Source organism: Camelus bactrianus, chromosome 8, assembly GCF_048773025.1.
Source record: "Camelus bactrianus isolate YW-2024 breed Bactrian camel chromosome 8, ASM4877302v1, whole genome shotgun sequence".
NCBI classification, from domain to species: Eukaryota; Metazoa; Chordata; class Mammalia; order Artiodactyla; family Camelidae; genus Camelus; species Camelus bactrianus.
The window spans coordinates 27,506,307-27,577,867 of NC_133546.1; the positions used below are offsets into that span (position 1 = coordinate 27,506,307).

The 71,561-nt window shown below is 37.2% G+C and overlaps 7 protein-coding genes and 1 non-coding gene across 12 annotated transcripts; 7 read left to right on the forward strand and 1 right to left on the reverse strand.

Moving 5' to 3' along the window:
* Positions 1-11,782: 11,782 nt before the first annotated feature.
* TAAR2 (trace amine associated receptor 2) lies at positions 11,783-16,361 on the forward strand. The gene is made up of 2 exons (XM_010965572.3): positions 11,783-12,089; positions 14,219-16,361. Exons 1-2 carry the CDS (start codon positions 12,066-12,068, stop codon positions 15,212-15,214), a joined length of 1,020 nt encoding a protein of 339 aa, XP_010963874.2. The 5' UTR covers positions 11,783-12,065; the 3' UTR covers positions 15,215-16,361.
* A 4,495-nt stretch (positions 16,362-20,856) lies between these two features.
* Positions 20,857-21,970, forward strand: LOC141578470 (trace amine-associated receptor 3). Its single transcript, XM_074368928.1, has one exon. It carries the CDS (start codon positions 20,939-20,941, stop codon positions 21,968-21,970), a length of 1,032 nt encoding a protein of 343 aa, XP_074225029.1. The 5' UTR covers positions 20,857-20,938.
* Positions 21,971-26,588: 4,618 nt separating this feature from the next.
* On the forward strand, positions 26,589-34,306 carry LOC105077433 (trace amine-associated receptor 4-like). Of its 5 annotated transcripts, none has more exons than XM_074368346.1 (4): positions 26,589-26,901; positions 29,441-29,604; positions 32,628-32,722; positions 33,068-34,306. In XM_074368346.1, exon 4 carries the CDS (start codon positions 33,127-33,129, stop codon positions 34,168-34,170), a length of 1,044 nt encoding a protein of 347 aa, XP_074224447.1. In that variant the 5' UTR covers positions 26,589-26,901; positions 29,441-29,604; positions 32,628-32,722; positions 33,068-33,126; the 3' UTR covers positions 34,171-34,306. The 5 variants fall into 5 exon arrangements, 4 of the variants coding, with proteins under 4 accessions (XP_074224447.1, XP_074224446.1, XP_074224445.1 ...); XM_074368345.1 differs by lacking the exon at positions 32,628-32,722 and adding an exon at positions 27,129-27,282 and having other exon boundaries at positions 26,590-26,901; XM_074368344.1 differs by lacking the exon at positions 32,628-32,722 and adding an exon at positions 27,129-27,176 and having other exon boundaries at positions 26,591-26,901.
* Positions 32,545-32,651, reverse strand: LOC123619851 (U6 spliceosomal RNA). The gene has a single exon (XR_006728591.1). It is a non-coding gene; the product is annotated as a U6 spliceosomal RNA (small nuclear RNA).
* Positions 34,307-39,574: 5,268 nt separating the features above from the next.
* Positions 39,575-41,206, forward strand: TAAR5 (trace amine associated receptor 5). Its single transcript, XM_010965571.3, has one exon. The coding sequence runs from the start codon at positions 39,584-39,586 to the stop codon at positions 40,595-40,597; it is 1,014 nt and encodes a 337-aa protein (XP_010963873.1). The 5' UTR covers positions 39,575-39,583; the 3' UTR covers positions 40,598-41,206.
* A 9,482-nt stretch (positions 41,207-50,688) lies between these two features.
* Positions 50,689-51,720, forward strand: LOC105077230 (trace amine-associated receptor 8). Its single transcript, XM_010965570.2, has one exon. The coding sequence runs from the start codon at positions 50,689-50,691 to the stop codon at positions 51,718-51,720; it is 1,032 nt and encodes a 343-aa protein (XP_010963872.2).
* Positions 51,721-56,572: 4,852 nt separating this feature from the next.
* On the forward strand, positions 56,573-57,604 carry LOC105077432 (trace amine-associated receptor 7a-like). The gene has a single exon (XM_010965826.3). The coding sequence runs from the start codon at positions 56,573-56,575 to the stop codon at positions 57,602-57,604; it is 1,032 nt and encodes a 343-aa protein (XP_010964128.2).
* An 11,033-nt stretch (positions 57,605-68,637) lies between these two features.
* LOC105077229 (trace amine-associated receptor 6) lies at positions 68,638-69,675 on the forward strand. Its single transcript, XM_010965569.1, has one exon. The coding sequence runs from the start codon at positions 68,638-68,640 to the stop codon at positions 69,673-69,675; it is 1,038 nt and encodes a 345-aa protein (XP_010963871.1).
* Positions 69,676-71,561: the final 1,886 nt, after the last annotated feature.

Here is a 71,561-nt window from a genome sequence, read left to right on the forward strand (position 1 = left end):
ATTTTTGGATTATGTTGTTTATTTTTTTCTTATTGAGTCGTATGAGCTGCTTATATATTCTGGAGATCAAGCCTTTGTCAGTTTCACTTGCTAAAATTTTCTCCCATTCCGTAGGTTTTCTTTTTGTTTTACTTCTGGTTTCCTTTGCTGTGCAGAAGCTTGTAAGTTTCATTAGGTCCCATCCCATTTGTTTATTCTTGCTTTTATTTCTTCTAGGAGAAAATTTTTGAAATGTATATCAGATAATGTTTTGCCTATGTTTTCCTCTAGGAGGTTTATTGTATCTTGTCTTATGTTTAAGTCTTTAATCCATTTTGAGTTGATTTTTGTATATGGTGTAAGGGAGTGTTCTAGCTTCATTGTTTTACATGCTGCTGTCCAGTTTTCCCAACACCATTTGCTGAAGAGACTGTCTTTATTCCATTGTATATTCTTGCCTCCTTTGTCGAAGATGAGTTGACCAAAAGTTTGTGGGTTCATTTCTGGGCTCTCTATTCTGTTCCATTGGTCTATATGTCTGTTTTGGTACCAATACCATGCTGTCTTGATGACTGTAGCTCTATAGTATTGTCTGAAGTCTGGGAGAGTTATTCCTCCAGCCTCTTTCTTTCTCTTCAGTAATGCTTTGGCAATTCTAGGTCTTTGATGGTTCCATATAAATTTTATTATGATTTGTTCTAGTTCTGTGAAATATGTCCTGGGTAATTTGATAGGGATTGCATTAAATCTGTAGATTGCCTTGGGCAGTGTGACCATTTTAACAATATTGATTCTTCCAATCCAAGAGCATGGAATATCTTTCCATTTTTTAAAGTCTTCTTTAATTTCCTTCATCAGTGGTTTATAGTTTTCTGTGTATAATTCTTTCACCTCCTTGGTTAGATTTATTCCCAGATATTTTATTACTTTGGGTGCTATTTTAAAGGGGATTGTTTCTTTACTTTCTTTTTCTGTTGATTTATCGTTAGTGTAAAGAAATGCAACTGATTTTTGAACGTTAATTTTGTAACCTGCTACCTTGCTGAATTCTTCAATCAGCTCTAGTAGCTTTTGTGTGGACCTTTTAGGGTTTTCTATATATAGTAACATGTCATCAGCATATAATGACACTTTTACCTCTTCTTTTCCAATTTGGATCCCTTTTATTTCTTTCTCTTGCCTGAGTGCTGTGGCTAGGACTTCCAGGACTATGTTGAATAGGAGTGGTGATAGTGGGCAGCTTTGTCTTGTCCAAGATTTTAGTGGGAAGCTTTTGAGTTTTTCACCGTTGAGTACTATGCTGGCTGTAGGTTTGTCATATATAGCTTTTATTATGTTGAGATATGTTCCCTCTATACCCACTTTGGTGAGAGTTTTTATCATAAATGGGTGTTGAATTTTATCAAATGCTTTTTCTGCATTGATTGAGATGATCATGTGGTTTTTGTCCTTTCTCTTGTTGATATGATGTATTACACTGATTGATTTGCGTATGTTGAACCAGTCTTGTGTCCCTGGGATGAACCCCACTTGGTCATGATGTATAATCTTTTTTATGTGTTGTTGGATTCTATTTGCTAAAATTTTGGTGAAGATTTTGGCGTCTATGTTCATCAGTGATATTGGCCTATAATTCTCTTTTTTTGTAGTGTCTTTGCCTGGTTTTGGTATCAGGGTGATGGTGGCTTCATAGAATGAGTTTGGGAGTATTCCCTCCTTTTCAATCATCTGGAAGAGTTTGAGAAGTACTGGTATGAGTTCTTCTTTGTATGTTTGGTAGAATTCCCCGGTGAAGCCATCCGGTCCTGGACTTTTATTTGTAGGGAGGTTTTTAATTGCTATTTCTATTTCCTTTCTAGTGATCGGATTGTTCAAGTGTTCAGTTTCTTCTTGATTCAGTTTTGGTGGACAGTATGTTTCCAGAAACTTGTCCATCTCCTCTAGGTTATCCAGTTTGGTTCCATATAGTTTTTCATAATATTCTCGTATGATATTCTGTATTTCTATTTTGTTTGTTGTAATTTCTCCATTTTCCTTTCTTATTTTGCTAATTTGTGCTCTCTCTTTTTTCTTCTTTGTGAGTTTGGCCAGAGGTTTGTCGATTTTATTTACTTTTTCAAAAAACCAGCTTTTGGTTTAGTTGATTTTTTCTATGGTCTTGTTAATCTCTATTGTATTTAATTCCTCTCTGATCTTTATTATTTCCTTCCTTCTGCTGCTTTTTGGGGCTCTTTGTTCTTCTTTTTCTAATTCATTCAGGTGGTGGGTTAACTTGTTTATTTGAGATTGTTCTCTGTTTGGTTTCTTATACATTGTCATGTTATCTTCAAACAATGCTAAGTTTTATCTCCTTTCCGATAATCATTCTTATTTACATTGCTTGCTGTACTTCATTAGTCAGAATTTCTAGAGTCATATTGACAATGCTGATGAAAGTCATCCTTGTCTTACATCTATTTTAAAGTATTATTCAGGTTTTAATATAGATTCTACATTTTCCATGGGACAACTTCATGACTGAGATAATTCTACCTTTTTACTTAGGACTAAATCCCTTCTAGCCTATTTTTTCTTTCTAGCCTTTGTTTTTAATATTCATAATAAAAGACAACCCCTAACCACATCCTCTCAGCAAAACAAGAAAGGCTCCCTTGTCTTTTCCATAGTCCCAGCTTTACTCTAGTTTCCATTCCCTCAAGCAGAAGTTGTTTTTGTCTTTTGGTTGTCCAGAGTCCACTTCCCAACTGGAATCCAATGAGATTTTGTGAAATTTCCCATCTCAACTAGACATAGTCTGTTTGGGCTGTGATGCAGAGACTGGCCTTCAGCCCTTCCCCTTAACTAAACAGATGGGTGGATAACCTTCACTGAAAATTTCAGAAAGCCTTTCTCTAGAAACGGAATCTTCAGTGAAGGGAAAGACACAGTGATTTTTTGCAGAATCGTTAGCAGAGAGCAAAAAATAATGAGTTTCCATCCCATCCATGTGATGAGATTGTGACCTGATTGCTCTTGGTATTGTTGGCGTTCTTGCTTCCCAGACTTCAGAGATGCCTAACTGTTCATTTCCAAACTGCGTTATCCATTCTTTCATAGATTCCATGAGTCCTAGATAGTCTTCTAAAAAATTCTCCTTGGCAGCAGTTTTTGGTTGCATGAATGGAAAGAACTTTAACTTGAAACACAACTTTATGGTAAATACGAAGAAAGTGATTGCAACCACATGACACCCCTTCCCCAGTCCAGACAACTTTCATTCAAAATAGTCTCTTATTCCACTCTCCTCTCAGAGACGAGTATTCATATAAATTTCCACTCAAGAGGAGATAAAAATAAATGTATTAGCAAGGAAGTTTGTTGAACTGATCTATTTATAATAATAATATGGCCATCTTAAAAGATCAGTGATATGCAAGTTCTATCCTGATTTTCAACTTGGTTCTTGAGGTCAATAATTCAATCTTTGGAGGCTTATAAATATTTGACAAAAAAAAATAAGGCAAGTCATATAAACCCCAATAAATTGTGAATTCTGGTGTATCAGTTTATTTGTACATTGTCAATAAGAGCCTGAACATTAACTTAAATGTTTAAAGATGCATGAAGGATATGTGTTTTTAAATTTAGCAGACTGTGAAGTGTACCCCTAACACCCAATTATTCAGAGAGATATTTTGAGTGTTGCACTCAAATAATTTAGGTAATGTATAAATCAGAGCAGTTTTTTTTAAACATTTTCCAAAATGTTTCAACACAGGTCACTGGGTACATGGCCAACTGTAAAAAAGCATTCAGGGAAAGTAAATTTATCTTTGGCGGGTCCTGACCTTCTTTCTCACATCCCCCTTCCTCCTAAAACCCCTTTTCCAAGTCTCTAAGCTCCCAGTGAATTCAGCTGCTCTGACATCCTAACTTGGTTGGAATGCTCCACTGAACCTACTTCACTGTGAAGTCATATCAACCTCAACATCTGATTTGTTTCTGTCTTTGATTTTGTTTTCCAGGAGGAATAAATCATTAACTTACACAAACTAAAAGCTCCCAGTATATTTATCAATTTAGATGATTTAGAAGCTTAAAGTTAAGCCACTCACAATGGCTTATCAATAGCAAACTTTCTTCTTCATAAATATGCAAATCAAAATCAACTATACTTCAGTTAAAAAAAAAAGAATTCTTTGAATGAAAAAATAAATCAAATCAAATAAGCAATAACTGAAATGATACACTTTAGAATTTTATTGGCCAATATTTTCACAATATGATTTGTTAGTGTTTCTCAACCTTCACTGCTGATGGGGAGCTGTAGTGGGAATATAAATAACGTGGACGCTAAGGGCCTAAGTCAAGAGGTTGATCCGTGGTGAAGAGGACACGCTTGGGAAACAGACATCATGGGTTTAAATTCTGGCTCCAACATTTATCAGCTAGTGTTTGAAAAAAGTTACTCAAAAACGCTAAACCTTTATTTACTCACCTACAAAATGAGGACAATACTACTATTTCACTGGATTGTTAATTATTACATGAGAGATACCACCTAGTATGGGCTTTGCACATAAAAACACACAGCAAACCCACATAACTAGCATGATTCCATGCCATTTTATTGATGTGTGCTATGGTGGTGCTCACTCAGAATACGATGAAGTCGTGCACACAGAGAAGTTGACACAGGTAGATATTACATATCATTTTTGTCTTATTTTTTAATTGAAGTTAGTTGATTTACAATGTTAGTTTTATGTGTGCAGCAAAGCAATTCAGCCTTTTGGCTAAGATCAAGTGCAGTTATAAATATACATATATACATATATATATATACATATACATATATATATATATATATATATATATATATATATATATATATATATATATATATACACTTTTAGATTTTTTTCCATTACAGCTCATTGTAAGAAACTGAATATAGTTCTCTGTGCTATACAATAAGTCCTTGTTGCTTATCTATGTTACACATAGTAATGTGCATCTATTAATCCCAAACTCCTAATCTATCCTTTCCCCCTACCCTTTACCCCATTGGTAACTACAGTTGTTTTCTATGTCCTGTGAGTCTATTTCTGGTTTGTAAATAAAATTTGTATCTTTTTTTTTTTAGATTCCACATAAAAGTAACATCATATGATATTTGTCTTTGACTTCACTTAATATGATAATCTCTAGGTCCATCCATGTTGCTGCAAATGGCATTATTTCATTTTTTGTGTCTGAGTAATACTCCATTGTCTAAATATATCATATCTCCTTTAGCTATTCATCTGTCGATGGACATTTGGGTTGTTTCCATGTCTTAGCTATTGTAAATTGTGTTGCTGTGAAAATTGGGGTGCATGTGTCTTTTTGAATTATAGTTTCCTCCAGATATATGCTGAAGAGTGGGATTGCTATGTCATATGGTAAGTCTACTTTCAGTTTTTAAGGACCCTCCATACTGTCCTCCATAGTGGCTGCACCATTTACATTCCCACCAACAGTGTAGGAAGGTTTCTTTTTTCCCATACCCTCTCTAGCATTTATTTGTAGACTTTTTAATGATGGCGATTCTGACTGCTGTAAAAAAAAATAAAATAAAAAAATAAAAACCAAAAAACAAAACCCAAAACTAGTGTAGAATTATATCATCCTCTTTCCTAATAAATTTCACAATTAAAATTGTGCAAAAGAATAGCAGAAGATTTATGTCAAGTTCTAGGCAGAAAGATTACCCTGGTGACATATTTCTGCAGGAAAGGTGTTTTTGGCCATAAGGTTTTTAAGGTGAACATATCAGGGAGGCATCAAGTTAGTGCCAGTCATCAAAGAAATTAAAGTCAGAAGGACAGCTTATAACCTACAGTCACAATACAGTGGAAACATGACAAAGGCCACAACCAAACACAAGCCAAAGAATTCTTGCTACTGAGAAAAAGTTGGCCTTATCCTGGTTATACCTCCCTTTGACACAAACTCAATTTATTCCATGTATGTAATTTACTTATAATTCTAAAATTTGAAATTACTCATTAAAGGATCAACAGAATGAGTATATAATTAAGGCTTTTCTTGTATCAGCCAATCAGGGTTGAGGTGTGATGTTAGTTGAACATTTTTTCTGAGACTTCTGAAATCTTCCAGATAAGTGATTCCTTGGTTTTTCTTTCTTTTTTTCTTTCTTCCTTTCTTCTTCTTTTTTTTTGCTCATGATGCCAGCTCTGTAAACATATTACATCAAGTTAGAAGATAAATTAAGACAGAAGTCACTGTTTTGCCTCTCTTGCATCAGCTAAAGTTTTCTTTCTCAGATTTACACTTCACCTTTGCATAACAGTCTGAGAATTCCCCAAACATTTGGCCCTCAAATAAAGTTCTGTGATAAATGTTTTCCTATCTCCACTAAGTACAACTACTTCCCCAGTGACTTAGATTGTGTAATTATTTCCCATCACGATCAAGGCAGAACTGTCTAGGTGTTAATGATGCCCTCTGGTCTCTATTTACACAAAAGTTTGGCAAATGAGAGCAAAGTGAGAAAAATGCTGCCTAAATTTGTCTCTTTGGACTATGGGCTTGAATTGCAGCATCAGAGTGTCAAACTGTAAATGAAGTGCCTTGGACATTGGTAAATATCCAATCAACACATTTAATTACTGTTATTAGCGATTCTCCTAAGACTTTACTTTTGAAAAACAGAAGAGTTTGCAAACAGTGATATCACAGGTTTGAAATGTGTTGATAACTTTATTTTTAAATGGCTTAAAGTTTTCATTTTGTCTGTGTATTTTCTATGAACAGAAAATTATTAGAAGTCGGGAGAATTAGGAAAAACACAGATACTTCATTGATTTTTCTTCCATGGTTCATATTACAAGGAACAATAAAACACAACAAAACAAAATACCATACTAATACCTGTTTTGCTACCATGCAGTAGACTAGAAGTGGGATTACCACAATGTTAAATTTGAATATGTACAGCTAGATCCAGGTTAGTTCTATAACAAAAAGTGAAGTGAAAAATAGTGGTTATTACTTGGGTAATTGATTCATCTAAATTCTCTCCTTCATCACTCCTGTTACCACCATCAAATAAGACTACAAACAAAAGAAAGCAGGATCATTGCTTGGAGTACCCTGGAAACATACTGACTTGAGTTTATATTCAAACATGGGTTAGTATTAGCTGTTTAGCCATGCTCAACAGCAGAAAGCAATGCACTGAACCTCTTTAAATTTCAGTTTTCTCATTTGTAAATGGGTAATGTAACTTTCAGGGTTGTTGTGAAGATTTACTCATTCATTAAATCATTTATTCACTCACATACATGTATTTATTGAGCACCTATTATATGCCAGTCATTGTGTTAGCTAAACGATAAGGGTCCAGACGTGAATACTAACATGCTCTCAATCCCTTTGAAATTTTCATGGAAATGAAATAAGGTTTTTGGAAATAAAAGTAGATTACATTTGTCAACTGTTTACATAATGTATAATACTTAGTTCATAGTACATGGTCAATAAGTTTGAGTTATCATTATTATTATTATATTGCTATTTACAATTAACTCACCATTGTCAGCCTGGTTCATAGTTGCACAGATAAAATTAAGAAATATATCCCTGACTATCAACTTAGAGCTCAGATCACAGCCTTACACGTCCCTCCTTCTGTTTAGCTGATATAGCAAATCATACTATGCATGGTTTTCTCTCTCTCCACACCTCTCTTATTTCTTTCCTTTCTTCTTCCCTCCTTCATTTCTTTCTTTCTAATTTCTCTCTTTTTTGTAGTATAAAAAGTGTTTGTTTAAAATTGACCTTATTCATATGTGTTTAGGGTAGGGGAGGATAAGAGTAAGAATAAAGTGGAAACTGTGGAGCAGTGCCGTGTAAGTGGAATATCTCAACACCAAGCATCTGAGTGACAGTGGGAGCTGTCACAGCGAGAGCTCTAGTGATTCAGAAAAGCAAGCAGTCCTTGTCAGACTCAGATAAAACTAATGCTATATATTTTTTCAGATGAAAATGGCTGATACACATTTAAAAGAAAAATACTTAATGTGAATTGGATTTTCAAAAACAGTAAGAAACATTTCAAGCAAAGTCTCAATGATCTGATTGGCTGATATACTGTGGTCTTTATATTCTAGAAATAGAAGCAAACTACAACAAAAAAGATGACTTGTGTCTGAATGACAGACTGGCAGAAAGGATCTCCAAAAGTTTTGAACTGTATCTTCTTTAAGAAGACTTTTTAAGTGTCATAAGTGGTATGTTTTATTTTAAAAGCAACTTCATAATTTTATAATTATACCTCAATGAACATTGTTTTAGAGGTCTTAGTACAGTATATTAAGAACAAGAAATTGAAGGCCTTAATCATTGGAAAGGAGGAGATAAAACCATAAATCTTTGCATGTAGTATTAACCACATAGAAAACCTGAAAGAGTACACGAAGAAATTTTTTAAATAATAGGAGAATTCAGCAAGTTTCCTGAATACAGGGTGGACCAAAATGCAAAATTCAACTGAATGCTTGCACCAGCAGAAAGCAACAATGAAAATGTAATTTTAAAAAGAAACAAATACAAAATTGAGTTACCCAGGAATAAAACTACCAACAGATGTGGAAGATGCATTTGCAAAGTATTAAAAAAGTTTACTGAAGAGCATTAAAGAAGGCCAAATAAATGTGGAGCTAGCCCATGCTCATGAATAAGACTGAATAATACTGAAGATATATTAATGCTACCCACTCAAAATCCAACATAATTTTTATGGGCCTTGTAAAGGTAATAAAGATCTTTGAAGAAAAGGGAAGAAGCAGCAGAAGAAGCAGAAGCAGAAGCAGAAGAAGATGAGGGGGAGGGGAGGGGAGATGGAGGAGGAGAGGGAGAGGACTTAATCCATTAAATATCAGCAGTCATTATGAAGCTATGGTAACTAAGGCAATGTGGTCTTTGTGTAGCATTGAGCAGGTTAGTGGCTGGAATTACTTGTAGAGCTTAGAGAAATATATAGACTTTGATATATGACATATCTGAATTGGGAAAAGGAAAGTCTATTCAATAAATAGAGCTGGGAAAAGATGGTTAATATGAAAACATTAAATTACTTCACACCACATAAAATTGCAGGTGAATTAAAAACTTACATATTAAAAGTAAAATTGAAAAAGTTTCAGTTGAAAATATAGATGACAATTTTCCTGACTTTGAAGTAGGGAAAGATTTTTTTTTTAAATTATGAAATATTAATGATTGATCAATTTAAGCTTTATGAAAGAACTTTTGTTTATCAAAAATTCACCTGAAAGGAAAAAAAAAGGTAAGCTAGCTGCTGGGACAATATACTTGCTACATATACAATAACTGATAAAAGGTTATTAAGTGTATAAAAATAACTTGTATAGATCAACAAGAGAAGGAAAATATAAATCAAAAAGAAAAGAAATGACAGGATTTCACAAAAGGGAAACAATTAAGAATAATAAACACAGGAATAAGTGTTCTACCTCAATGGCAACAGGAAAATGCAAATCAAGACTACAATAAAATACTACTTTTCACTCAAATTATCAAGAATTTAGCCTTATTAATACCATGTGTTGTACATAGGTCAACAGAATTTCTGCATATTGATTGTGAGAATATAAATTAGTATGGCCATTTTGGAATAAAATTTGTTTTGTGTCATGGAGTTGAATATTCATATTCTTTTTGACTCCTTAATTAATTTCTCATGTATATTTCCAAGAAAATCTCTTGAGTATATGCATCAGGAAACTTGCACAAGAATATTAAAAATAGCACTGTTCATAATAGCAAACGGACTAGATATAATTCAAATATACATTGATAGAAACGATTATTGTGTAGCAGTGAATATGAATGAACTACAGCTATATATCGTAGAAAATAGAGCAGAAAAATAAGAGCAAAACAAATTCTAAAAAACAACAAATTGCACGATACCCATTTTATAAATAATTTGAAAAACAATTAAACCCAACAATATTTTTGATTTGATTATGGAAATATACACGATAAAACTATTAGAAGAATACAAAAACTGATAAACACAAACTTCAGTGTAGTAGCTACCTGAGGTGATGGGCAGAAAGCAAAATATCGCGGTATGTAAAGTATTGGCAAGCTTGTTCACAGTTATGGGTATTCATTATGTTACAAACAAATAAGATATGTGGCATAATTAATTGTGATTAAGTCCAATTCTGCACACCTGAGTTTCATTAAAAAATGTGAACACTCATGTTAGTGATATATCCTTTTCCTCCAGCTTGAGGTACAAAATAAGATCCTATCTCTTTGTTTGATTTAAATTAATTATCCATTTTCCATTTCTCTTCGGATCTTTTGGTATATTCTCTTGGGACTAAAACCAAAGATTCAGTTCTTCCAAGCTGCCACAAGATGTCACTGTTGAAAATAGACGACCACCCAGTCCAGCGATACCATTCCATCTGCAATGAGGTAGAGATAGAGATATGGGGCTATCAGGGGAGGTTACCATCTCCGAGGGCTTAGAAAGAAGAATGTGCTGGCGCTTGTTACACTTACAGTCACCGAAGAGCCCTTACCATTGAATCTTCCCCTTGGAATTAAATAGGCTGGTTCTGAAGAGTTTTCAAGGCTCACCCATACATTGTCTCTAGGCTTTGGTTTTGACTTTATAACCCATCAGTGTTCCATCTGCCCTCCCTCGTGGTCAGTCCTGCTCAGGAAAGCCCTTGTGTCCTTTCTTGCCAGCTTGCATATTAAACTGGTATATTAAGCAGGTATATATTAAGATGGTGTATTTCAGGTTATTAGATATATTGTATTTTTTTTCCTTTTGCAGGGGGGAGGTAATTAGGTTTATTTATTTATTTGGCTTTTCATTGGAGATACTGGGGATTGAACCCAGGACCTCATGCATGCTAAGCATACACTCTACCACTTGAGCTATACCCTCCCCCTAGTTTTTAAAAAACTTTTTTCTCAGGTTATTAGATATATTGTAATCACAGTGAACCTTAGAAGGGAAAAGGACCAGACTCATTCTTTTTGCTCCGTGAAGACTCTTCAGCTGGTTAAAAATAACAGTTTAAGTTCCAATCTTTCCCTGCTACTTGTCTCTCATCTATATAATTAAGTTAAATTAAAGAATGCTTAAGTAATTCCTTACAGAACCAAGAAGATTTATCCAAGATGACTTACTGTCTGCCCCACAAGGCAGAGAAGTTGCTGGTAACCTTGGAGTAGTAATGCCTTCTGCTATTGAAATAAAGTTCTACCTTCCTGGCAAGTAGTTGTGGTAATACTTGTAAAGTTTTCTTTAAACACACTTTCATAGACATTTTCTAAAAAGAATGCAAACAAAAAAGTAGCTCCGTCAACATGTGAGTAGATTTAAGCCAGTAGCAGCTGAGATTTTGGTATCATTACGTGAGTTCCTTAAAGAGACAGCAATTATGCCCCATTCCTCCAGATCTAAGAGGTTTGATGAGGTTTATTCTTTTAGTCACATTTAAATAAAAGAGAAAAGACAAAAACAATAGGTCGTAAGACCTCTTCTCAGTGACTGGAATGGGAGACAATGTGTGGACTGTGACAGTCAGATTTTCTTAAAGAGAAAGAGGGCACAAAAACATTTTCCTTCTTGGCCCACTGATCTCATCCATGTGTAACTGGATCAGGTGACTCAGGGCCACCTGAAACTCAGTGGTTTAGATTTGCTTTTACAGTAGTTTTATATTAGTGGACTTAGAGACTTCAGTGCTGGAGGTGATGAAAACTTAGGAATGCAGAGATTCCTGAGAGGATGGAGGAGTGTTTTAGGCTCATTTAACTGCTAAACTTTAAAGAGGCTTTTGTTTTTGCTTCTTCTTCTTCTTCTTCTTCTTCTTCTTCTTTTTTTTTTTTTTAATTTTTCAGACCTGATTCCCTTGAGGGTAATTGTTAAGTTATGGAACAGCGCAATGCACATAGCTCAGGTCTTCTAGTTCCATAAAAGCATTCCCACTAGTTAGAAAAGAACCAAAGAAATAAAGTTCCTCCAGCAAGGAGTTTATGTAACCATGTCATCTTCTGCAGTGCAACAGGTATGTGGACAGGGGTTAAGGGGCAGAGATCTCTGCTTTCTCTTCCTTGAGGTTTTCTTAAGAAGCAAACTGTCACCCTAATAACTCAGTAGCACTGCAGGTGGATTGGTTCTTTTTGGCGTTTTGGTTCTGTGCAGAGAGAGACGTAGGAATGCGGAAGATCGTAGGTGCAGGACTTAGTAGGAATTTGCAATAAAAGGCAGAGCTTTTAAAATATGTGAACAGGATAATGTGCTTCCTTTTGGCAGTGCAGCGTGTTTCCTGGGAAGAAGATTTAAAATCATGGAAGGGGTGATTTCTTCATAAGCAGCTTAGTGTATCATTTGCCACAAATGCTTACCTTTGTGAAACAGAGGTTTCAGAAAACTACCTGCATTGTTATGTACGATCTCATTCCTTTACTTTCTTAAGAGAAAGCTTTTCTGGTCAAATGTATTCTTGAATGTTGAATGTGGTGTTCATCCTAATCAGGAAAGAAAGAAGGAAGGAAAAAGGAGGGAGGAAGAAAGGAAGGAAGGACGGACAGACAAGGGGAAAGCCATCTCTGATAGCGCTCTTTATACATCAGGCATTGTGCTACGGCTGTTCACATGTATTATTTCACATGTTAAAATTCATTAAAGGGGGAGGGTATAGCTCAGTGGTAGAGTGCATGCTTAGCATACACAAGGTCCTGGGTTCAATCCCCAGTACTTCCTCTAAAAATAAGTAAGTAAACCTAATTACCTCCCCCTAAAAAACAAACAAAAAATTAATTAACATTTAATTTTTGGTAGAAATTGAACAACTGAAGGGAATCAATTGCTTGGGTAAAGTCTCTTAAAAGCCTTAAAAACTGGGTGCTAAAGCAGTGGAATATTTAATAGGGAAGCCAAACAAACTTAATGACAAAGTAAAAAGAAATGAGATCATACGTATCAGGAAAATCAGAAAATCCTTCTCTTTTTTGGTTGGGAGAAGATAATTAGATTTACTTATTTATTTATTTTTAGAGGAAGTACTGGGGATTGAACCCAGGACCTCAAGGACGCTAAGCATGTGCTCTACCACTTGAGCTATACACTCCCTCCCCAGAAAACTTTTATCAGTGTGTTCTGCTCTTGCAGTTTAATAGCTTTCTCCAAGAAGGTAGAAATCACTTTTATTTTAACAATTTAGTAGAAGACAGTTCAGACATAAGCTGAATGGGCAAGAAATTCACCATGTTCCAAATCTTAATTTCTGTGCTTGAACTTCTTGTGGAAACAACAGCAATGGAGACACGGCCAGACATCCTCTTTCATTCTGTTGCAATTTTTGTATCTCTATGTGCTTACATTAAGAGGTTTAAAAAAATAGAAAAAAAAATGACATTTGAAGAATACAGCTTTGACATACTGGTTTTTGCATTTAGCTTTCCACAGATAAGCCATCTGAAAGATATGACCACTGAAAGGTTTAAACTGAGGACAGCTGCCCCATCCAAGAAACATGCCAAATACACCCCGGAGGATGGTGTTGCTTAAGCAGAATTGATTCGAAAGTTTAATCCTCTTTCAAATAACCTCGGCATGAAAAAATAATTGAAGCACAGTGAAAATAATAGAGCACATGAATGAAACTGTTTTCAAATAATAACCTCCTGGTCCCACAAGGCCATAGACCCCAATCAGCAAAATCTGATTATGCGTTCCATACTCATTGAAGAATGTATTGTCCAATAGGTATCTATTCTTCCTGTGTACATAGAGAGAATCAATTATATACATTTGATAATAAATTTGTCTCTTCTTTTTCTTCTTCCTCCTTTTTCCTTCCTTCCCCCTCTTCTCCCTGCCCCTAACCTCTCCCACTTCCTCCTTCTAGTTTCAGGCCCTGGGGTACATTAAGTCCTTAATAAATGATGGTGGTGCGATTTGAATCAAGGCAAGAATAAAGTAAAAAATAATTACTTAAACTCATTAAGTTAGAAGTCTGTGACGTTGCAAATACAGGTTAAGATAAATAAGAAAGCTCCTAAGTAATATTTCAGCATAAATTATCTTCCTTATGTCTTCTCTTTCTTGAGTTTTTTTGATGAAAGTATATATGAAACAGAATATTTTGGCAATTAACTGACAAAATTCCACGTGTTTCTATTTTTTCTGAAGAAAATATTGAATTGTTCTGAATACGGAAATGGATCTTGCCCAGAAAGTGAAAGGTCGCTGGCTGCCCGAGCTGCCATGTATTCATTCATGACCGGAGCCATATTCCTCACAGTGTTTGGCAATCTGGCCATGGTCATTTCCATTTCTTACTTCAGGCAGCTTCACACACCAACCAACTTCCTCGTCCTCTCCATGGCGGTCACTGATTTCCTCCTGGGATTCACCATCATGCCGTACAGTATGATCAGATCGGTGGAGAACTGCTGGTATTTCGGGCTTATATTTTGCAAGATCCATTACAGTTTCGACCTGATGCTTAGCATAACGTCAATTTTCCATCTCTGTTCAGTGGCCGTTGATAGATTTTATGCTATCTGTTACCCTTTGTGGTATTCCACCACCATGACGATTCCAGTCATTAAACAGTTGCTACTTCTCTGCTGGTCGGTCCCCGGCGTATTTGCATTCGGGGTGGTCTTCTCGGAGGCCTACGCTGATGGTATAGAAGGCTACGCTACCTTGGTTGCTTGCTCCAGTTCCTGCCCCGTCATGTTCAACAAGCTCTGGGGGACCACCTTGTTTATGGCAGGTTTCTTCACTCCTGGGTCTGTGATGGTCGGGATTTATGGCAAAATTTTTGCAGTATCCAGAAAACATGCTCGTGCCATCAATAACTTGCCAGAGAATCGAAATAATCAAATGAGGAAAGACAAGAAAGCGGCCAAAACTTTAGGAATAGTGATGGGTGTTTTTTTATTATGTTGGTTTCCCTGTTTTTTCACCATTTTATTGGATCCCTTTTTGGACTTCTCTACTCCTGTCGTGTGGTTTGATGCTTTGACATGGCTTGGCTATTTTAACTCCACATGTAATCCCTTAATATATGGTTTCTTCTATCCCTGGTTTCGCAGAGCGCTTACGTCCATTTTGCTAGGGAAAATTTTCAGCTCACATTTCCATAATACAAATTTGTTTACTCAAAAAGAAACTGAGTAGACTTATTCTGTTTGAGTGAATAGAAGCAAAAGGACTGGAAATTAGAAGAAGGACGTTGCTTAACGTGTGTGTGTGTGCATGTGCGCGCAGGTGTGATTTTGACTACCATGGAAAATTTTTAGTTTCTAAGACCTGAAGGAAAAAGGAAACTTTCTTTTTTTATTGAAATATAGTCAGTTTACAATATTGTGCCAATTTCTGGCATACAGCATGATGTTTCAGTCATACATATACTTATATATGTTCTTACAATAACTTATAATGAAAGAGAATGTGAAAAGGAATATATGTATGTATAAGGAATCTGCTTTGAACCAAACATTCCTTCCTTTTCAGAATAATTCTTATGCCCACTACTTCTAGATAGAGAAGAAGGAAGAAAGTTAGAAAGGTAAAGAGAAGGTGGGGAAAAGCCAGGGACAGGATGTAGAGGACACACAAAACCTTTTATACTATTTGGAAGAGATCCAAACACAAGCTGAACATGAGGGTTGCGCCCACTCCCCCATCACCTCCATACACGCTTTGTGCGATATTTCCATTTACTTTTTCTCTCTCAGAGTCTGATCAGATGTATTTTGAAACATCGACCACTAAAAATTACAGGTAAAGAAATACAGCAGTAACAATTTCAAGAAGGTATGTGCTGTCAGGAATCTGTCATTTGGTAATTGAGAGTTAAGGCTTTACTAGATTTTACTGTTGTGAGATTAAACATTTTTTAAATGAAAGAGGGAATGGAAACTAACCAGACTGCACTTACATTATGGCTCATGTATCACTCGAATCATCACAGTTGGCAGTTTTCTATTTTACTTGCAGGAGAATTCCGGTCAGTGCCCTCCCTTCTTTCTCAGGCTCATTCACACTTTGTATTGCTAAGTGGTGTTCTGAGTTTTAATAAATGTAAAATACATACCCAAAAAGTTGTGTTTTTTGACTCTATCACTCCTTTTTGCTTGATTATGTATACATATACTTTTGAATAATAGAGTAGTGGGAGGAGCAAAAAAGAAGAAAACTAATATTTATGGGTGCGCCTCTGGGTACAGAAAACTTTATATTTGTTATTCAGTGACTTTTTAACTGTAAGTTAACATCCATTAACAACTTGGGAAATTAACTTAGAGGTCATCAACCAGTGGTGTGCCTAGTAAAAGTATAACACCTGGTTCTGAAAAGAAAAAAGAAAAAACCCCTGATTGTAGAATTTGATGATTTCCATTCTCTCTCTTTCTCTCTACATATATATATATATGTGTGTGTGTGTGTGCATACATATATATATATATATTTTCATTTAGCTGATTTAAAGCTAAGAATGTAATAGCAACTGGCTTTCAAAATTCCTCAAAAGTTAACCTATTCTTGCAAGTGAACATTAGGTGTTCTAGTTTACCACTGGCTGCAAATAACATTGTTAATGAAAAGCAAACTAGAATAGATGAAAATAGATAATCACATTGAGGATAAATACTGCCCAATGATGATTTAATTTTAGTTGTATATGTATATGTTTGTGGGTGTGTTTTTGTAAGTGTACTATGTCTCACTGAAATGTTTTTTGTTTCACTTCTCCATTATATTACATCAATGAACAAATTAACAATTTTTTTCCTTTTTGTGGAAAAGTTTGCTTAATTCTCCCACAATCTTAGTTCACTGCACAGATCACAATTAAACAGTGACCACTCAGCAGTCACCTTAAGTGTTAGTCTTGCCTGGCTACCCAAAGATGGGTTGGCCCGTGTTGTCCGGACCTTCTTTGGCTCTCCTATCCTCACTGGCCTGCTGATAGGTTGGTCCCACTCTGTAGCCTATAGGGTAGAGGTGGAAAAGTGCAGCTGCTTTGAAATGGTGTTCTCTTTACAGAATGATGATGTTTGTGATGGTGGTTATTGTTTATGCTGGTGCTTACAGATGAAATAAAAATTTGGCAGCCCTACGTGGGCCAAACATTTCTTGAGATATTTCTTCTCTTTTCTTACTATGTACTTTATCCTATTCATACATTAAAACACTATTTGAATAACTAAAAATTCTGCTCAGTTATTCCTCTTTCCCTGAAATGTAATTTCCCCTGTACTTTTCATGGTACTTTCAGTTTCAGAATGTGGTCATCCTGACTTGCTTCCTAGGGAAAGAGAGTGATCCAGCCTTCTATCTCCTGTCTGCCTTCCACCATTCATTCCGCCTTCATTTTCCAGAGTTAGTAATGCCTCCCTTTATGCTCAGACTTACACAGGCAGTTCCAGATGAGAAAACTGAGCCCAGAGAGATTAAGTGATTTTCCCTGGATTATAAATGTATTATAGAAGCAGGATTAGAGCTCAGCTTTCTGGACTTCTTATTCTGTGTTCTTTGTTGACCACACTAGTATTGTTTTTTCAAGATTTGTGACACTTTCATGGGCTTTTCTTCTTTTTTTTCCACTAACGATTTTGTCAAACTGGTACAAATCATTGAAGCAAAAATAAATACTTTTCTCCCATCCCAATATCTTCTCATTTCATCAGAAATCTTTTATGATTCAGACAATCATTCCTCCTTTGGATATCAGCCAACATTTAATTTAGCCACACATGTCTGTATTTTTAATATGCAGAAGTTTCAGTACCTTATCTTACTTGAATGAAGCCCAAAATTACCATGAGATTGATATGAAATTGTTATCTTTCTTTTGGGGGAAAAAAAAGGAGCTGAAAACTACCTGAGACATTAAAAATAGTCAGAATATTTCAATATCCCCCCAGGGAAGAGAGTTAAAAGGGCAGTTCCACTGGGGCTGTGCAGTTAGTTTCTCTTGGAGTTCCTGGATCTGAGTTCTCCATCCAGCTCTCCTGAGAGCAGAGGCAAACTTATATGAGTCAGATATTTCAATCTTTGACACCACACTTTCTAGAATTCTGACCTCATAACTGCAAAGCCACCAGAAGAGATTCAATGATTCACAGCTAACACTTCAAGAGAGGGAAGGTATTGAGTCAATAAAAAGAATTGGAAATGTACTATCTTTAAAAATTTTTTTTGATTTATTCTTTTCAAAATATTTGAACAGTAATAACTAAATTTTATAATGAACTGGAAATCATTACAAATAGGATGCAATAGAGAAGATAGGGGTTTTTTTTCCTAACTGAAAAATAATCACTGCGATATTTAAGAGGAAAATTTCCCATCAAAATTTGTTGGCAAGGTTTGTAAATCTTTATGTATTGGCATTTAAAAAATGTGCTTGCAAAGTCTAGAACTATGCAAGACATGGTTTAGTAAATGTAAGTTACTTATGTATTTCAATAATGCTAAAATGTACTCTCCTCTTTGATAGTATATCTAAATAAAAACTCTTGTTATATACTACTTAATTTACTGCCAGAAACTACATATTTCATTTTTGATTTTTTTCTCTTGCAAGCAGTATTTACTTAAGATATTCTGTTGCTCATGGCTCCTCAATATTATTCACTCATTGCAGATACAAAGTGTCCAAACTAAAATGCATTTTCTCTATTGCCTAGAATTGTTCTCCTGGAATTCAATAGTCATGCAAATAACATAAGTATCTTGCTAAGACGTGCATTTGGGGATGGTTCTGAGGTTTTTCATTTCCAAAAATGTTCCCAGGAGAGGATAATGTTGCTGGTCTATGGACCATACTTTAATTAGTAAGGACTGTACGGGAGAAACTATGAACACATGAAGCCATAGACTTTCTTATTGCCTAAATAGATCAGAAAGGAATTGTTGCTATTGTTATTATTATTATTATTTCCCATTATTAGATGGTAAGAGTTGGTGGGAAGTTTACGACACCAGGACCCCAAAGACCTGGATTATGTTGGTAACAGCATTTAGTATCAATGGCTCCCTCAAGACCTTTGTTATTTTATATACATGGAAGAGTTGGGAGGATGTAGTGGCAATGTGCCTTCCAAGTAATTTGGAAACTTTGAAACACCCAAAATTGTTATTGTTGACTAGGTTTCATTTGGAATGCTGTGGATTTTAGAAGAGATTTTATTAGCTACTTTCTAAACAGGACTTAACTGTTTTCTTAATATTTTAATCTTTCCCAAACCAAATGTCTCTAGTATCATGAGACAAGATGCCTATTAAGTAAGTTTCATAATGTGTTGGAATTAATTTTTTTCCACTTAATTCAACAAGCTGTTACTGCTTACCTGTCATGTACACAGCTCTGCATTGTGTTGCCAGGGTTGGATGGTTAACGGCATTTTATCTCATTAAATGTAAATTTCTCAAGAAATTTAGCTGTAAATTAAGAAAAGGTATTTTAAAAAAGTGTTGTGCTGGAAGGAGGGAAAAAAGGTGTTTGAAATAAAAGTCAGCTGTAAAATGAGGAAGTGGATCAGCCTATCTCTAAGATCTTTGGCCACCTCAATAGGCTATAATTAACTTCAATCGGGAGCACAGCATTTTTGACTCGTTTATTTGAGCTGAGTATTTACGTTGTCAGAGACTAAGGGACTGGCAGGCAGGTGAAGGAAAGGGGATTGGTCAAGCCACAGAATAGGCATTTGCAGGGTAACATAGAGACTTCTGTGGACAAAGGTGGCTGGAGTATTGTAGACTGAAGGGAGGAAAGATTACAACCAGAGTTTCCATGACAACAGATGCTGAAAAGACACATTTATCACGGGCAATTCCTTGCTCTGATGTTCTAGCCAAGACACATTTTCCTAGAGCCTTTCCCTTGTAACTACCAAAAAAAAAAAAAAAAAAAAAGGGGGGGGGGTGGAGGATGTGTGGTCTTGATAAAAGATTTATTAAATCAGTTCCTCCTGAGCCTCCTACTTCTCTGATAGTTTTAGTAAAGATTTTTCTCTTTGGTTTATTTTCAAGTAATGCTATAGTTTATAGCTAATTAAAATAAAGGTGCTTTTGGCATGGTTTTAATGTTCACTCTCCTTTCTGACCCTGCCCTCCCGCATGGAGTTTGCTCTGCCTGTTCTGTGGGTGAATTTCCTGTCAATTAACATGTTTTTCCTGCTCCCAGCTGCTTTTAAGAATACAGTGTTTTCAAGATACTATCTCTGCCCTTTGCCAACTACCTTGTGGTTTTGCAAAGCTTACTTATGAACTATGATTCCATTATTTGGAATAAATCAGTTGTGTACATGCCAGAAACTATTTTTGATGTCATTAATGTATAAACTACTATAGATAGTTATAAAGTAGATTTATAGAAAAAACTTTTTCTTCTGTTTATCTTAGTTTTCAATGCTACCTTTGAATATAGTTTGCTTATTGTCATCCCTGAAGTGGTTTCCAAGTGGACTTTGTTATTGTAGCCTTTAAATATTAAATTATGGTCTATATTAGATATTAGAGAATTAGCTAGAAAAGATCCAATATCATAAATTTTCATAAATTTCAAACTTTTGCTTAGCTTTCCTATTTTATTACATGGTCATTTATACTTTTATAAGTTGATACTAGTTCAAATTTTGAAATTACTCATGAAATTGTACTTTGTCTATATTTATCAAGTTTAATTGAAAATTAACACAAGTCTGAGGGGAGGCTATAGCTCAGGAGTAGAATGATATAATTTTAAATATTTAAATACATTATGATTGAATTACTAATAGGTGATGTTAACTTTATTGTACTCTCAGAAGCTGAAATTTACTGGAATCATTTTAAGAAGAGAAGAAACACCGACTCATCTTCCTAGAGAGGAATTTAAAGTGATAAAACACCATGGATCTAACTTATATTCCTGGAAACTTGTCCAGTTGTCCCAAATTTGGAAATAAATCCTGTCCTCCCACCAGCCGCCATTTTCATGTCCGAGTGATAATGTACTCAATTATGACCGGGGCCATGTTTATCACTGTCTTTGGAAACTTGGTTATAATAATTTCCATATCACATTTCAAACAGCTTCACTCTCCCACAAATTTTCTGATCCTCTCCCTGGCAACCACTGACTTCCTGCTTGGTTTGGTCATCATGCCATACAGCATGGTGCGATCGGTAGAGAGCTGCTGGTATTTTGGGGATGGCTTTTGTAAATTCCACACAAGCTTTGACATGATGCTAAGCCTGACCTCCATTTTCCACCTCTGTTCCATTGCTGTTGATCGATTTTACGCTGTGTGTTACCCTCTACACTACATGACCACAATGACCCCCTCCATGATAAAGCGGCTGCTGGCATTTTGCTGGTCCGCCCCTGCTCTTTTCTCTTTCAGTTTAGTTCTATCCAAGGCCAATGTTTCTGGTATGCGAAGCTATGAGATTCTCGTTGCTTGCTTCAATTTCTGTGCACTTACTTTCAACAAATTTTGGGGGACAATATTGTTCACTACATGTTTCTTTACTCCTGGCTCCATTATGGTTGGTATTTATGGCAAAATCTTTGTCATTTCCAAACGACATGCTAGAGTTATCAGCAACATGCCTGAAAACACAAAGGAGGAAGTGAAAAAAAATTTGTCTAAAAAAAAGGACCGGAAGGCAGCTAAGACCCTGGGTATAGTAATGGGGGTGTTTCTAGCTTGCTGGTTGCCCTGTTTTCTTGCTGTTTTGATCGACCCATATCTAGACTACTCCACTCCCATATTAGTACTTGATCTTTTAGTGTGGCTTGGGTACTTCAACTCTACCTGCAACCCCCTCATTCATGGCTTTTTTTATCCATGGTTTCGGAAAGCTCTTAAATACATAGTGTCAGGGAAAATATTTAGCTCCCATTCAGAAAGTGTGAATCTGTTTCCTGAAGCACATTAATAAAAAAGCCATTACAAAAGTGAATAGAGTATTGAAAATGAGACATTATTTTTACTGAAGCACATTTTTAATTTTAATGAAATATTATTGGTTTACAATGTGTTCATTTCTGGTGTGCAGCATAGTGATTCAGAGATTATATATATATATTCCTTTTCATAGTCTTTTTCATTATAGGCTACTACAAGGTATTGAATGTAGTTCCCTGTGCTATACAGTGGACCTTGTTGTTTATTTTATATATAGTAGTTTGTATCTCAGACTTCTAATTTATTCCTTCCCCATTCTTTCCCCTTTGGTAACCATAGTTTGTTTTCTATGTCTGTGAGTCTGTTTCTGTTTTATAAATAAGTTCATTTGTGTCTTTTTTTTTTAGATTCCACATAAAAGTGATATCATATGATATTTTTCTTTCTCTTTCTGGCTCACTTCACTTAGTATGACAATCTTCAGATGCCTCCATGTTACCACAAATTGCACTGTTTTATTCTTTTCCATGGCTGAGTAGTATTCCATTGATGGAAAATGTTCTTATCTAACTCCCAGGCTTAAATCTGAGTAGTATTCATATATATATATGTACCTATATATATGTATCACACCTTCTTTATCTAATCATTTATCACTGGACATTTAGATTGCTTTCATATTTAGCTATTGTAAATAGTGTTGCTGTGAGCATGAGGGCACATGTATCTTTTCAAATTAGAGTTCCCTCTGGATATATGCCCAGGAGTGGGATTGCTAGATCATAGGGTAAGTCTATTTTCAGTTTTTTAAGGAATTTCCATACTGTTTTCCATGATGACTGCACCAAACTTTAGTTTGATGAAACACATATCTTACATCCCCAGGTCACTGAAAATATTATTCTATTACATTTTGGTAATCTAGGTAAGTGTTCTGTAACCTGCAGAAGAGCTACATTCATTATCTTTGATCAACCAACCAACCAACCAACCAATCAATCATTTATTAATTGTGAACTCTGTATGTAATCAATAATCACCTCTGACAAGTGGGGAAATGTACAAAAGAATCATAACATGTAGTTCAGAATAGATTGGCCTTGATTTACACACATGAGACAATTAAAGACCAATAAAAGAATAAAGAAAATAAAGTGATAATGATTTTATTTCCTGTCTGGTTTCACTTTAGGGATTCAGAAAAGGGAAGATCACCGGGACCTGAGGTACCATAGAGGAAGTATGACATAAGGTTGATTTTTACTCTCAACTAGCCATCCACCTTATCATGTGACTTGGGAGAATTATTAACCATCGTTGTGTAAATTATTCAGTTGTTCCCTGGCACCTTGAAGCTCACTGCGAAGAGCTGCTCATAGGAGAAGCAGTTGATTACAAATCACCCCATGCAATTTCAGCTTTTATCCTTGTGACTTTTCACTTTGTGGTTTATATTTGAAATGACTTCCTGTGTCTTCTGTCTCTTATTTTCTTAACCTGCCTGATATGTCTACACCATCAACCAGCAATCATAAGGCCTCTCATTGTACTTGTTTAACAATTTTCTCTGAGTGTTGCCCTAGGGCCCAGCCAAATAAATTTCATCCATATCACATCGATGATTTAAGTCAGGTTATTAACATTTGGTGAAAATCCGTCCAGTGGTTTTTCTATAAAGCACTAAGAGATAAACAGAAACTTTCATTTATTTAATAGGTTGGAAAGCACATGACTACATGTGACAATTTTGTCCACATCCCCTGATACCTGGGATAACGTTATGGGAAGGAGAAGAGGGGGAATGGAAGGAAAGTAGACTGTTCCTGAATCCAGCTTCAGCCTTGGGGCTATTTTTGAATAGGAAAATTTAATTTTGGCTTTTTTCTGTCTCTCTTCTAAGCCCTGCTCTCCACATTCCCTGAGTAGTCCTGAATCCAACTATAATTTAATAATATAGTTTACTAATACAGGCTTAACTTGTGTCCTGAAGCATAATGTGATTCAGTAGGGACTGCCTCCCTCACCATTCTTACAGTTTTCTTTCCCTGTACTTGTTCATAGAGAAGCAAATGTGCATAGTAAGTGAGATATTTTCATATTTACCAAAGAATGTTCACGAATTCAATCTGACTGCTGGTCTTGAAGTGAACATTTTAGGCTGCATCTGGGAAGAGACATTAGATTGTGAGACGCACAGCCAGGATCCTTCTTCCTGAGAGTCTCACAAGATCGTGGACGTCACCCAATCATGCCTCTCTCTTCACAGATGAGGACATTAAAACTGACTTGCCACACTTCAGTAGTGACAGACACTTCATGTCCATTGATTCCTTTGCCAATTTTGGCGTCCTCTGAGTTCCTGCCTTTAAAATTCTCATTTGTTTCTCTACTTCTGAACTATTTCTTTATTCTAAAAACTTGGTGGTGTGGATGTGTGTGTGTGTATACGTGTGTGTTAAGAGAAAAAATAATTCATGACACTTGTTAAAGACTGTAAGGCAGACTTTATTCAAAGGAAGCTACTACAATGGGTTTTATAGTGGGGGAGCGAGATTGTTACCAAACTCAGGTTCAGCTGCTTGCCACTCAAAAGCCAATATTTAAGACACAAGTGTTGGTTGGAAAGGAAAGGTTGCTTTATTCAGGAGGCTGGAAACTTGGGGAGAAGATGGACTCAAGTCCCAAAGAACCAACTCCCAACTGTCAATCAGGGGTGGGAGGCTGCGTGTAGAACAGCACGGTCACCTTTGACAATCATCTTGAAATTGGCCATGTGGCAGTATGATGAGCATCATCTTGATTGTTTTAAGTACAGTTAATCCTCAACTCCTGGGTCAGATTTTTTCCCACTTCCTTGAGGCCAGTTCTTGGAATTGTGTAAGATGTTGCAGTTTATGTCATGGCTATAGTCTAGTCATCATGTAGTTAACTTTTTCCACCTGGCTGGGGTTTCAGTATCTGCAAAACAGCTCAAAGGATATGGCTCAGAATATTATCCATAGCCCTTGAGGAGGAATCAAAGATCCTTGACTTTGCTTAACAGCAAAACTATTATTATTTTGTTTTATTAGACTATTTTCCTTTGCTTCTGCATTTTCTCAGTACTCTGGTTAAATTTATTCTTTGGTTAAAATTCTACAGACAAAAGACAGGTGGAGGACATAGTGGGGGTCTGTCCTGGGAAGACACCCTAGCATCCTGCTCAGTCACAAGGTTGCACTCAACTCCAACAAGGTCAAGTGGGGATTTATACCCAAGGAACTGGGTTGGAGGTAGTGGATGGAAAATTACTAAGAGGAAATATCAGGGTCAAGGAGGATTTTTGCTAGACTGACTCATCAGAATTCTTGCTGAGGACAGGCTAGAGTGATAAGATATTGAGGCTGGTCAGATACCAAGGGTAGGGGATTTTTGCTAAACTGACTTAGCACGATTCTAGCTCAGTCTGGATTCTACTAGGGCCAAGAGTGAAGTCCAAGTCTGATCTAGTCAAGCAGAGGGACCAAAGGAGCCTGATTAAAATTTGGTCAAAGGAGAGAGACTTTGTCCTGTGTATGTCTGTGTGTGTGTGTGATGCCTCTCACAGAAGCACCATTAGGGTATTCAAAGTGGAGAGGGAGCAGTTTAGGAAAGGCCAGCTTCAATATGTGAGATTTTAGCAGGTGGTTATTAGACTAAAGATATACATCTATCTAAATACAAATGGGATAATCTGTTTGAATAGACTTAACCAGCTAGCTGCATGAAACATATAGCTGTAAGGCTACAGGAAAATTTTCTCTATTCACTGAGATAGATATTGAGCACTCAGCAAGGGATATAAATATTTAGTTGGAATTCATCCTTAACATGCCTCCCCTCCCACCCATGGTAGCTAGTGATCTGGCTTCCTGCTTCAGAGCTTTCCAACCCACTCTGCACAGTTGCCTAAAGTTGACACTTTCCTCTTAAAAATCTTACGTGGTCTCTAAGCTAGATCCCTTGGGTTTTTCCTAGACTTCCCCACTCCCTCTGGGCAGGAAGCACAAATTAGGACTAGGATTAAGGTGCTCTCTTACCCTGAGGTGTCTGATAGATGACATTTTATCAATGGGAAGCACCTGCAGGAGATCCACAGACAGAAGGAGGATAAAATCAGGGTATTTAACCCGGGCAACTGTCACCCAGCCAGACTTGGGACTTCTAGCCCTCACTCAATAAAGCCAACCTACTGACTGACACGAGACAGTGGTGAAGGAAAGTGCAGCATTTATTGCAGGGCACCAAGCAAGGAGTCCAGACAGCTAATGCTCTAAAGGCCTTAATTCCCTGATGGCGTTTAGGAAAGGTTTCTGAAGACAGAGGTGAAGGAGAGGGGTTGTGGGGTATATGATTAGCTATGGACATTCTTCTGATTGGTTGATGGTGAGGTAATCAGGAAGCAACGTCATCAGCCTTCTGGTTCTGACCTGCCTGTGGTCTGAGTGCTTCTGGGCAGCATACAGTTAAATTTTTCCACCTGGTGGTGGTTTTAGTATCCACAAAACAGCTCAAAGGACTTGGCTCAGATTATTATCTATAGCCCTTGAGGAAGAACTAAAGGTCCTTGACTTTGTTTAATGGTTAAACTGGTATTATTGTTTGTCTTGCTTGACTGTTGTCCTTTGTTTCTGCATTTTCTTACTTCTGTGATTAAGTTTATTCTTTGGAACGTGGGGAAGCCTAGGAGGCTAAAGTTTTTCTACAGACAAAAGGCAGGCAGAAGACATGGGGTGGGGGAGGTCTGTCCCAGGAAAGCCCTAGAGAGTCCTGCTCCATTACACAACCTCTCTGCCAGATTGCCCTGGGGCTGGCTGTGTCCTCCAGGAAAGGCCATGTGGAGTCCCTCTGCATACAGCCATCCTCTGAGACTCCTGTGACCACGCTCTTCCTCTGTCACTCTGGGTCCAGCCAAGGTGGACTCTTCGCTATTGCTGCCTCTAGGTACTACTCTGTTTCTTGCTGATTTCCTTAAACACTGCCCACATCTTTGTAAATTGTTCTTTTATCAAGCTCTCCTCAATCACCCAGGCTGATGGTGCCATCTGTTTCCTGCCAGACGCATGGCAAATATAGCTTTTCATTGCTCTGAGATAAAATTTAAAAATTCTCCCCAAAAAATTTCAAGTCGGTAAGCCCAACTTGGCCTTTCTTTGTATTTTTACATTTAGTCACTCCTCTGGGGTCTACCCTCCTTTGAAGGAATTATTGGCCCCCCGGTAAGTCATTCTTCTCATTTGTCCTACCTGGGAGCTACTCACCCTCCTCCTCGACTTGGCAAACTTCTTTTAATTTTGAAGATCGGTCATCAGTTCAAGATTTCTGGTATCCTTTTTTGTATATAAAAAAGATTATTTGTGGTAATTTTGGCTTTTAGAATTAATATTTCATTTATAAAATAATATTGAAAAACCTAGCTCTTTTTTGGAAAATCTTATTTAACTTACAACTTTTATTGAACTCATAATTTATAAAATTTGTTTCATTTATAAACAGAATATGTTATTCTATACTTAGTAACTTTTAACAACATCTTTAAGGGGTGATTAAAGCCTAGGTAATTGAATTCCCTTAATATTTTATTTGTCTTTATCAAATTAAAATTTCAAGTTCCTTTTTTGATAATTTAATTGTCAGACGAATACATAAAACCTTCCCTAGTACTTAAATAACTCTTGTAAATTTAATCACTAGTGTATGTCTTAGAGATTCTTTCCATATCAGGGAACATAATTTTTCAAAACTGATATTTCAAAAAGTCTGCAGAATGTTCCATTATTTGGAAGTATCATAATTAATTTAATAGATCCCTACTATTTCTGAGTTTCGCCATAACAAATCATGTCGCAATAAATATCCATGTCAGTACACACTTACTCATGCGAGTATATCAGTAAATATTTAGCTGCTTTTGAAATTTATTTTACTGCATCTCAATGATTACAGCATGCCACTTTTTGTGACTGAATACTGTGCATGGTTACTGATGCATTCCCAGAGAGACAGAGCACAGAACACAGTGTTAAATGAGAATTAAACACTGTTCTCTAGAAATCTGAGTCCTTGTAGAAGAAAATGAAACATATGGACAGATGAATGTATATTTTGCTAGGCTTTTGATCATGAAAGAATAATATACCTAACCTAAACTTTCTGAATTTGCTGTTTAATTTAGTCTATTTATTATTTAGTGTATAAGAAAAATCCTATTAAAAACATCAAGTGTTTGGGTTTATAAGTACCTGTTGGTCTGGTGTGTTTTCTTTTTAAAAAAAAAAAAACTTAGTTCTATATTTACTTGATTCTTTTACCTTTATTTAGTTCTATATTACTTCATTCTTATTTCTTTTATTTACTTTATTCTTATTTATACTTTATTCTATATAATTTACTCATCTTGGGGGACTGCAACTGGGAGTGGTACGTTAATGCCAAGGAGAGAACCTGTCTTCGTAATGTCAAAGGCATGCACTTGTTTTTCCTTTTGCAAATTAAGTTCCTATGTTTAGTAATGATTAAGTCCTGGTATTCCAAAAGTCAGTTTGTCAGGTCAGAAGCTCAGAAGCAGGGATTATCTGCATGCTAAATAATTTCATTTAGCCTAACACCATTGAAGCATTTGAGTTCTTGCCTGGAGCTGAGCCTGGGCAAACTCCAAAAGCCATTAATAGATCTTAAGTCCTCCAATATCTCTTAAAACAATTTCCTGAGTTAACTTCTTTTTGTTAAAATAATTTTCCTTTTCTTTTTCCTGACTGAACCCTGATTGTTGCAGTCAAAATTTATAAAAAAATATACTACAGAATTATTAGTTCTCTATCTGGGAAGAAGTTTGGAAAGAGTTTTGGAAACCCAGATGAGCATGTAAAGATAACAGTATTTTTTAACCTCTCCCATTCACCAAGGCTCTTTTCATTTCATGAAGAAAATCCTCAGAGTCTGTAAAGCTAATTTTTACCAGTTAATTTAAATATAGATAATTTGATTCTATTTTTATAAACATGTAAGCTTTGATGCTCTCCAAACATTGGGCGATTGAATATAATGATTTTGTAGCCTTGATGGATGATAAAACTATCAATGTAAACTACTTGAAGCTTAGTGTTTGGAACTATGGCGCCCTAATGGATATACCTTCCCCTAGGGATCATGAAGATACCCTCGTGGTGATGGAAGTTTTCACTTTTCACTTGGTTGTTCTGAAACATGGTTCTTACTGCTTCTTGTTTGGACTAGGGAAATCATAGACTTAGAGCACTACAATGTGAATGTATTTCACTGACTTGTGCGTGCCAGCAAAAGATATAAATGAATCAAATTTTCACAGGAATTAAAGAACTCACTGTCTGAAAGTATCTAGTATTTGGTAATAAGTGGAGGGAGCATTTGTTGTATTTAACTAATTTTCTCCTTTCCTCCTCCATCCCATCTTTCCACCTCCCTCTTTCATTTTTTTTTTTTTTTTTCATTCTTCCCCAATTAGGCCTTGTGTGAGGCTAGTCCACATTGTCCCTTGGAAGTCATGGGGACGATAGCACAAAATGGATTCATTCTCCCAGAGCCAATTCTCCGATGACTTGGTGTAACCTTTTTGCTGACAGCACACTGAAATTGCTAAAGAACACATTTGTCAAAAGCAGGACACAGGTAATAAACCTCAGGAGAATATTTTTTATATAAATACTGATGACAGCACAGCCTGCCATGAGCTTCCAATGAGCACTCAGGCCTAAATTCCTTTTCTGGGGGGTAAGGGGAATCAGCAGAGAAGAGCAGAGAAGAGAGTGGTGAAGCAAATGCTTGCTTTCATGGTAAGAAACCTTGGCACAACAGATGTCACCTTTCAATGATTTTTAGCTCCAAATTACCAAATTAGCCAAACAAATTCTGGTAAGCTAAATGAGAATCTATTAAGAGAGGGAAAAAGATCAGATTGATTGATTGATTGATTCATTTATTTATTTCATATTGAAAAGAACCAAACTGAAAATCCTGATCCATAAAAATAAATCTGGATCACTTAAAAAAAATCACTGAAATTCTGAAGAGGCAATGATAGAAAGACCCACAGCAGATCTTTCTTACATCTAATTCACAAAGAACCTCTCCTACCTACGAAATTATTGCATAAGTGAGATAAATCAAAGCAAGATAAAAATCATTGCTTTTAGAGGAATCATTGTTTTTGGAGTGTCTGACCTGTGTAAATCCAGTAAGAGGAGAAAAATCATGCATGATTAAGCAAGTATAATCAGCTCTTTCCTAATTTTTTCTACTTTATTTGTAACATATTATTGAGCTTGTCAGCTATTTTCCTTCTTACTGGAGGGAAACACATATACATTTATAGAATTTGAAGCTTTTAATATTTGAGGAAAATTATTATACAATTCTTTTTTCATTTTTTCCTTGAAATGCTGAAGAACTTTTACATTTTTAAAATTGTTATTTCAGACTCCTCATGTCTGTTTCCCTATTCTGTAATTTTTTTTCCCTGAAGAACTAAATTTGAGCTAAAAAATAATGCAATTTTTGCTCCTCTCCAGAATTGACAGCAAATGTTTCTTTTTACCTCCTAGCAAAAATAATTAACAATTTTAATTAACAATTTTCTATGCTTTCATTAGGTCATTGTTTGCAGTGTTGTCATTAATTTGGTCCTTTGTTGAAATGTTATTGATAAAAAGAAAAAAAAAAAAGGCAAAACAACAATGTCCCATGACAAAAGCAAGATGTCACAGAGGTTTTAACTTAATTTTATTAAAAAAATTTTTGTGTCATTTTTGGAGGCGAATCTTCAAAGGAAAGGGATCTCTCTTCTGCTAAGTTTTTAAATAACAAACAAAACCTCAAGTGCATTTAATTTCATGACAATTTCCTTTTTTAACAAAGCAGTGGACCAGCAACCATCTATGCATTTGCCTACTTGTTTTTGTAATTTTTGGCTAAGAGTTTAAGATAAGGGCTTAAAAGTACTATTATCTCCAATATCACCTTAACAAATCACCCACATAATAACTTTTGAAATAAATATGTGTCTTATTCTATTGTTTTGTCTTAATCTAATACTTAAATGTTTAAATAGTTCTCTAATATTTATAATCATTCATCAGAAACATGAGATAATACAATTAATTTCTAGTAGCTGTTTCATACTATGAGTTCCAAAAAAATAAAAATAAATAAATAAAATTCTCTTTACACATCTAGGAAGTTAAATTATATCAATCCTTTCAGGGATTAGGTTTTCAAAAGTAAAACTTAAGACTCGAGAAATTATACCATGAAGTACTGAAGAGTATAGTGTTTTGTATTAGGAATGCTGTGTCTTCAGATGTATAGTGATAAACGTATAAGTTATTTTGTGGTTATTGTGAACTATCTTTCAAGATAATTTTTAAAAGAATTAAAGAAAAAAATTTTAATTCACAAAAGTAAAGAAGATAAAAAGCTAGTAAAGTTAATTTACTAAAGGAGGTGATTAGGTATTTTAAATTTCTTTATATTCAGTATTTTATTGCTTAGGAACTGAAGTGGTAAGTAATCAAATAATTTGTGCAGTGTGTTCCAACATTGATAGTCTGCAGTTTACAAAGCAGTTAAGTCTTTGTCCCTCTTACGTTTTACTTTTTATGTTTTGGTTTCTCAAGTCCATCTTAATTGTGTAATATTTGATTGGTACAATTAAAATGTATCTTAAGAAAAATACTAATGTGAGAAATTAAATCACGATATCCAAAGCAAATAAAGTGTACCATAATATTAAGGTTTCAAATAATGCATATTGAGAAAAATTGCTGAGCTGTAGTAGCAGATACTGTAAATATTATTTTCAAAGTTACATGTATTCTCATTAATATCTTTTCTGAGTAAATCTAGTGAGGACGTGCTTGTAGGCTCATTTTCCTAGTGGACAAGTGAGTTTGAATTTCTTCTCAGGCCAAATTCCATTGTCCAAACTGGCCTTAGATCCCACTAATGCTAGTCATTGGTCCTCAGAGTTACACATCCAGTTCTGGCCCTGGAAAAACAAATCAAACCCATGTCATACTCTGGGTGAGTCAGTTCCATTATTTACACATTTTAAGGACAACAACATAAATTATAAGAAGTGACAGCTTAAACAACGAGCAGGCCTATAGGTCAGCTTTGTTACCAATGTGACACTTGAAGTCTGTGGATAAGACAACCTCAACCTGAATTTGAGTTCATGACTGAACGTGGCTGCCAAATGAAAGGAGACAATCTGCAAGATTTACAGAATCTATTAGAGATATTTCCTCTTTCCTGAGATTATTCCTTTATAATATTGTAGACTTTAGCATATTTTTAGTTTATCATATATTGCTCTAAATTCTAAAAACTATATTGTTCACATTGAAGAGAAAAACGTTTCCTTAATTGAAGAGTATGTATTAAGTGGCAGGATCCAAAGCATCTGCAAATATCCACAAAAGAAACTAAAAAACAAAAGCACAGTCTTAGAAGAAGCACAGTCTTTAGATCACAATTACTGTTAAAGCTGAACATTAAATAATAGTTTCCCAGGCCCTGGTAATTCTTGAGGGACTTTTACTTTTTTTTTAAAAAAATATGGAACACTTCACGAATTTGCGTGTCATCCTTGTGCAGGAGCCATGCTAATCTTCTTTGTATCGGTCCAATTTTAGTATATGTGCTGCCGAAGCAAGCACTTGAGGGACTTTTATCCAGCAAATTGATGAATGAAAGTGGAACACGGAAAATTCTTGATTCAGAATCCTAAGTAAGTGTTACATATTAGTACAATCAGAACATGCACTTACTTGGATTACTTAGATGGTTTTAACTGGGTTACTTAGATGCTGGGTGACAACATGCACTCAATTGTCTTTAGTCCCTTCCTAGCAAAGATGGTTTTTAGACTAACAGAATTGGCATCTCCCAAGAGCCCATGAGAATTGCAGACTCTCAGCCCCCCACCCCAGAATTAGAATCTGTATTTTGAAAAGATCAGCAGTGCTCAGGGTCAGTAGGGAACTCAACCTGGGATTGAAAATGCAGTTAGCTGGGCACTCTGAAAAGTTGCACAGCCCATGATTTTTATTGTTTCTTCCTCTTTCTTTCACAGGGAAGGGAAGGAACATAGTACTTTTGTAAAAGAATCACAGTACCCACAAGACACAAACAATGAATTCACTGGACCTTTGGAACCCCCCAGAAGTACAATTTTGCTTTGCTCTGGTTAACAATTCATGCCCTAGAAACGTGAGGTCTGGGCTGAGTGTCTGTGCCATGTATGTTGTCATGACTGGTGCCATAGTGATGACCATGCTGGGCAACCTGGTTGTGATCATTTCCGTCGCCCACTTCAAGCAGCTCCACTCTCCGACCAACTTCCTGATCCTTTCTATGGCCACCACTGACTTCCTGCTGAGCTGTGTGGTCATGCCCTTCAGTATGATCAGGTCCATTGAGTCCTGCTGGTACTTTGGAGATCTCTTTTGCAAAGTCCACAGCTGCTGTGACATCATGCTCTGTACCACTTCCATCTTCCACCTCTGCTTCATCTCGGTGGACCGCTACTATGCTGTTTGTGACCCTTTACATTATATCACCAAAATTACCATGCCTGTCATAAGGGTCTTTCTGTTCATCAGTTGGTCTATTCCAATCATTTTTGCCTTTGGCCTGGTATTCTCAGAATTAAACATAATTGGTGCAGAAGACTTTGTTGCAGCCACTGATTGCACAGGCTTGTGTGTGTTGATATTTGACAAGCTCTGGGGGGTTCTGGCCTCCTTTATAGCCTTTTTTCTCCCTGGGATGGTAATGGTAGGGATTTACATACATATTTACACAGTAGCCAGGAAGCACACTAAGCAAATTGGCATGGGGTCTATGGTGGAACAGATTGTGTCAGAAAACAAAATGAAGATATCATCCAAAAAAGAAAGCAAGGCCACCAAGACTTTAAGCATAGTCATGGGAGTATTTGTGTTGTGCTGGCTGCCCTTTTTTGTCTTGACAATCACAGACCCTTTCATTAATTTTACAACTCCCGAAGATTTGTACAATGTCTTTCTCTGGTTGGGTTATTTCAATTCCACTTTCAATCCCATTATATATGGTATGTTTTACCCTTGGTTTCGCAAGGCATTGAGGATGATTGTCTCAGGAATGATCTTCTGCCCTGACTCTTCCACTCTAAGCCTATTTCCTGCATGTGCTTAGCAACACTCTCCATTTTCTAAAATCCCTTCCTGCTAGGGAAACTTGGGTGCTTCTTCCTCAGAAATGTAAGGCCATGGGTTGACTAGATACAGATATTGTTTCAGTTGGTGTAATAGACACCTAAATAGAATCAATAGCTCTAGACTTCTGGGCATGCCCGAATTACCAAAGTGATCAGTTGCTGGACTTTTGGGGAAGGCACCTCCAGTAAAAAGAAACTCTCTCCCAAGTCTTACTAATTCCTGAATTTTAAAATTTAGAGATTTAGAATTTCTTTCCGTTGGCATAAGTCAGATGGGGACCTTCTCTTCTTCTTGTAAACAACAGAAGAGGAGACACAGTTGGTCTTCACACTCATGAGAGCACACAGAGTTTGTCTAACTATTTCCTGAGATTACTGGGGTGCGGGGAGAGCTTGAGAACACTGGGATCCTCAATATGGAGCATGTGAATGACTTGGAAAGGGAGAAGGAAGCAGGCATTTGTAGTTACTTCCAAGTTTATCAATTCTGATTTAAACCTCTTTACAAAAAGAACTAATGTGAGCTTTGCAATAGTTTGATAAAATTGGACTGTCATTAAATGGGAAAAGTGGATAAAGATAAAGTTTAGGAATGTATTCTTTTTTCTCTCAATATATACTTGTGATCTATGTATACATGTGGCTTGCATGTACACATACAGGTGCTATGTCCATCTCTTGGCTTTGTGTGTGCACATACTAATTATTCACCAAGATTAAGCTTCATTCACAAACTGAAGTCCTTTCCCTTCCCCTATGCTTTGGATAATGTTTATTGTCTCAGTGATTGTCTCTTCTCTGTTTCCGTTTGCCTTTCTCTTCCTTCTACTACCCCACAAACCTATTTCACCAAATTTTGTCCTTTACAGTCTTCTTTTCATCCTTCACAACATTACTCTGTCTCTATAACCCAGTTGCCCTCAACCAGGGACGGTTTTGCACCTTGAGTGCATTTGGCAATGTCTGGAGATATTTTTGGTTGTCACAACCAGGGAGGGAGTACTACTGACATTTAGAGGGTAGAGGGAAGGGGTGCTGCCACACATCCTACAATGCACAGAACAGCCCCACAACAAAGAGTTATCTGGCCCCAAACTTCAAGAGTGCCATGGTTGAGAAACCCTGCTCTAATCTTACCTAGCCTCACAGCTCTAATTGCGTCTTCTATTTAGATTTCTCTCAAATATATTAATTTTCAGCCCTATCATTTTTCACAAATTTGAGTTACGCATTTCTTATTATCATTAGAGTGTCTTTTTGGATGCCCCAACAAGATCTCACACTCAACACATGCAGCACCTTCCTTCTATGCCCACCCCATCGCCCCAAACCTATCTCTTCTGCCTCCTGCTTTGTACAGGGGTCGAGTGTGCTCAAATGTGCTGGTTCCTTGTCTAGAGTATAAACTTCTTGTGTCCAAGACTATGTCTTTATACTATTCATGGTTCCTTTCCTGTAAAAATCTCTGGACACATTTACTGGATAACTAAAACATAGAAACTTTGAGGACAATGGGAGAGAGTTACTCAAATTCACAGAAATAAACAATGATAAAACAAAGGATACTGAACAGAGCAGGGCTCCTTCTCTTAGGAGGGAAGATGAAGAAAAAAGCTTACTTATAAAGAAAAAATTGAACTGAATTTAATTCTTGTTCTAATGGGCTTTGGTTGTATGTGCACGATGTTGTGCTGGGAAACCTGGGGACAGGGTCAGCAGAGGCACATAGTGGAAAGTGACTCATCAACTCAGAAACATTGCAACATTCAGACTGCAGCTTTCATGCTCATATAGTGAAATTTCTGAGGATAGAAATTAGGTCTCGCCTTTCCTAATGCTTCAATAGTGCATGTGCTTTATGGAAAGGTTTGGTGGGGTAGACATACTGTTCACTAATACATATACTGACAGATTGGGACTTTTTAAATGTAAATCATTAATAGAAGGACTCTTCCAGCCCAAATAGAACATCTTCACAAACCTGAAATCTATTTACACGTGGCTAGAGCAATTTATTTATCAACTTTAGCCTATTTTTCGCAGAAAGTAAGGTTGTTTTTCATAACAATAACCGCAAGGCACTGATATGCTGCAGAGAGAAGCTTGTTCCCATTAGCATGGGTTTTAGTGTTAAGTGTATTCTACTGTAGTAATTCTTATAGTAATATCAGAATATTTGGTTAACCAAACCCTCTCCATTCCCTGTGCTGGCCAAATAACACTACACCTCTGCGTAGGACAGCTAATCCTGAGGTTTCTAATGTTCATATACATAAATCCTACATGCTTTTATGAAACTTTTTTGCTTTTTTTGAATCCACCCTTGCTCCATCTATCTACTGGGAAACTATCATTACTTTAAAACACCTCTAATAACATCATTATTCAGTTAGGAATTAATCCCCAACACCCTCTTGATCTATGTTTTCTGTTGAACCTTTAAAACTTCCCAAGGTCAGTATTTGGAATTGGATAATTTGAATATGGCATATTTAGTTTCTGAGATGTTTCAGTAAATTACTGTTATCACAGGACAGTATTTGAAATCAAAACTGGGTTTTAAGATCTTATCATAGTACTGATTTATTCTCTTCTGATGACAGTAATTTAATCCTGTAGGGGATTTCCTCTGCCCTTAATCCTGAACAATACTTTTGACTACCTTATAAATATGTCCCTTACTCTTATTTTGCATTAGTAAAACACAACCACTTTGAGGAAAGCCACATAAATGCTGCATTGATGACTCAGGATGTAAGGAGGAAAATTTAAAAGATCCGAAATCCAGTTACTGTTGCTCCTTCTGGTTATGTAACTGGAATGTATATCTGAAAGTCAATAGAAGAGGAGATAAAAGGCCGAACTTTGGAAGGTTAACAGAGGGTCTGGACTAGATATCCATTCACACTCTGGTCTGCCCGACACAGTTTACTATGTGTCAGGAACTGCTCTTAGCACCTTACGAACTTTAGCTCACTAATCTTCACAACAAAATCGTAATGTAGGTATTGCATTACATTTAATTAATAGATGAGAAAATTGGGCACAGAAGGGCTGGGTTAAACTCAGACATAGGAGTCACATAACTAGAAACAGTTGTTATAAAATTCTCCACTTCTACATATATTTGGATTGTATATTGCTTTTCAGTTTTGATATTATATGTCCCAGAACCCAAACCTTTTTTTGAGGGTTTCCTTCTTCAGGTCTTATTTTAGTTGTAAGACATTTGTCCTTATTTTTCACAGATTCTTGGGCAAATTAGATTCTGACGCATAGACTCCCTAGCTGATTGCACCTGGATTATGGCTTGTAGGCTAAAGGGTGTCATGGTACATGGTAATGCAGGATTCTTCCTTGTCTTATTAAATTCTGGAGTGAGAAATCTATCTGTACACATGTAGACTTGATACAAAGCAAGTTCCAGCAGTTACCACTGGGTTCAGCCCCGGCTTTGCAGAGAAGGGGGGCGGTACATGCCTGCCAAACTCCTTCCTTCTTTGTGATCTGCCCACCTTCTACAGACCCTGCTGGCTGATGTCATCTGTTTTTACCTTCAGAATTCTGTCATTTTTGCAACATTAGTTTTACTTATATTGTGGAATGATTTTTCCAAGGCCATAAAGAGACATCTTATCCTCTGGAGGCTTGGTATCAAGAAACAGAGAGAGCAGAATATGACTGAACACGCTGTTTTCCTCAGTATTATCTCTGTGAGGCACAGACGGTGAGGATAAATTGCAGGTATTCTTACCAGAGGGGGAGCAGAGGGGAGGAAGTGGTTAAACGTTGAGCCAGGAAGCGGCAGAACAAAAATCTAACTTTTCTGCATCCAGGTGAACTGCTTCATCTACCATGATTTCTTTAACTGGCACAAAACAGAGAGCTTAAAAAAGACATCATGGTGAACTCAGTGTGAGAGTCACAAACCAAAGGGTTATGATCAATTATTTGAATTATTTCTCATGCTGCGAGAAATATACACCAACAATTCTAGTGCAAAACGGATATATGGAACTTACTAAAAATAAGTTTGCAAAATCTGTTGTCTTTAAATTCCATCTGTAATGAATTGGCAGGATAAATTATTCTGTATTGAGAAGGAATTTTAAACTACTGAGACTTGTGAATAGTGCAAACTAGGTCCCTGGGTACACTTAAGTGCTAATTTGTTTTACATGCCAAATGGAGGAGTAGTTTCTATTTGGAGAATAAAATCATTAACTGATTGCACATCTGTCAACTTTGCTGTTGGAAGAGGATTCTACACACCTTATGTCCACCTGCCATAAGAAGGACTCCTTCCAATGAAGTGATTCTGATTCTTACTTCTGTAAGTAGCTTAAAAAGTCTGAATTCAATTTATTAGGCTTTGTTTAAAATTTCAGACTAGTGATCAAACTAGGTAGATAAATACTTTTTCATACCTGATAGTTCTCCCAGGATGTGTAAACACCATGTGTAACCTTTAGAAATTTTGCAGCATGAAAAACTGAAATAGGGTAATTCTATTCATTATTTGTATGCTGGATTCTTTTCTTGGAAAAAGCTGGCATGGAATTAAAAAGCTTGATCTGCAGATTTTATTGCCAATTTACTTAGTTCTTAAAGGGGGCGGGGATCCAGAAGTTACTTCTTCCCTAAGTAATGATTTATTAACAAGAATTAATTCTTCCCTGGTTCAGAGTCATAACTTCTTTTTTCTTTCAGTTTTATTGAGATATAATTAACAAATAATGCTGTGTAAGTTTAAGATGTTCAGCATAATGATTTGAGTTAATGTACATCGTGAAATGATGACCACAATAAGTTTGGTAAATATCTATCATCTCACATAGATACAAAATTAAAGAAGTTAAAGAAAATTTTCCTTGTGATGAGAACTGTTAGAATTTACTCTCTTACGTTCATGTGTTACATATAGCAGTGTTAGTTACATTTATCTTGTTGCACATTGCATTCCTAGTACTCACTTATCTTATAACTGGAGATTTGTACTTTTTGCCTGTTTTCATCCAGTTCCTTCTCATAATTTTAAATCGTACTTTACATTTGACAAAAGGTATGTTATCAAAATGGAAAAGGCACACACCTCTCAATAATTTTATACTCCCTACTGTGACATAGCTAGCTTTTTCTTTGAGAAACATTTGCTTATATCTTTCTTCTCTTTCTTTAAGGATATTATCTATACTAGTTTCAAAAGTGCTTAGTCAGACAGATCAGGGCTAACAGAAGTAATTCTTGTGGGACCTCAAATCCCATGCTGTATTTGATTTCCAGGGCACACTTGATTCAAAATGCCCTTTAGTTCTTCCTCTAGATCTCATTTTCTAGTTGTTTAGCAAATAATTTTTTGAGGGGTGGGACAGGTGGTAAGAGAGACCATAAATGAGTGTCGTCCTCAACCAAGGTGCTGAAAAACACCCCATTACGTTCTGCTACCAGGTGAATGGGTCTTGTCCCAGGACGGTCCATCCCCTGGGCATCCAGGGGGCCATCTACCTGGCCTGTGCAGCAGGCGTGCTGATTACGGTCCTAGGAAATTTGTTTGTGGTGTTCGCTGTGTCCTACTTCAAAGCGCTTCACACTCCCACCAACTTCCTGCTGCTTTCCCTGGCCCTGGCTGACATGTTTCTGCGTCTGCTGGTGCTGCCCCTCAGCACCGTCCGCTCAGTAGAGAGCTGCTGGTTCTTCGGAGGCTTCTTCTGCCGCCTGCACACCTACCTGGACACCCTCTTCTGCCTCACCTCCATCTTCCATCTCTGTTTCATTTCCATTGACCGCCACTGTGCCATCTGTGAGCCCCTGCTCTATCCCTCCAAGGTCACAGTCAGGGTGGCCCTCAGGTACATCCTGGCAGGGTGGGGGGTGCCAGCAGCATACACTGCCTTCTTACTCTACGCAGACGTGGTGGAGAGAGGGCTCAGCCAATGGCTGGAAGAGATGCCTTGTGTGGGCAGTTGTCAGCTGCTGTTCAATAAGTTTTGGGGCTGGTTAAACTTTCCTATGTTCTTCTTCCCCTGCCTCATCATGATCAGCTTGTATGTGAAGATCTTCGTGGTTGCTAGCAGGCAGGCTCAGCAGATCAACAGCTTAAGCAAAAGCCTGGCTGGGGCTGCCAAGCGTGAAAGAAAAGCTGCCAAGACCCTGGGCATCGCCGTGGGCGTGTACCTCTTGTGCTGGCTTCCTTTCACCATCGACACGATGGTCGACAGCCTCCTTAACTTCATCACGCCACCGCTGGTCTTCAACGTCTTCATCTGGCTTGCTTACTTCAACTCAGCCTGCAACCCGATCATCTACGTCTTTTCCTACCGGTGGTTCAGAAAGGCACTGAAGCTTATCCTGAGTCGGGAGATCTTCTCACTGCGGACACCCACTGTCGATTTGTACCAAGAGTGACTGAATGCAGGCAAGGGGTGCGGTTTTGAGGAAGGATGAGTGGAGCGGTGGCAGTGGGCTGTGTGGTGTCAGGAGTTTGTGGGCAGGCTTCCGGGGCAGCAGGGTTTAAGTGGAGGGGCAAAAACAAGGAGATACAGCACTCTTTCAATGTTTCTATAGAACGTAGGAAATGGAGAGAGTGAAGTCATCTAAGTATTTATTGGATAAGTCAAAATCTATGCAAATATTAGGCTCCTTGTTTATTACTTCCTCAAGACAACTGAGATGCAGAGGTGGAGGAAAAAGAGCACTGAGGTCAGATTTCTGAGTTCTTGTCCTGGTCCTGCCAATAGGCAGCGCCAGGTTAGGCTACTTAGACAATCTTTGACCCCTCCTCCTATCACAGTTTCCATATCAAGAAAATTAAAGGTTTGTACTGTTGGCTCTCTGAGACATCCTTGAGCTCAAATATTGTATAACTGAACTTTGGGAAACATTGTTTGAATCCTAATTTTGTATCACTTTCATAACCATGGTCAAGTGTTTGGAAAGTCGCTTTTTCAAAATGTTCCTTTTAAAAACCCTCCATCTCCTTGGAACCCAGCCGTTGAACATGTTGGTAAACCAGTCTGTCTGTTTCCGTGCTCACTGAGTACAGGCATTATATTCTTGAAAGAATATTTTCTCCCCTTTTCTTTAATAATTGCAACATGAAAATATGTGGCATGTTTTGTAAAGTGACCATGATCCACATCTCATTATTTTAATATTTTCTCCTTTCTTAACACCACACAAGTTAGTCCTATGATCTTCCCAGGGACAGCAGTATATGATTTTCTTTGGGGAAACAAGGACTTATGCCACATGCTTGCTCAAAACCAAACCAAATGCTTCTCAAGAGCTATTACTAGGAAAGGTGTATCTTCTCTGTACATCTTGTTTCTGTTTTCTTCCTCAATATTTTCCTGCAGGTCTTTAGTCACCCTACTTCCACTGATGTTTTTCCCTTTTTTAAAATTGGAGTATAGTCAGTTTATAATGTTGTGTCAGTTTGTGGTGTACAGCACAATGTTTCAATCATAGGTATGCATACATATATTCCTTTTCCTATTCTTTCTCATTATAGGTCATTACAAGATACTGAATATAGTTCCCTGTGCTATACAGTATGAACTTGTTGTTTATCTATTTTATAAATAGTAGTTAGTGTCTGCAAATCCTGAACTCCCAATTTATCCCTCCACCCTTCCCTTCCCCTCTGGTAACCACAAGTTTGTTTTCTATGTCTCTGAGTCTGTTTCTGTTTTGTAAACAAGCTCATTTGCGTCTTCTTTTTAGATTCCATATATAAGTAATATACCAAATGATAACACTTATTGTGGAATCTTACTGACTTTTTCAAATTAATAATAGCTTATTTGGAAAACCTGTTTGTAAATTAATCTGAGGTGTCTGGAGTACGGATACGTACATAACGTAATTATAAATACAGATACATATATATAGACATATCAGTAAATAAAGAAAGAAGTAAAGTCATATTATGGCACAGAAGTTTGGTACAATTGCTACAATGGATTTATTTCTTTTGTTTTTTGATAGAGGTAACTTTTATTGATGCCACTCTTTTTCCTTTTTTTTTTTTTTAACATTTTTTAAAATTGACTTGTAGTTAGTTTACAATGTTGTATCAATTTTCAGTGTAGAGCACAATTTTTCAGTTATACATGAACATGCATATATTCATTGTCACATTCTTTTTCGCTGTGAGCTACCACAAGATCTTGTATATATTTCCCTGTGCTACACAGTATAATCTTGTTTATCTATTCTACATTTTGAAATCCCAGTCTGTCCCTTCCCACCCCCATCCCCCTTGGCAACCATAAGTTTGTATGTTTGTATTCTATGTCTATGAATCTGTTTATATTTTGTATTTATGTTCTTTTTTTTTTTTTAGATTCCACATATGAGTGATCTCATATGATATTTTTCTTTCTCTTTCTGGCTTACTTCACTTAGAATGACATTCTCCAGGGACTGCCATGTTGCTGCAAATGGCATTATGCTGAATTTTTTTTATGGCTGATGCCACTCTTTTTTCTGAGTCAAAAAATATATTTGTTGTAAAAATATTTTTCAGTCTACTTTTTAATGCTTAATTTCTTCTTTAAAAGTAATTATTCTTTCTTTTGCATTTAACTCTTAAGCATCATGAGATAATTAAATTACAAATAAATGATAAATTCAAATTTATCTTAGTACATACAGTTTTGAAACCTTAAGAAGTTTGGAACACTGTGCCTTAGATACAGCAATAAATATAATCTGCAAAATATAAGTCAGTCACTACTTTAAAACACACATTTTCCTTTTACCTTCCTAGAATAAATCCACACCCATTCCTACTCCATTAGGTATGGCAATATCTGCCTGGAAGTAAGAACACTTAGCTGCCTCACAAGGTGGGACTCTGCAAGTCAGTCACTCCCACTGAAGCAGGAAATGATTCTGCTTCTTTCACATCTTATTGCTCTCCATTCAGTGGACAAGGCTGCATTATCTGAGACAGGATGAAGAGAGAGGAAAGATGGAAAGGAAAAGAATTAACATTTGCTGAGAATCTATAATGTTCTGCATCTTCCTTACTGCCCATAAACGCTGCAGGGTGGACATTATCAACCTTCTGTAACAGCTGAAGCACATAATGAACCTGTGAATAGGACTAAAATTCAAAAGCAAGAGTCACAGAACCACTGGAACCTGAGTGTCATGGCGCAATGCGTGTATCGCCAATGAACCAGGTGGAATGAGAACAAGAATCCCGTCTGGGGTGGACACCACACAGGGCAGCATGAGCTGATGGGTTCACATCCTCCTGATATCCAAGAGAGCGGTAGTGACACACTCAACTAAGAATCCCAGATATCCCAGCATGTCAGGGATGGAAATGGGATAGCCTTTAAGATCAGCCTAACCAGAAGATGATTGTATTAAAGGCATTGCATTAGTTTTCTGTTGCTGCAGTAACAGATCACCACAAATTTAGTGGTTTAAAATGAGACAAATTTATTGCAGTTCTAGAGGTCAGAAGTCTGATGTGGGTTTTATGGAGTTAAAATCTCCTCAGATTCTGACTCTCCTGCCTTCCTCTTTCTCTCATGAGGCCCCTTATGATTACATCGAGCCCACATAGACAATCCAGGAGAATCTCCCCATCTCAAGATCACATCAGCAAAGTCCTCTTTGCCATATAAGGAAAAGCACCTAGATTCTGGGAATTAGGACACAGACATCATTGGGGGGCCATTGTTCTGCCTATCACAGACACCTAGTGTTCCCTTTTCTTCTATGTAATCCAAGATCTTATAGTTTCACTATGCAGGGCATTAAAATCTGAACTGCTGAGGCCACACATTCCCATATGCCCTTGACTTAACAACTGAATTTCCTCGACTTCCAGTTACACATTTTCAGTTCTAGGTTGAAGCAATGTGGCTGAAAGCACAGCACACTTTGTCACCAGCACTGAAGCACAGTTGTGTCTCAGTACATGGGGTGAGGATTGGTTCTGGAATCTACCAGATACCAAAACTGAGGATGCTCAAGTACCATATCCCAGCATATCCAGGGTTCCTTACCTGCAGACTCAACCAACCACAGATCATGTAGTATTGGAGTACTTGTTTAATGAAAAAAATTCCCGTATTAAGTGGACCCTCCCATATTAAGTTCAAACCTGTGTTGTTCAAGGGTTGACTGTAATCATAATTTTGAGCAGGAAGGCATTTCAATGAGCTTGAGTCCAGTTTCCTGGATAACTCCAGCCTCAGGAACAATCAGTAGCTGAGATAAAATTGTAGAGGGCTTTGACCCAGTTACCATACAGTTTGGTAATGGCAACCCATTCCATTGCCTTGCTCCTCCCCCAGTTCAATCCAGGAACTATGTCTGCATGTTTACTCATTTTAGGAACTAGGTATCAGGAGGGACCAATTCCTTGGGTTCTACCACTACTGTTTCCACAGGACTCAGGTTCACGTTCTACTTCTGTCATGGCACTGGCCGCCATGGCCTCCATCACGGGCTTCTAACCCTCCTCCAGCCCTCCCTACTCTCCCCTCTTCCCCGGTTTTCAAAATGCTCCACTTTATACCATGGGAGACATCCTTGCAAAGTGCCAGCTGACTCAGGCAAGGATATAGTTAAAGAGCTTTGTATGTTAAGACTCTGTTAGATCTCAAACATCATAGTAAAGAGTTAGAATTTGATTCTAAGTAGTATAGGAATCAGGCTTTGGACTTTGATTTATGAGCCATTCACAGAGCCTAGAGACTACCTTCCCATTCTGGGGCTAGCTTTTGTAATGGGAACTCTATTGCTGTGGCTGAGTCTCATTCATTGCCATGTCTTCTGCATGGCCAACAGAGTGTTTTCTACAAAGCACATATCTACTAAATGCTCATTGGCTGAAAAAAATAAAAGAACAATACTAAAGGAGAAGTTTAAGAAAAAGATGGTAGAGAGGTCAGTGAGGAAGACTTGGATATTTTCTCATTTTCCCTTTCTCAGTTCACTTCTGGATTTGTAAAGCAAATCCCTTCAGAGGATTTTGGCAAGAAATTTTATTTCCACTTACTAGATTTCATTTTCTAGATTATTTCATGGGGCAGAAATGCTTTATTTCTCACCTAATAACTATTTTTTTCCTTCCTTCATAGCATCAGAAATTTCCTTTCTTTGATGAAGCTGAAGTTGCTGAATCAGGCTTCAGGAAAGTTCTCTTTTACTGGTTCTTCCTCCTCTCTGCTTCTTTCTCCTCTCTGCTTCCTGGAATATGTGTGGTTTGACTGGAACTCCAGCAGCCATTTTGGAACCATTAAAGAACTATGAAGAAAATCACAGGACCCTTGACTCTAGCATACTTGAGTCATGGACTCACAGCCAGAAATTGCCTCATTTAGACTTTGTGTTGCTTAAGTAAAATAAATCCTAATGGGTAAATACATTTACTGCCAAATTCAAACTCTGAGAGATATACCTTAACATAATCTGACACTTCATTCAATACAGCCCTGTGTGGCAGAAGGTAGAGGGGGCTGTACCCATTCCACTTGGTCCCCTACATTTCCCAGCCATTACAAGGGGTTGTCTGCTTAGTTCTGGCTAATGGGCTGCTGTGTCCTTTTAGGCTGAAGCATAGAAGTTTCTCAAAAAGATGGAGCCAGGAAATCAAAGCAGCCTGCATTGCATAGTCACTGCATTGAGAACAGCTGCCCTGAATAGCTCCCCAGGTCCATACTGGATTTCACTGGAGCAGTAAAGAAACTTGTTACAGCAAGCACAAAGGTAGCTGAGATTGTTTTTACAGAAGCAAAGTCTACCCTATCCTGACGGGTGCAGTATATTCATGAACTATAACTGATCTCAACTATAATTTGGGAATACCCAGAATTGTATGCCAAATATTATGTTTATTTGATTATGTGTACCTTTTCCTGAGATGAGGGAAGGCAGATTTCAGCATATTTTTCAATGTAATTATGATCTAAAAATCATTAAGAACCATTGACTTACAAGGATAAATCATAAATGCTAAATATCATTTTTGGGTAGCATTTATTTAACTGTTCTCCTTTGTGACATTCTTTCTTGTTTGCCCTAAACTCTCATTTCCATGTAGAGGAATAAATTTGGGCTAAAATCTAGATGATTTGGATTTAAAGCGTGGCAAAAAGTTTTTTTTTTAATTTTTTACTAGCTATATAACGTCATGCAAATTACTTTACTTCTCTGAGACCCAGTTTCATTATCTTAAAATGGGCAGAATACTGGATTAACATGAATTCTCTATATATGTTTTTACATATAAGTTGTTAAATAAATATCACTTAACTTCTATCATAGTTCATATATTTTTACTTGTTTATGTTCATGCATTGTCTCTCTATTTTGATGTTAAGCCCTGAAGGGACAGAATTGGGTCTTGTGGTTCACTTTTATTTTCTATAGAACAATATTGTACAATAAAAATATCATTTGAGTTGCATTTTTAATTTAAAATTTTCTTTTTTTTAAACTTTATTTATTTTATTTATGGGGGGGAGGGAATTAGGTTTACCTATTTATTTATTTTTAGAGGAGGTACTTGGATTAAACCCAGAATCTTGTATATGTTAAGCGTGTGCTCTACCACTTGAGCTACACTCTCCCCTCTGTAATTTAAAATTAAAAAAATTTTTTCTAGTAGCCAAACCAAAAAAGTAGAAAGAGAAATTAATTTATTAATATATTTTATTTAACTGGATATATCCAAAAATTGATCATCTCAATGTGTAATCAATATAAAAAATTAATGAGATCTCTTACATTCTTCTGTTTGTGTTTATTAAGTCTTGGAAATTTGATGTGTATTTTCTACTCATAGCATATCTGAATTCAGACTTGCCACAATTCAAGTGCTCTATAAGCACATATTGCTATGGGCTATCAGATTGTATGGTGCAGACAGAGAGCCTAAAATAGCATCTTGGTTGATGGATGGATTGATTGAGACTCTTCTATCCAAATGCTCCGCCTTAGGCTGGTCTGTCAACTATCCTTCCTGGATGCTTAATTGTGCTTGGCATGCTGCTAACTTTATACATTTGATGAAATATTTATTCTGCCTAGAAATTCCCTTTCTACATTTTTTTCCTGTTTAAACTAGTGCTCTATTGCTCAGCTTATATTCTGAGTTCTCCATGGAGCCTTCTCAGATTCCTCAGCCCACAGAAAAGTTGCAAAAATAGTACAGATAGTTTCCACATACCCAGCACCCCGTTTCTCTTATTATTAATACATTAGCATGGTACATTTGTTAACAATTGACAAAGCAATGCTGATATATTATTATTAATGTATCAATAAAAGTCCACACATTAATCAGTTTTCCCTTTCCTCAGTTTTCCCTTTATGTCCTTTTTCAGTTCCAGCGTCTCATTTAGGACATCACATTACCTCTAGCTGTCATGTCTCCTTATTCTCCTCTAAACTGATATTTTCTCTTACTTTGCTTATTTTTGATGACCTTGACAGTTTTGAGGAGTAGAAAAGGAAAGAAAACTAGAGAGTGCTTTCAAAAGAGACTCTCCTTGAATGGACAAGTAGTGTTCAATGTGTGTGAAGACAGTAGCATAGCACTTAGGGCAATCCTTACCAACTATTACACAGTTTCCAGTGGTAATAAGAGTAGAAAGAGAGCAACCAAATAATCATCCTATCACCTGGGCAGAACAATGGCTTCGTCTTCCTCTACTGGGGAAGGAAATAATCACATGGATGGGAGCACTTTGTTTACAATAACAGCCTGCTCAAGATGACGTCTACAGTTTCAAATGTCCCCCACACTCACTAAGATGTCTCCCGATTTTTGAAATTTTTATTGAAGCACTGCTGATTTACACTGTTGTGCTGATTACAACAGCTAGTCAGGTATAGAGAAAAAAGTACTTGATAGATCAATAGCTACTTACCAGATTCCAGGGAAAATGTGAATTTGCTCAAGCAAGCAAAACTATGTCTGGAATAGCAGCTGCAATTGGAATTATGGTCTTACTAAGTTTATGATATTCCACTGTCATTCTCTAAGATACATCTGTCTTCTGCACACTCGAATTGGCTAGTTGAATGCAACTATGGTAAGAACCAACACCTCTGAATTTTTTCCTTCTTGAAAGTGACACTATTAGATGAAATTCCTCCATAAATGCAATATGAAATTTGGGTTACTATTTTTGAGGGTAGAGGCAGTTTAAGTGGCTTCTACTTGGCCCTTCCTATAGCCCTCGTTCCACTGGCCAGGGAACCAATGTGGCCATCTGTCAGTTGCAGAGTATGTATATTTCAAGCATGCATTCCAGAACTGGGGAAATAACCGCAGAGTGGTTTGGGAGACACACTAGGCTCATTGTGAAAATGATCTAAGACATAACTCCACTGATTACCTGACCTCCATAACCTACCCTAATTGGTGGACCATTTGACCAGTGTATCACAGTGACATTTTGGGTATTTCAGAATTAATGACAGTTTAGAGCAAGCATCCAATTATCCCCTAAAATAAGAATATTTCCCTTACCCCAGTGCATAGATCCTCTATTAGGAGACTGCATGCCACTTTGGGAAAGATTAGAAGGAAGATTAACAATATAAATTCTTAGCAGTAAAACAGGGTTCTTCCTCAAGGGCACTGTCTATTTTTACTCAAGCTGCTCTAGGTCTGTGAATTGGGTAATTCTGGGAATTGATTGAGTAGCAAAGACACTATGTTGGGAATTCAAATCAGTCTTCCATTCATGAGAACTAGAGTTTTTCTGCATATAGAGATTGAGTAAGGCTTTAGTAAGCTGGCTATTTCAGCTCTAGGGAGACTATGATCAACTAGTCAATGTCATAGGTTTCTGCAATTCATGTACCCTGACTGCTGCTTTGACTCTGCTGTCCATTTTGATAAATATATCCACCTGGTTTTTGGAGATGAAAGAACAAGACAGTTGACTCTTGAACAATAAGGGTTTGAACTATGTGGGTCCACTTATAGGTGAATGTTTTTCAACAGTAAATACTGCAGTGCTACATGGTCCTTGGTTAACTTAATTTGCAGATGCTGAGGAGCCATGGATACAGAGGACTGACTATAAATTATACCTGGATTAACTCCTGTGTTGTTCAAGGATCTACTGTGCTATTATTTGGCCCCTGCCAGGTTGAGATCCCACTATCCTCATTGCATTTAGGGATCCTAATTGTATGGTAGCAGTTCACACTATAGTTTTTAACCTACAGACGGTGGCTACCTAGAAGTTTTCAAGGATGCTGGGATCCTCACCATTTTAGAGGACTGGATATTATGCGGGGAGGGTTGGGATCATGTGCACACTAGGAAGTTTCAGGACAAGGCATGGTGCTGTCATCCCATCTTAGGCTGGTGGACACACAGCACATTCCATGCTCTGAGCAGGTCCAAGCCTCTCCCTCACCCCCAATTCAAGTCCCAAGTGGCTGCAGTCCAAGAGGGGTTGCCTGTCACCTTTGGTTGCCTGGCTCAGCTTCCTTGGCCCTACCTGGGGTGGAGTATTGTGCCAGCTGTTGGTGAGGGAGGAAGACTGGCAGTGGGTGGGCCACGTGGATACTAAGGTAGCAGGGCAGGGTCTGAAGGCATCCTTGAGGGTCTGCACTAGCCCTCCTAATACCTGCATGCTCAAGGAAGTAAGATATCCCACAGCAAAAATCAAAAATCATGGCAGGTCAGAAGACACTGCAAGAGGAAGGAAATATCTGCATATTTTAGTACCTTCAGGGTGCCTCTTTCTATAAATTTGGACAAAAATTCCCATATTTTTATTTTTTACTGGGTCCTACATACTATGTAGCAAGTCTTGTAAATAGAGAATAGGCACTATTACTGTCCAATTCTGGGTGAGGCTATTTCAGGACAGAACTTAAAGAAATCTTAGTTGTGACAATCGTGTTTTTGTAGAGTAACAGAGCACAGAGAGAGATGTTTTGTAGAAGAAGTTTTTAATTATAGTTCTCAAAAGTAAGTTTCCTTTCATGGTTCACACCTCACACTATAGGGATTGCTAGTGAGAAATTATAAAGGGCTAAGTTTATTGGCTGGCTTCCTAAAGCACCCTAGGTGTTAACTTCTCAAAGTGAAGGTGAAAGTCTATTAAGATTCAAATATGCAATTATTATATGCAATTAACTTTTGCAAGGAAGAACCTCACAGGTGTAAAGGACCAGGTATTTAAATTAAATTATTTCAGTTATTCAGATAATGTGTTTTCTGGAGCTGATGAAAATTCATAGTAGATTTGCTTAGAGTTAAGTATCTATGAGATTTAGACATAGTTACAGTAATCATTATATGAACACAGAAAGAAAAAATTCTGAGTTTTTAAAAATTCTTTTAATTGCACTTCATAGTAAAAAGGGAAATGGATGTAATATGAGGCAGTTTCTAAAAGCAGCACTCAAATATGCAGTTATATATATATTTTTTTAATTTTCAGAATTGAAAACCTTCTTTCTGAAGGGCAGAAACACAGCAAGCATCACTCTGCAGAACCATGACCAGCAATCTTTCCCAACCTGCAGCTGTGCAGCTCTGCTATGAGAATGTGAATGGGTCTTGTATTAAAACTCCCTACTCACCCGGCTCTCGGGTGATTCTGTACACACTGTTTGGCTTTGGGTCTTTAGTGGCTGTGTTCGGAAACCTCTTGGTGATGACATCAGTTCTTCACTTCAAGCAGCTGCATTCTCCAACCAATTTTCTCATCGCCTCTCTGGCCTGTGCTGACTTTCTGGTGGGAGTGACTGTGATGCCGTTCAGCCTGGTCAGGTCCGTAGAGAGCTGCTGGTACTTTGGAGCCAGATTCTGTGCCCTTCACAGTTGCTGTGATGTGGCATTTTGTTACTCTTCTGTCTTCCACTTGTGCTTCATCTCCATCGACAGGTACATTGCTGTGACGGACCCTCTGGTCTATCCCACCAAGTTCACGGTGTCTGTGTCAGGCATATGCATCGGCCTCTCCTGGGTCCTGCCCATTACTTACAGCGGTGCTGTGTTCTACACAGGTGTCAGTGATGATGGGATGGAGGAATTAGTAAGTGCTCTCAGCTGTGTAGGTGGTTGTCAAATTGTTGTAAATCAGCAATGGGTTTTGATAGATTTTCTGTTATTCTTCATACCTACTCTTGTTATGATCATTCTTTACAGTAAGATTTTTCTCATAGCTAAACAACAAGCTGTAAAAATTGAAAATACTGGTAGCAAAGCAGAATCATCCTCAGAAAGTTACAAAGCCAGAGGGGCCAGGAGAGAGAGAAAAGCAGCCAAAATCCTGGGGGTCACGGTGGTAGCATTTATGATCGCATGGTTACCATACACCATGGATACATTAATTGATGCTTATATGGGCTTCACAACCCCTGCCTATATTTATGAGATTTGCTGTTGGGGTGCTTATTATAACTCAGCCATGAACCCTTTGATTTATGCTTTATTTTATCCATGGTTTAGGAAAGCCATAAAAGTTATTTTAAGGGGGGGACTTTTTAAGGATACTTCATCAACCATTAGTTTATTTTCAGAATGAATATAAGCACTAAGTTGAGAAATGTAAGGATATATTTTCAAAATTATGAATTTATGATGAAATTAGATAAAAGAAATGAATAATACCTTTCAAGATTGGGGAAATTTATTATGCTTTCAAATTAGCTAGGAACAAAGTCACAGGGAGGCACTTTCATTTATAAGATATTGTAAAAATATTTACATCGTAAAGATGTCCATTGCACTAAGTAATAAATGACAAAGTGCATCACCTATGTCACCTGTCTCAAAGCTCTGTTCACGTCCTTACCACGTGCACTTGTTTCTTCCAATTTCATTGAATTTGACTCTCATTTTGGTTTTGTGATCTCTAATGATTTTCTCATTTATACTCAACTCTCACGTATCCTTAAATGCTCCTTCTTTCCTGGTCTTTTGCAGCATTGTGTTAGTTTACTCTGGCTACCATAACAAAGTACCACAGACTGGGTGGCTTAAACAACAGAAATTATTTTTTCCTGATTTTAGAGGCTAAACTTCCAAAATCAAGGTGTCAGTAGGGCCGGTTTCTTCTGAGGACCCTCTCCTTGGCTTGCGGATGGCTGCCTTCTCCCTGTGTCCTCACATGCTCTTTGCCAAGTGAGTCTGGGTCCCAATCTCCTCTCATAAAAAACACCAGTCATATTTGATTAAGGCTCACCCTTAAAAACTCACTGTAACTTAGTACTTTTAAAAGACCTTGTCTCCATATACAATTGCGTTCTGCAGTGCTGGGGGGTAGGACTTCAACATACACATTTGCAGGGGACATAATTCAACCTGTAACAGCCGCAGCCCAGGCTTGCTGACGGTACCCAAGGGGCTGTTTATTTGCTGCTCTGCTGTGACTCTGTCTCCTCTGTACCTTCCTGGGGCTTCGGGGCAGCAGGTAAGCCTCTCCTGCTTAATGGTTGGGCAGAATCCTGGAATGTTCCCTTGTAACATGAAGGGACCAGTAATTCTGCCTTGGGATCAGGTGTTAGCTACAGACATGACACAGAAGTAGAAACCTGTGGAAAAATGTTACCACAAAAAGACTGCCATAACGATCATTAGCCAATGGAAAATCTGCAAGTGCAAGAACTATCAGTTGTCACTAGCAGCGGCCATTTCCACACCAAATGTTTTCTCTTGAAAACAATGTGTAATTCACTTCCCTGTTTTTTCTCAGCTTTTTTCTAACTTAAATATAGTGAGTACTTACTTCCCCAGGATGTTACGGGGTCAAAATTTTCATGCTTTTACTACAAAAAAAAAAGTATATCAAAACAAGTATAAACAGTATATGCTGTAATTTTACATTTTGCTTTCTGGAACATTTTACATTGTTGATTCAATAAAAGTTTTCTGGAATGCATGTCTGGAGTATTTTGTATAATGAAGCTAAATTGTAGTAAAGTAGTAGCATGTAAGCCTTTTTCTGTTTCTTTTTTCTTTTGGCTATTCTGTGGCATCATTCAGTTAAAATGATTGAAGTAATTTCTTCTCATTGGTTTTCATCAAGTCTTTTCATTGTTTTCAAACAAATATTGACCATTAATTATACGCAACTACCTGTGCCATGGATGTGGCTAAGGATGAAAAACGTGTTCTTTCCCTAGTATTTTCCTCAAGGAAAATAATTTTGTAGGTAATATGGACAACTCATTTTAAATTATGTTATTGAGGCCCAGGAAGATGTCACAAATGCTGAGTCCTGGGAGCTGAGGACTAGCTCCCATCAAAAGGCTGGTGCTTTAGTATTGGTCATTCCTGTAACATTGTCTTCTCACCTACCTGTTATTACAGGCCCTGAGGACTTAAAAATTGTTAAAGGAGATTATTTTTTGAGTAGAAAGGACTTCTGAGGCATGTTCAAGCATGTTTTGATATATGTAGGCAGATAGGAGTGTAGAAAACTTTTTTGAACTGTAGCATTCATTTCCATAAATGGCAGATTGGGCTTGGGAAAACTGGAAGACAATGAGTAGATTACTAGCGTGATGACAATCAATAAATATAGTTTCATGCTATTACTTACTATACTCAATAAATCGGATTAGCTGTAGCAGATATAGAAAAGGACATCATGTTCCCTATTTTTAGAGTATAGAGGACAAACAGAAAGAATGAAGTGAAAGAGTTGGATAACAGATTCACACCATAAATGCTCCACAGAATGACACTGTCACTAAAGTAAATGATAGATAATGGGTATGAGAGAAGTCCAAAAGAAAATGGAAGATTTAAAAAATTTATCTATGGGTAAGCAAAATATCATTTTGTTATGAATGATACCAAAATCTCCAATACAATTCTAAATATGAAATTTATTTTGAACATAGTGAGTATGTGAGATTCCACAAATAAAGAGAAAACAAGAGATTAGATGCTTTCACATGTTTCATGATAGTCTTTCCTAAATATGACTACCTTGGATATGCTGATTGTGGCTTTCAAATTATACAAGCATGCAATGCCATTGTTGGTACCACATTATAAGCTCCTTGGCCTTAGATGACCGAATTAGAGCTGGAAACATGATTCCAGGAAAATTCATCAAATAGGTAGGGCTGAATCTATCATATTATCACTCAGGGGATAAAGAACAAAGACATCAGGTCATATTAATACTGAGCACTGGAATGAAGTTCCTAGATCTTGCCCAACTTCTATTCAAAGTTTTGATTGCTCACTGTTTCTGTCATTAATATAATAAAAACACATCTAAATGCTGAATTTCAGCACACACCTAGAGGTGCAATTTTAGAAGCATTCTCTTTGTCCAGATAAAGACAAAATGGTCCAATAATATTACATTGTATACACATCATTTTATAAATACTAGTTAATACAATTAGACAAGGTATATAAACAGATATGGAAATTCAAAAATGGAAAGTTAGAATATCATTATTTGCAGATGATATGACTAGAAACAAATTTGTCTAATCTGCTTTGATTCCATTGAGAATGAATCCAAGGCACCAATAACTCTTTCCTGGACATGGAAATAAAGACTACAGACACATATTTCCTATAATTGTTTAATCTATTTAAGATGTAAAAAGACTCAGTGACTTTGGGTTATATTACCTATATCAGCTAAGAAAAATTTTCTATTATATTTGTTAAAAGTTCTATAGGACATCTGCTTCCAGTTCCGCACGGTGGGCTTGGTGGACTAGATTCTGTAGACCAGTCCTCCTCCTAAGGAAAATTTGGAAAAATTATTTTTAAAAATCTTTAAAATATTATAGACATTTAAATGCAGCTAAGAATTATCCAAGATTCAGAGAAATAAGAAGATCCAGAGAGGAGAATCTAACATTTAGAGCAATTGTTTTCAATATACATCAGCTAATTCCAGAAGAAATATCAGAGAAAAATAAAAAGCTAAGCAGAGCTCTTGACAATCTCAAAGGGTCAGATGGAAACTGTTCGATTTTAAATCCTAACAAGAAAGTTGAGCCCAGGTCACACACCCACTATCAATCATTTTGGTTAAAGCCTTGAAAACTATCATACTTTAAACATTTTGGTAAACTTTTACTTCAAATTTTCTTAACTCCTATAATGGAGATTAGGATGGGCCAGGATTGCTGGTTCTCCTAGTCCAATGCAGAACAAATGGAAATTTTCTCTGAGAGAAGATTATATCATTTCAGCCCTTAAATTATTACTACATCAATTTTTCATACAGAATGACTCAAGCTAAATTAAAAAAATTACCAACAGAAAAGGAATTTTAGTGAAAGACGCTCTGGGATTTAGAGAATTGCATTTTTACTATAATCCTTGCTCCTACAGAATTAGGCTTGGCGTTCGGTTTTCAGAAACTCAGTTCTAGGCTCCAGAAGATAAAGGGTTCTCTCAAGGCATTCATTGAAGCCCTCAGGTCTCTTAGATGGACCTTCAACTTGGAGTTTAAAGCCTCTAATGTTCACCATTTTTTCCTGCAAGTCCTCAAGAACACTTAAAAGAAACTAACAAATTCATTATACCCCTCTTTTTCACTAAAATGTTGTATGGCAGCAAGGACTTGATCACCCAGACCTTTTCTTCTGGGGGCACTTGATTACAGGAATCTGTAGGTAGTAAACTGAGGAAATATTTTTGTACTCTAGCCCAGGGCTCCTAGTTCTCTCTCTACCACTGGAAACAGGGTCATTGATAAGAATGTGTCCTAAATAGATGGTTCTAACAAAAGTGAAAAGGCAATCCCCAACAATTAATAACAATAAATAATATGGCTCTCACATTCTGGATAAAACTTTGAAGAATATACACCATTTCTATCTCATGAAAAGGTCAGATGTCATCAGGAAATTAGTAGGGCATGAACTCATTTTAGCATAAACATCATTGTTATTTAAAGTTTTTTCCCCTTTCCGTACCTTGCACTGTGGGGATTCAGTCTGAAGGGCTTTGGGTATTGGAATCATTGAGCTCCTTTCCTGAGGGGACAGAGTGTTTGGGGCGTTATCCTTGCTCTGATAAATTAGGAAAGAATGTTCATAAAGTGTGGCATTTGAACATGCATCATGTAATAGCTCCTTGAACACCAACAGTTCTCTGATATGAAGAACTAGGTAATGCAAGCAGATTTTTTTTAATTTAGATAAATAGAAGTTTATGTAATGATGAAAAGTAACTGCTTATTCATTTGGAAGTGAATTTTTTTTTTTTGAGGTGAGAATATGAGTCACCTTCTAAACATGAAAATAAGGATTTGTACTTAGAAAAAGAGAGACAGAATATACTAGCAGTTACTGACAAACTGTATTTATCTTGTTTTAAGAACATTTGAAAACTGGAACGACAACCTGGGCCACAGAGGGTGACAGTTATTCCGGGAGTCAAAACGGAGAACCATGAGCAGCGACTGGCCGCCTCCCGCGGCTGCGCAGCTCTGCTATGAGCACCTGAACGGATCCTGTGTCAAAACCCCCTACTCACCCGGCCCCCGCCTGATCCTGTACGCTGCGTTCGGCTCTGGAGCTGCCCTGGCTGTGTTTGGAAACCTCTTGGTGATGATTTCAATTCTCCACTTCAAGCAGCTGCATTCTCCAGCCAATTTTTTGATCGCCTCCCTGGCCTGTGCGGACTTCTTGGTGGGGGTGGCTGTGATGCCCTTCAGCACAGTGAGGTCCGTGGAGGGCTGCTGGTACTTTGGGCAGCGCTTCTGTCAGTTTCACTCCTGTTTTGACGGGTCGTTCTGTTATGCTTCCATCTACCACCTGTGCTTTATCTCTCTCGACAGGTACCTGGCGGTCACTGACCCCCTGCTCTATCCCACCAGGTTCACTGCCAATGTTTCTGGCCTGTGTATTGCCTTCTCCTGGCTTTTTTCCATTTTTTATTCTTTTTCCCTTTTTGGCACAGGTGCGAATGAAGCTGGGCTGGAGGATCTAGTAAGTGCTCTCACCTGTGTGGGTGGCTGTCAAATTGCAGTGAATCAAAGTTGGGTATTGGTCAATTTCCTATTATTTTTCCTTCCCATGCTTGTGATGATAATTGTGTACTCCAAGATCTTCCTCATTGCCAAACAACAGGCAAGAAAAATTGAAAGTGTGAGCAATAAGACTGTGAGATCCTCAGACAGTTACAGAGACAGAGTGGCCAAGAGGGAGAGAAAAGCAGCAAAAACGCTGGGCATTGCAGTGGTAGCATTTCTGATTTCCTGGCTGCCATACTTTGTGGATTCAATAATTGATGCCTTCCTGGGCTTCATCACCCCCACATACATTTATGAAATATTGGTTTGGATTGCTTATTTTAACTCAGCTATGAACCCCTTGATTTATGCTTTCTTTTATCCTTGGTTTCGAAAAGCCATCAAATTAATTGCCACTGGCAAAGTCTTGAGAGAGAATTCTTCAACAATACATTTACTTTCTGGCTAAGTTCATATTTTAGATTGAGGAATTGAAAATAGATTCACAGTGAAGCTACTATTGGGGAGAAAAAAATTGATCATAAAAGTGCAATATCTTCTAATGTAAAATAATTCAGTTATGCTTCAACTTTGACCTAAATCCTTAAATTCAGATCATAGTTCTTTGGTAAATATAACATAAAAACCTGATTGTAGTGGAAACAACACAGCCTTAGAACCAGAAATGTCACATTTTAACACCTGGGCTGTTTACTACTCTCTGAACTTCAGTGAATTTCTCTGGTTTGTAACTCCATCCCTTGTATTCTTGAGAAAATTTATGAGAATATATAAAGGATCTAGTATATATTTGTTATTCTAAATCTTCCTTTTCATTACTTTATAATAGATCAGTCCCTGACCACATCTTCTCTTTGTTCCTTTCTAATACTTTTCTATGAAAATGTAAGTGCGGCTGAGAGATACTTAGTGAGTGGGTTTCCTTGCTCAGGGAAGACAGGGGAGTGAGTCTGACTTGCTGATGTTCAGATTTGTGAGTCCAAAAATGTGATTTCAGAGTCAGGTAAAATCAATCCAGAGATAGAGCTATAGAGTATAACACTGATTCAATTATTTACTGTGGAGAAGATAATTGGCATCATAAATAACATTCATTTATTCAGTGAGTTTCCTCCTGGTGATTAAGTTGGCTGGTAAAATTCATTTGAGTTCAGAATTTTACCAATTAGCATATGTTTAGAGCAAAGGTTTTAGGATTGTCACTCATTATTGTACTTTATCCTAAATTAATATTTACTTACTTAACTTTTGCATTGTTCCAAAAATGGTTTATAATGGTTTTCAATGATACACATGAAAGTCCAAATTTAAATATGCTGAAAGAATAGAAAACTGAAATGAAGATCACACATTTAAAATGTACAACTTGACAACTTTTGACATTTGTATATATCTGTAAAATCATCACCAAAATCAAGACACTTGAACATATATATGTTACCCAAAGTTTCTTCATGTCTATTGTAGTGTCCTTCTTGCCCACCCCTCCACATTCAGCCCCCTCCTCTCCCTAGGCAGCCACTGGTCAACTTGATGTCACTATATATTAATTTGTACTTCCTAGTATTTTCTGTAAATGCAACCATACATTTTATACTTATTATTGTCTGAATAATTTTACTCTGCAAAATAATATTGAGAATAATCCATGTCAAAGCATGAATCAATATTCAGTTTCTCTTTTTTTGACTGAGTACTATTTCACTGTGTGGATTGACCATAATTTGTTTATTCTTTGGACTTGTTGATTGACATTGGGTTTGAACCATCCCTTTTTAGATGCAGGCCATGGCTTAAGTAACGTGAGTAGGTCAGATAGCCAGAGTCTTGCAAATTCACAGTGGGGAGCTGGACTCCCTCCAGCAGGTGTCAGGCTGGATTGGTCTCTAATGTAACAGGACAGCCCAGAGTTCTGCCCCCATCTACTGCTCCCTCTGGTCATGGCACAACCTCTTCTTTCTAAGAATTGCTTCACGTCTGCTTCCTTAGATGTGGTTTGTCTGCTTCTATTGATCCATGACCATCTATTCCTTGCTCTGTTTTATACTTATGCAAATTTATATACATATACATTTATATTATATAAGCATGTATAATAATTATACATTATAATTTAATGTAATAAAAACTACTTGTTATATATTAATATTGCATTATAATATAGAGTTGTATATTATATATACAGATAATTTTATATTATATATATTTCTTAGTTCCAAATTAGTTTCAAAGAATTTTATAGGATTTCAATTATAATTTTAATTTTAACTAGAATTATGGTTCCAAAAATAAATTCCCTGATAACTTCAAAAACATGTCTTCATTGCCTTCTTGGACCTTGTATACTGATGTGAAGTTTGATGCCAGTATGATGTTCTTTTCATCTTTTTTAATTTCGTTCCTTCTGACCTCTGTTCCTAGGAACTTTTAAGAATTTCTCTTTATATTTATCTGTATTTAGTCCCTGTGTCTTTTCATTTTTCCTCCTTGCATTTAGCAAGCTTTTGCATTTGTTGATTATTAGCCTTTTTTTTTGAGAAGAGGAGGTAATTAGGTATTTATTTATTTATTTAATGGAGATACTGAGGATTGAACTCAGGAGCTCATGTACGCTAAGCATGCACTCTACTACTGAGCTATAGCCTCTGACCTTGCTTTTGAAGTTTAGACCCTTTAGCCCAGAAGAAACTTTCTCTAGAATCGTTACTATTTTCTTCTCCTCATTCTTTGATGGCTTTTTCTGGGATTAAGAATTTCTCCCAGGCTCTATAGGAAAGAACAGTTCTTACCTCTTTGGTAAACTTCTATTGTGTATAATGTGGGTTGTATTTTCTCTACCATGGTTTTTCCATTGGTTGTATCCCATCGATTTTTATCTTTCAGAAATACTTTTTGGAGTCTCTCACTGGAATTTCAGTAAACTATGTATTCTATGTATGGTATGTATGTAAACTATGTATTCTGTTATCTTGATAGGGCTGATCTCAAGTGGAAAGTACAAATTCAACCATTCCATTGTGAAAATGATGAAATGTTTAAATACTTGTTGGTAAATATCTATTGCCCCAGCCTCCTGCACTTCCCAAGCCTCCACAGGATCCAGCATTGAAAGATCAATGCAAGGCTAAGGAGGATGTCTCCAAAGCTTGATCTGCCTCTCAGAAGAGTACCCTTTCTAACTAGTTATTGTCCACATCTTGCCATATTGGTTTTTTAGTGTTTTGAATTATCAACCCTGAATATTGACTCAGAAATCAAGTGGTCACATTTTGAAGAGCACTTCCTCAACAATAAATCTATTTTTGATCATGAAAGCATAAATAGGGGAAATTTAAGAATATATTTAGAAGTACTGAGTGATTTGCTTAAGTAATTATTATTTCTTTTCTAAGAAATGAACGAGATCTCCCAAAATGTATGTTGGGATGACAGGAAGAAGCCTTCAAATTATTCAGGAAAAGCATGAAGAAATAGAACTCTAGTCATTAGATTCATCCATCCTTCTAGTCTGGTTATGAAGCCTGGCCCACTGAATATGTCATTAGATTGGGGACAGTCCAAACTTGGTCACCACAAACATAAGACAGCTCTACCATTTTATCTACTTGGGCAGGTAGACTTGCTTTATTGACTCTTCCTTCTCCATCTTTAATGACACTCTGGACAGAGCTTACTGCTTTCTACTCAATTTCCAGGATTTATAAAGTCAAAGTAAGATATTTTTAATTCATATTAAAACTTTAAAGTTGTGGGGGAGGATAAATTACGAGTTCAGGATTAACATAATACTACTATACATAAAATAGACATCAAAGACCTACTGTATAGCACAGGAAGATACATTCAATATCTTGTAAAAATCTATAATGGAAGAGACTCTGAAACAGAATACACACACACACATATATATATCTGAATAACTTTTTGTTATATACCTGGAACTAACACAACCTTGTATATCAACTATACTTCAATTGAAAAAAAGAATTAAAAAACTTAAAATCATTTCCAGTCCAGCAATCTTATCACTCCCTCACCAGTCAGCGCTATCCAGGCCAGGGCCTCGGGGACGCAGAGGAGGGAAGGGTACAGGTCTGCTCTTTCACTCTTCCCTCTACTTTTATTTTCCGCTTGGAGCCCCTACCACCCTCCAGGGTAGAGCAGGAATGGAATAAGGAGAATATTAATAATGAGACAAAAGTTGTTCTCATGCCTGGGAGTGTCATAGTCTTGATGGCCAATATCCTGACTGTGGCAGGCACCCAAATGGAGGCTCTGTGATGAAGTAACATGTGATTCCTTTTGGGGAGCCTGCCCACTGTCCAGTTTCCTGATGTGGGTGAACCACTCCAGCTGACCTCTTTCAACTTCTTCAAGTCTGTCCATGAGAGGGAACCTCACAGGTTTTTCTTCTGGGGTCTCTTTGTCCAGGGAAAAATGATTCAAGCCTGATTGCCCCTTTAGCTCTGCTTATTCAGTAGCCTTGCTGACTTGCCCATGTTCATGTTGAGTAGAGAAAAGCAGCATTGGAGACAGATGGTTAGGAGAAATGGGTCGGCAGGGACAGAAGCCCATAATGTCAGGAGCCAAATATGCATGAATTTCATGAGAGCTGGAGGCTGCATGGGAGCCAGTGACATCTGGCCCCTCTGCTGGTCTCCTGTTTGGAGGTGCATCATGAGTCTGTGACATATCTGACTGGACTTGAGGAGGACAGTGGGAAAGATCAAACCAGCACTGATCACAAGCATCAGGGACTGGGGAGGGGAATGACACCCTCAGGGATGCCTGAGGAACCCAGATATGCACTGCACGAGAGGGGCAGTGTTAGAAGGCTCACTGCACAGAGGTCATGACCACCCAGTGAAGGTTATATAAGGAGGTCAGATTTGGCACAGAATGATTGTGCTCCCTTTTTCTACTCTCTCCTTCTCCCAGTGGGATAGAGCAGAAAAAGAGGGGGCAGGATAAGGAATGAAAAATCAGACATGCCTCTTCCCTAAGGCCAGGCTTTTTAAGTTCAGACCTGACTAGCAATGTGGATACTCTTCTACATTCAAATTGTAGTTTGGAACTGGTGTGGTCAAAATTGAATAATTAACATGCAGAGTGACTGGACAGCTTTGGGGTCAGCCTGAGATCTAATGAGGGATGAAGAAGGAAGATTTGTAGAGCACATTGGGAGTCTGTGATGGGAGACAAATAATATCATATCATTTCCCATACCACTCAAACTGCTCCACAAGAGGTTAACATATATTTCTAAGAAATATCTATTAAACATAAGTGCATTATGTAAAAAGTCAAGTTCATAACTGACTCAGTTACACTCATTTGAAAAAAATGCTTAAAACATTACTAGATACAATTAATATACTTGTGTGTTATCAATACCAACTGCGGTTCATTTACAGTTTAACGCTTTGACCCTGCTTTGTGTTTGGTTACTTCTAGCCTCTAATCCAAACAGAGAAGACTACAAAACATTTCTTTCCCCTTCCTCTCATTAGCAGGCTTCTTTCTTTGGGCACAGGAAAGACCACAGAGCATCATTAATGCATCTTTCCCTCACTTTCATCATAATGAGGAATGTCTCACACTGTCAGTCATTGGGGAAATTGTTTATTTAATGGACTTTAATTTTAAGAAAGCCTGAGATTGTCAAGACCTGCAAACTAAAGGACCAATGTAGATATGGAACTGAAAACTTTGGATAATGCAAAACAGACAGTTTGCCTCCAAATACTGCCCTTGGTGTTAGAATCATAACCCCCTGAGAAATGTGATTACTGCCTAATCTTGATCTTTATCTGATGCAAATCACCTACTCAAGATGTATGAGCAAGATAGGAAGAGGCATGTATGGGCAGGAATTTTAGAGACCTTAGGAATTGCCTCCAATTTACATCTCATCTCAGCACAGGGCTAGTTCTTCTTCATTAACTAACCTCAAACATGAGAGTATCAAATAACCTAGATTCCTGCGATAAGTTTTGATGGTAGCAAAAAAAAAAAAATAATAATAATAATAATAAAAAAGTGGAAAAATTCAGGATAACACTTTGCTTTTCATAGTAGACATTAGATGTTGCTTTCTCTGGGTAGTTGATTTCTTGGATGTTGGCTTCCACTAGAAGAGATCTCACTGTCTCAAGTGTTTGGAATTGACCAGAGGCTGCCCTGGTTCATTCTGAAGGGACATAAAAGGCTTACCGGCTAAATTGCCCACCTTTACTATTAAAAACACTAATGGGTCAGGATAGTGGTTCCTAGAAACTTGGGCTTCAGAAATAACAAAATTGCTGAAAAAATTCAAGGAACCAACAGATAATTGCCAAAATTAACTTTACCAACCAAGGACATCACAAACAACAGCAACAGCAGCAGGGAAATCTTTATATAATTTGGCATAATTGCATAAAAGGAAAGCATGTTTTAACATCAAAAATAAAAGAAATACATTATTTAAGAATAAATGGCAGTTCTGTAAATTAAATAAATATTATGAGATACATGAGTCATTGTTCTTATTTGTTTCATCTTCTAACTAATGATAGGTTTGCTTGTTCAGTACCAAATGTCAGACTGTTAGGATTTGAAGACAGCACTAAAATGCATAAAATTTCAGAAATAACTTGAGAAACATGTTTCCTTCTGTGGAGGTTCCCTGCACCTTTTAGGAACCTGGCCTTCCCCTCTGCTTTTCAGCAGGCAGAGCAAGGAGGTGGGCATCCTCTGTGCTCTTCCTTGTAATGGAGCAGTCCCCCTCCATCCTCCCTAAAATCCCCAAGGTCATCAGATTGTTCCAGTCCTGCCTCTCTTCCACACTCTCAACACTGACTGCAGCGTCCTTCTTCCTTCTTACACCTTAATGTTAATACCCAGCACTCTGTCATTCTCTCCCATTCTACTCTCAATATACATGTAACATTTAAAACATAAACACTTACTATAGTAAGAACTGTATCTTGTGCTTTATAAATATTAACCCCAATAGTCATCACAATAACCCTCTGAAGAAGATTATATTATTGTCCCATTTCACAGCTAAGAATACTGAGGCCTAGGGAAATTATGAAGTTGAGGAGAGACTGGATTCATCCCTAGCCAGCTGAGTCCAGAATCCATGCTCTTGACTATGTGCTAAGCTGCCTCTCAGTTCCTAGATATCCTCTCCTTCAAGGGTATCACCTCCACCCTACCTCAGTCATAACCTAGGACCTTAAATTACAGGCTACAATCTTTAATCTGAAATCCTTCAAACTCCTGGAAATCATTTTTTTTTAATTTAAAAAGACATATCCATTAAATATTTTGAATATACTAATAAGTATGTGAAACACTTGTAAGCAATGGATAATCTCTGCACTAGTATTCAAATAATATTAATATCTCTATATGAACATTCAGACAGATTGGTAAGAAGTAAACACTAGAAGTAAACTCATGTGAGTGTTTGTCACCAAATTAATGAGACACAGACTTCCAGTGCTCTAGCTTTTGGAATCTCAGAATGTGAACTTGTACTAAAACCTGAAATCCCTCCAATGTGGGTATCTGATCCCTGAGCCTCGCCTTTCAGGCTCACTTGCTCTAGCAAGTTATCCACAAGTCACGGTTTACCTCTTACTTGCTAGAATTCATCATTGTCCTCCTCACCCACCTTAAATGCCAACACCATCATTCTAATCATTCCTGAGACGTGAAGTTGGAAATAGGAAGAAAAGATCCTGCACTTGTCTTATTATTTTTGTTAATGGTTATTATATCTCTCTCTCTATCATACCGTATTCTACTCTGCTGTACTATGTTAATTGTTATTATATAGTAACTCAGTTCTAATCAGAAGCTAGGTACTTTCCCTACATTATCTACACTCACTCAGCTGTATATGGTGGGTAATATTACCTCCAAATTAGAGCTGAGTAATCTGAAGCTGGGAGAGTTTAGGTAAGTTGTCTAAGATCACAAGGCCAGGTTTTATCTTGGGTACTTTCTGATTCAAACCCCTGTGCAATGATTCTCTAGGGACACTGCCTTCCCATCTGAGAACATGGGCTCTCCCAAAAGCTTATGTCCAACACATCTACTCTTTGTTTAGTACTTGCCAAAAGATGACATAAACTATAGAAATAAAACCCAAGGAGAAGAATAATTAAAAAAAACTTATCCAAATAGCAGTGAAATTGATAATGAAGCTCTCCAAAATCCTAGGAGCTATCCTCACTGGCCTCATTGCAAGCAGCCGTTCTCTCCAGCCTACGTCCTCATCACCCCTCTGGCCTCAGCTGATGTTTTGGTGGCAGCGGCTGTGACTCTCCGCACAAGCAAGGGCTTTGGAAACAGGCCTGAATGCCTCTCTCTCATCTCTGTCACAGAAATGCTCTATCTTTTGTCTCATTTCAAAATAGACTGGATGTTGAAGTGGGGGGTAGCATGCATGCATCAAGAGAGGGTGTAGATGGGAAATCTCTGTACCTTGCACACTGTTTTGTTTTGAACCTAAAACTACTCTAAAAATACTCTTTTTTAATGGGCTTAATCATACCTTTAGTATAGGTTGTGTCTGTTGAATGTCTGACAGTAGAAGTTCTCATTATTTGCAGTTTGCTCTCAGAGCTCTGAAAGCAGATTTTTGAATGAATTATGTTGATTTTCACCCCTTGAGCCTTTGCTCTAACTTCTTTGTTAACCATTATATCATTGAAATGCAAAATGTCTAGGAGAGAGTTTCAGTTTTCTGAGCTGCCATAACTAGTTCCCACAAACGTGTTGGCTTTACTCTCCACAGTCTTGTAGGCCAGGGGTCTGTAACCAAGGTATCGACAGGGTGATGCTCCCTCCCATGGCTCTAGGGTAGAGCCCCCCTCTGTCTCTTCCAGCTTCCCACAGCTCCAGGCCTTCCTCAGCTTGTGACAGCATCACTGGAATATCTGCCTCCATCTTCACGTGGCCGTCTTCTCTCCGTTTCTCCTCTTTTGTCTCTTATAAGGACACTGCTCTTGGATCTAGCTCCCCTCCACATCTGCTTCTGGGGGGTTAGAAAGTGGACATATCTTTTTTTGGTGGGGGAGAGGTCATCACTGAACCCACTACAGAGGGAACTGTGAGGCTCTCACTGATAAGCCGTTGGGACACCATGGTTCGAGATCTGGATGATCCGTTTTCAGACACAGAAATCTGATTCTATATCCTAAATGGACTGATTAACACCAAGAAATGTCATGAGAACCTTGCTTATTAGTTCCATCTTTATTTACAGCATTAAAGATATCAGTAGCAAAAATTAAGTCTATAATTTGATTAAAAAATATCTTTCATACAAGAGACTAGAACATAGAAATGCTTTCAATTTAAGTTGATACAGAATAAATGGAAGCAGCTTTCTTCAACACCAAACTTGTATTATTAAAAAATAATGGATTTTATTTTAAAATATATTTGTTTCTGGTTTATGAATTTTTGCTCTGCCTTGATCCAGAATAAATTTAAGGCAACTTACAGAGAAATATAAAATTCAAACAAATAGCTTATTTTAAAATTAGAGGCAATAGAAGAACAAACACCAAGTCGGGGGTTTAAATGGAGGCAGAATTGGAGCTAAAATGTATATCACCATCACAATCACACACACACTTGCTAAGGGGGTCAGAGATTCGGCCAAACATTTTTAACAGTGAACACAAAAAGAGAAGAGTCTTCAAGTCCACAGATTAGAATCTTAGTAAGGAGAAAAAAAAATAAGTTGATGGTTTTTTCAAACTAAAATCAGAGGGGATTTTGTCCCAGAGATCTCCGAAAGGAGGTACTTTATCTTTCAAGAAAATAGAATTATCTGCTGATTTTCCTTTTCAAGCAGTTGCATACTTACTGATAATCTGTGCTAGGGTCTTTTGTATCTCACTCAGTGATGGCAAATCCAGAGAATATTAACAATTTGCCCCAAATCACAGAGCTCCACTGTCATGCCCAGGATTTAGGATCCTTAATCTGTAACATTGGTTGCTCTTTCTCATTCTTTTATTGGGATTACTCTTTGAAACAAGGTACTATTTTCAATTCCCGTCCTATTTCCCTGTTTTCTATGAAATATTTTGCTACGCTGTGTCTATTTTTCTGTTGAGTCTGAGCCGCAGCATTCCTAGCTGTGCAAACATATTCTTACTGGTTGCTGCTTCTTTCTCTACCTCTAATGAATTTAACTCTTTCCAATTTATAAGTCGATGCTTCCGGCTGACAGGTTACAATGCAATTGATCAGATGGCAGATTCTTTCCTGAGGACACATTCCAGTTACTGGAATCAATTCAGGAGGCTCTCAGCTTGTTTGGATCCTGTTGGTTTCAGCTGCATTTCTAAACCTGTCCCAAACTGGGCCCTGAAAGTTGTGATGAACAGGTGAAATAGGGAAAGAATATTGACCAAATATCCTAAGAATTAGCTATAATAGAATAATTGAAAATTAGAGCTGGCAGAAAATTTGGAGCTATCTAGCTCTTTGTTTTAGAAACCGATTCATGGAGATCTATGAATCTGTGCAGGTTGTTTCTGGAACGAGCTTCAGGCCTCCCTGAAGCTTCCTGCTTCCAGGCCACAGCTAGACTTTTGTCTCTCCCTCCCTTTCTCTAGTTTTGGCATAATATTTCTTTTTCATTAAGTTTCCCTCTGCTAGAAAACCCCAGCTATTGTCTCATTCCTTTCCTATTTCCTTTTTCCTAGTATATTTATATTAAATTCTACAAATATTGAAGCAGCATTTTTGTCTTACTCTGTTCATGGGAACTCCATTGTCTACACCTGCCCGTCTAGATGGTTCCTGAACTATCACAAGCAATTGTCTTTCATATTTGTAATACTTTTCACTATTTGTGTTCATATATTCATGTCTAAGGAAAAAAAAATCTTTGGCCGAAGAAGCATAATGGCTAATCTAACTGAATGTGAAGAGTTGCTTTGTAGAATAACTTTCTTAATAATCACTATTGAAAATAACCTTCCAAGTTCACACCTTGCACTATAGGGATTTCCTCTAGGGATTTTCCCATTGATGGCATGTATTTATCAGGAAGGACTGCGTGCTTTAGGCAGTAATGCAAATAAACCTAACAAGAGATGGTGCTTTAACTCTATATTACTTTCCACATCAGTGCTTGTTGCAAAAAGGAACTCTGGAGTTAAACAAACAAACAAAAAATTTATGACTAAAAGGGAATTTTTTGAAATTAAGAGAACCAAGCATGAGTTAGTTGAAATTAACTTCCAGTAAGCTTGTACAGTATAATTTTGATGTATTTAGTTTGTTATGGAATACACTTGAGATTTGTAATAAAATGGAAAGTTGGAAAAACAATTATATTAATATCTTGTTTCTTCAGGCATCCCAGTGTATGTATGTTTTTCCCCCAGGAGTACTGAAAATCAGAATCCTATACCCTGTGAAAACTGAGAAGGACAGAATTCTCCGGATGTAAAGGACAGCGTCATGAGCAGCACCTCGTCCCCCCTAGCAGCTGCCCAGCTCTGCTATGAGAATGTGAACGGGTCCTGTGTAAAAACTGCCTACTCGTCAGGACCCCGGGTGATTCTGTACACGGTGTTTGGCTTTGGGGCTCTGCTGGCCACGTTTGGAAACCTCCTGGTGATGATTTCCATCCTTCACTTCAAGCAGCTGCACTCGCCAACCAATTTTCTCATCGCCTCTTTGGCTTGTGCTGACTTTCTGGTGGGAGTGACTGTGATGCCCTTCAGCATGGTCAGGACTGTGGAGAGCTGCTGGTACTTTGGGCGAAGTTTCTGCACTTTCCACACATGCTGTGATGCGGCATTTTGTTACTCTTCTCTCTTCCACTTATGCTTCATCTCTATCGACAGGTACATTGCTGTTACAGACCCTCTGGTCTATCCCACCAAGTTCACAGTGTCTGTGTCAGGGATATGCATCAGCCTCTCCTGGGTTCTGCCCCTGACTTACAGCGGCGCCGTGTTCTACACAGGTGCCTCTGATGATGGGCTAGAGGAATTATCTAGCACCCTCAACTGTGTGGGAGGTTGTCAGGCAGTTGTAAATCAAAACTGGGTGTTGATAGATTTTCTATCCTTCTTTATACCCACTCTTATTATGATAATTCTCTATGGTAATATTTTTCTTGTCGCTAGACAACAAGCTAAAAAGATTGAAAATACTGGTAGCAAAACAGAATCATCATCAGACAGTTATAAATCCAGAGTGGCCAAGAGAGAGAGAAGAGCAGCTAAAACCCTGGGTATCACGGTCATAGCATTTATGGTTTCGTGGTTACCATATAGTATTGACTCATTAATTGATGCCTTTATGGGCTTCATAACCCCTGCCTATATTTATGAGATTTGCTGTTGGTGTGCTTATTATAACTCAGCCATGAACCCCTTGATTTATGCTTTGTTTTATCCTTGGTTTAGGAAAGCCATAAAAGTTATTGTGAGTGGTCAAGTGTTCAAGAACAGTTCTGCAAGCATGAATTTGTTCTCTGAACAAATGTAAGCCTTTGGACTGAGGAAACTGAAGCTATCTTTACATTTTCCAAATGAAATGAGTTTATAAAAATCAAGTAAGACTGTTAATGAGGAGAAAGCAAATTGCTTTTCAAATTTAATTGGATAAATGCATGATTTTCAGTCTTGTTAAGTTATGCTTTTCCCTGTGACTTCTCTAAGGACATTTATTTGGCTAGTAAATATTAAATCCCTGTTTGCTAACTGCTGCAGAACTCACTGTACCCCATTCCCTGAAGACACTTTCCTCCCTCCCTTTTTCCTTTTATTCCATTAACTCTTCCCTTTGTAGCCTGAAAACATCTTTGTTGTCTTTGATTTTCTTTCTTTTTTTCTTACAAAATTTCCTACTGCCTCCCAACTTGTCAAAAATTTCCTTATGATTAGTTTTCATCAGACTATTGCTTTTTTTTTAAACAATAAAACTTATCAAACTGGCCAATATTAAAGGAGAGTTCATCAGTCATAAAATTAATTTCTAAACAAGCATAAATTTCATATTGATGATTTGAAAAATTGGAACTTGATCTGGAATTATGACATGAAATACAATGCTTGAAAATGTTCCATTAAATTAGGGAGGAGAAATGGTACCTCAATTTCAGTAGCATCACGTTTGTTTATATTTTTATCTTTTTGGTGAAGTAAACATCGTTGAGCATTTGATAGAAACATATGTACTAACTAATGTTTGACCCAGTGATCATATTTTCTAGTTTCCTTAAATCTGCACACTTTGTTATTTATTTCTCTCTTTCAGGCCTCCTGTATCCATCTTACCTTTCCTACCAAACTTATCTTTTTTCCACTTTCAAAGCTTTTTTTATTCCATGTTCCCTGTTAATGTCATATTTTCCCTGTCTTTCTTTGGGCTCGGTTTACTTTCATTTTGAGCACCTTGTGTCTTGGGGTCTGGTATTTCTGGAGCTCCTAAAGGTCTCTAGCCATACCCCTCAACCATTTCAGACTGAGGATAAGAATCATATTTTATATTTGGGAGGATATTTCGTAATTTGGGAATAACTGGGAGCAAATGGTACAGTTTCTGCAAAGTGATTATCTTTTTAAGTAATTGTTTTCTCATTCCATGAGATGTGTTATTTTATCTTCCAGTCTTGATAGAGGGCAACTTTGTCATTTTTTCCCCTCAATAACACTATTTTGAGTTTATACATTGTCCATGATAAAAACAACACTGTTATTTAAGTTATTAGAAAAAAGGGGATAATTTAGAAATGTGGAAGTGATATATAACTTTTTGAAAAATTCTTGTGTCTTGCTTCATGTATTTCACAAAATCGAAACTGATTTCTTCCAGATGTTAAAACTAGAAGATAATATCTCTTTTATGATTTTATTGGTGAGATCATAGCACAAAATCCATATAGATTCATGCGCTAAATTTCAATTTTTAAACTTCAAAGGAAAACAAAACCATGTTATGGAAAGAAACTAAAAAGACTAACTTGGAAACGATCCACAGCATGCATGACAGAAAGGGGTTAGGAGACTTAAAAATGCAAAAGCCTTTTATAAAACGGTAAGATGGAGACAAATATCTCACTAAACAAATAAATAGGCAATTTTACAGAGGTAGGCCAAATAAATACATTAAAATATCAAATGTACAAATAATCCAGAAATGCTTATAAAATGTAATAAGTTTGATATCTCAAATTGGCAAATTCTAGAAGAATCAATAATAACTGATAGTAATTAGAAAGCAGGAAATTAAGCATTCTCATGAGAGGAAAGCATGCTCACATACATCTAGGGAAAATATAATTTAGTATCTTCTCTCCGAGCGGAATGAAGATATTTATGTAAAAGTTTAAATCATGCATGTCACTTGCTTCTGTACTTGTATTTCTGACA

Coding starts and splice junctions, on each gene's coding strand:
- TAAR2 (XM_010965572.3), top strand. CDS start 12,066: ATGTCATCTTCTGCAGTGCAACAG. Junction 12,090..14,218: donor CATCTTCTGCAGTGCAACAG/GTATGTGGACAG, acceptor TTTTTTCTGAAG/AAAATATTGAATTGTTCTGA.
- LOC141578470 (XM_074368928.1), top strand. CDS start 20,939: ATGGATCTAACTTATATTCCTGGAAACTTGTCCAGTTGTCCCAAATTT.
- LOC105077433 (XM_074368346.1), top strand. CDS start 33,127: ATGAATTCACTGGACCTTTGGAACCCCCCAGAAGTACAATTTTGCTTT.
- TAAR5 (XM_010965571.3), top strand. CDS start 39,584: ATGAGTGTCGTCCTCAACCAAGGTGCTGAAAAACACCCCATTACGTTC.
- LOC105077230 (XM_010965570.2), top strand. CDS start 50,689: ATGACCAGCAATCTTTCCCAACCTGCAGCTGTGCAGCTCTGCTATGAG.
- LOC105077432 (XM_010965826.3), top strand. CDS start 56,573: ATGAGCAGCGACTGGCCGCCTCCCGCGGCTGCGCAGCTCTGCTATGAG.
- LOC105077229 (XM_010965569.1), top strand. CDS start 68,638: ATGAGCAGCACCTCGTCCCCCCTAGCAGCTGCCCAGCTCTGCTATGAG.